General features: G+C 42.6%; 4 protein-coding genes across 8 annotated transcripts in view; 3 read left to right on the forward strand and 1 right to left on the reverse strand.

Moving 5' to 3' along the window:
• The window catches only part of SERPINB2 (serpin family B member 2), a 14,757-nt gene extending 13,375 nt beyond the window's left edge, over positions 1-1,382 (forward strand). For both annotated transcript variants that reach the window (XM_046025514.1, XM_046025515.1), the window contains exons 7-8: positions 1-94; positions 428-1,382. The exon at positions 1-94 is cut by the window's left edge and continues 71 nt beyond it. In XM_046025514.1, coding sequence (XP_045881470.1) covers positions 1-94; positions 428-838 — 505 coding nt within the window. In that variant the 3' untranslated portion in view covers positions 839-1,382. The remainder of the gene's footprint in view (positions 95-427) is intronic.
• Positions 1,383-5,132: 3,750 nt separating this feature from the next.
• On the forward strand, positions 5,133-28,041 carry SERPINB10 (serpin family B member 10). Its single transcript, XM_046025187.1, has 8 exons — positions 5,133-5,189; positions 7,974-8,150; positions 11,401-11,466; positions 11,874-12,011; positions 14,147-14,264; positions 22,246-22,388; positions 25,406-25,561; positions 27,150-28,041. Exons 2-8 carry the CDS (start codon positions 7,983-7,985, stop codon positions 27,552-27,554), a joined length of 1,194 nt encoding a protein of 397 aa, XP_045881143.1. The 5' UTR covers positions 5,133-5,189; positions 7,974-7,982; the 3' UTR covers positions 27,555-28,041.
• LOC123954222 (40S ribosomal protein S24-like) lies at positions 10,048-10,572 on the reverse strand. The gene has a single exon (XM_046025188.1). The coding sequence runs from the start codon at positions 10,553-10,555 to the stop codon at positions 10,163-10,165; it is 393 nt and encodes a 130-aa protein (XP_045881144.1). The 5' UTR covers positions 10,556-10,572; the 3' UTR covers positions 10,048-10,162.
• A 4,931-nt stretch (positions 28,042-32,972) lies between the features above and the next one.
• LOC123953739 (serpin B8-like) lies at positions 32,973-49,209 on the forward strand. Of its 4 annotated transcripts, XM_046024053.1 has the most exons (8): positions 32,973-33,219; positions 35,648-35,780; positions 39,197-39,374; positions 40,438-40,575; positions 42,721-42,838; positions 44,579-44,721; positions 46,020-46,172; positions 47,694-49,209. In XM_046024053.1, the coding sequence occupies exons 3-8, from the start codon at positions 39,207-39,209 to the stop codon at positions 48,096-48,098; spliced, it is 1,125 nt and encodes a 374-aa protein (XP_045880009.1). In that variant the 5' UTR covers positions 32,973-33,219; positions 35,648-35,780; positions 39,197-39,206; the 3' UTR covers positions 48,099-49,209. The 4 variants fall into 4 exon arrangements, with proteins under 4 accessions (XP_045880009.1, XP_045880010.1, XP_045880008.1 ...); XM_046024054.1 differs by lacking the exon at positions 35,648-35,780; XM_046024052.1 differs by lacking the exons at positions 32,973-33,219; positions 35,648-35,780 and adding an exon at positions 36,354-36,471.
• The last annotated feature ends 21,699 nt before the right edge of the window (positions 49,210-70,908 follow it).

The raw sequence follows: 70,908 nt of genomic DNA on the forward strand, positions 1-70,908 counted from the left end.
GACTCAGATTCTAGAACTCCCATATGCTGGAGATGTCAGCATGTTCCTGTTGCTTCCAGACGAAATCAGTGATGTGTCCACTGGCTTGGAGTTGGTAAGCCATTCCAGCTTGTATTGTTTGAAACCTCTGGAGCTAAACTCACCTTTCATGAGAAGCATGTCTATAGGTGTAGAAAATGGTGTGTAGCTCTTCACAGAAACATGTGAATTGGTTGATTATAAATGTTCATGTCTCAAACTTTCATTCGGAGCATGAAAATATGTCATACATGCTACTTTCTTACAAATATTTCACCAGTGTACTACATTTTTCTATCACCCACAATGTGGTAAAGTTAAAGTCATTGATTGTGAACATGAGACTTGTAAGTTATTTGCCTTCTATTCTGAGCACTTAAGGGGTTTTTCTTTACTGTTTGGATTTTAGCTGGAAGATGAAATAACCTATGATAAATTCATCAAGTGGACCAGCAACGACACGCTGGCCGAAGATGATGTGGCGGTGTACCTCCCTCAGTTCAAATTAGAAGAACGCTATGAACTCAGATCCATTCTCCAGAGCATGGGCATGGAGGAAGCCTTCAGCCAGAGCCGGGCCAACTTCTCAGCAATGTCTGACACCAATGACCTGTTTCTGTCCCAAGTGTTCCATCAAGCTACCGTGGACGTGAACGAGGAGGGCACGGAAGCAGCTGCTGGCACCGGGGCCATTGTGTCAGGAAGAACTGGCCACGGAGGCCCACAGTTTGTTGCAGACCACCCTTTCCTTTTCTTTATCATGCACAAAGTCACCAAGAACATCCTCTTTTTTGGCAGGTTTGTTTCACCTGAAAATTGAAAAGTTTTGTTTCTACACAGGATTTCATAGTATGAGCTGTAAGCCTCCGAATTGCATCAAGTGCCAAGAATTTAGAGACTTTTCCTACACATTTCTGCTTTTTTCTGAACAACTCCTATTAGACACTAATGATAAGCACAGCAATAAGTAGACAGCTTTCCACCATAACATTGCAAGCCTATTAATCATTTGGTCTCCCAAGCGGGATGATGCCCCACTTAGGTCTTCCTTACTATTGGTTAATTGTATAACATTAACTTTTACACTATTATTTATTATTTTATATAATGGTTTTAATTACTGTTCACTGTCAGTTTTATGCAGCTGATAGTTGCAGAAGCAGGTGATCAGTAATTTTTCTATCTAAAAAATGCATTTACTTGTTTGTATAATGAGGGATGAGTGGTTGTCCTTTCCATGCCCTCTTATAATAAATAACTAGAAGAAAGCATTGAGCAACAGGAAAATATATGTTACGTACATTTCTAGCATTATGTATCACATAGATGTGTCTATAACTTATATAAAATTGCAAGTATATGAAAAAAATAAACACGTTTCCACACAACCATTTGTTTGTTGTCATTCCATTGTGTCATGATGCAAGGTGGTCCTTGCTTTAGCTCGTTAAGACTTGTCATACCTTGATTCCTAAGGATCAGGCATCGTGCTTCATTTTATGGGGACCAAGAAAAAACAGAATAAAGGAGAAAAAAGGATAACTGCCTCTTCAGGGAGCCCCAGTGTTGGGACTGGAATGGGGTTGTGTAGAAAATGGTTTAGAGCTGTGGTCTCCTAGAAGCAAAGGGCATAGGAATTCAGAAAAGCTTGAGTCAAAGTTCTTTGGGGATCCTCTTGGTTAAACCTCAAGGATATCAGGAATAAACACTATGTGCAGTGGTCCAGACATAGAATCAAGGCCAAGGTCATTGAGCTGAGGGTTCAGAGAGAGGAAGATGGCCTTGGGTGTCAGAGTAAGAGAGGAAACACAAATGCCTTCTTTTAGGGGTGTTTGCTTCAAATAGTGCTGAATGCCTTGAGTGGATCAGAGACAGAGCAGAACATGAATAAGTCCTGAGAACTGAGGCAGGTCTGGTTTGGGGAGTCCGAGCTTGCTGCAGAGTCTGTCTGCAGGAGCATGGCCAGCCTCTGAGAATGTCTCCCAGGCAGGGATGGGTGACCCACTGGAACATGGCAGCTAAATGGGTAACCTCAGGCCCTTGGCTGTCAGCCCCTACATCTCAGTTTTAGCCTTATGAGTCCTCTAACCATGGGCCAGAATGGTGCTTCTTTATGTTTTGGTTTTCAATTTGGTTTTCAACCTAGAAAAAGTAATGTTTTTCTCATAAGGTTGCCATGATGGTTAAATAATTGATACATCACAAGCAAATCAAAGAATGCTGAGCATATACAGAGTTTAATAAGTACTAGCGCTGATGTTGATTATCTTTGTCAGAAATAAAACTGTCTGTCAGCTGGTCAAATGTAGAATCCCAGAAACTTATAAAAAAATAAGTGTGTAAGGCTTGAATTATGGTTTGTTCCCTCGACACCAGACATTTTTGAAAATTAAGAGTTCTTGCTTCTTGCATTCTCTTATGTTTAGATTCATTTTTCTATGAACTTCAGTTATTCAGCAATTCGATAAGTAGCAGCATTCGGAATCATTATGATTTCTCACTCTCACTTTTGAGTTAGAGGATGGGCATGGAATTCAAGGCTCAAAGCACTCTTCGACACTCCAGGGGTAAGATTTTATGGTCTTCCAGCACCAAAATTGCTGATGGGAAAACTGATGTCAAGATAATTCTTTCTCCTTGTAGTTTTCATAATTTTCTTTGTGTTCTTAATGATGTTCTTGATAGTTCCTTGCATTGAGACTATTTTTTTAAATTGTTCTTTTTTTTTAAAGATTTTATTTATTTATTTGATGGACAGAGATCACAAGTAGGCAGAGAGGCAGTCAGAGAGAGAGAGGAAGGGAAGCAGGCTCCCTGCTGAGCAGAGAGCCTGACGAGGGGCTTGATCCCAGGACCCTGAGATTATGACCTGAGCTGAAGGCAGAGGCTTTAACCCACTGAGCCACCCAGGTGCCCCTATTTTTTTTTAATTTTGTCTTGCTCATCAGCAGGTTTTTTTCCATCTGGAAACTTGTATTTTTGTCTCAGTTTTGGGAAACTCTCAGCCATTGCTATGGACTGAATGTTTGTGTCTCCTCTCCCCCATACAAATGTGAAAGCCCTAATTTCTAATAGGATGGTATTTGGAAATGGGGCTTTGGGGAAATGGTTATGGATAGATTAAGTCATGAGGGTGGAGTCTTCATGATATAATTCTTGTCCTTAGGAGGAGATGAAGGGACCAGAGCTTCCTCCCTCTACTATCTGAGGACAAGAGAGTAGGCAGCCTACTGTGAACCAAGAACAGAGGCAGTCCTCATCCCAAACCCAACCAGTCTGGCCCCCTGATCTCAGATTTCTAGCCTCTAGAACTGTGAAAAAAAAAAACAAAACAGTTTGTTGTTTAAATTACCCAGTCTTTGGTATTCTCTTACAGCAACCCAAATAGAATAGGGCGACCATTATCTACTCATTGTCTCTGCCCACTCAATTTACGCTCTTCTTCTGGATTCTTATTAGAATAATACTGATGCACCTAGAGTTCTCTCTGTCTTAAAAATTTTGGAATACCTAATGAATTCATAAAAAGGCCAGAGCAAAATCTATCCCTCCCACCCCTCTTCCCCATTCATATAGTTCCTATCCCTATAGCCCTATTAGTAATTTGTACATATTATACATATACACATACATATACATATGCATATACATAGGGCAGGCCATAAATGATAGCAACAAACAAAACTGTGTTGATAATATTACGTTGTTAATTTAGGATACTACTACCTCTTTTTCTTTCCCTGTCCACCCCCAAACAGGCATCATAATAATGCACAACCTTGATTTCATCAACATGGGTAGTATATCTACAAAAATTTAATCAAGAGATAAGTGGGAAAGGAATCTGGAGAAGGCTCAGAGGAAATCAATGAGTAAAACTTAGTTTGTGACTTTAGAGAAGATGAAACAATTTCTTGGCTGGTTTGGCAGTTTTTGCATTGATGCATTTAATGCGACATAAATAACGAGCGTCTCCATGCTGTGCGTTGATGTTGCCCAAGTCACTCTCTGCTGAACTGCTGTCAGTCAGGATGAACAGTCCCTCTATCTACAGTCTCCATGTGAGACTTTCTGCTCACAACAGTCTGGAGGCACCAGTAGATAGTACTATCTGTTCAGCACACGTCAGGCAGGCGCAATAAACTTCTTACACAAGTCCCATCCCCTAGTGAAGTCCAGAGAAACATTCTGCTCTGGGTTCCCCACTAACCTTCAAATGTTAAACTCTGAGCCGGTTTACCAGGAGACAAGTGTGTCCCATGAAGAGACAAATGCAAAGTGCATGAAGAACATTCCAAATCTGTTATAAGTAGAGAGGATCCTTCTCTCCCTCAATCCCTTTGGAAGTTTCTCAATTCCATCCCTCTCCCCACAGCACCCCTCAGCACCCCACCATGCACAGGTGTTCAGCAGTAGAAAATAAAACAATAACTATGGTTTTTCCTGTAGAAGATATCTGGAAGAGGGAGGGAATATTCATAGGAAGAAATAAAAGAAAACTAAAAAGTGATGAACCAACATCTGACTCAGCAACTATGTCTAAAACATTGGTTCAGACCGCTTGTCCCCAGAGGTGGGAAAATGGACATGGGACTAGATGGAGTTGTTCCTTGGTTTCCACATCAACCCATCAAGGGAATAGAGGACCAACATTTGTTGGATGCCTCTAGTACATGGCACCTTAAAAGCAGCTTTAACAACGTAACAGCAAATATTTCACCCCCAATATTTTCCATTTTACTACCCGTTATTATTATTCTGCTAATAAAGAGTTTTGTTGTTGTTGTTGTTTTTAGAAAGACTGCTGGGGAAAACTACTAGAATTGTTGCCAATTGACAGACTAGAGAAGAGAGTAAGCAAGGAAAGTGTGAGTTACAATTTGTCAGCGCTCAGGTTTCTACCTGCAGACAGACATGGCAAGTGTAGGTAAGTAAGTCATCCAGGCAAAACATTCATTGTGAATCTCCGTCTTTTTATTTGAGCTCTTGGCCAAGATAAACTTGAAAGGAAGAATGTATGGGCTTGTAAAAGTGAATCAGAGGGTGGGGCCAAGGAAAGGGAGGTGCTAGAATTTTTAAAGATGATTTCTACAGTTAAAAGTTACTTAACTCACCACAATCTCTTATTAAAGGAACCAGTTGCCAATTCTGCTCCAGCAGAAGAAAACAAGGTATTGTAAACATTTCTTTGTTTAAAAATGTTTATTTATGTTTTCTTTCTATATTGAAATGTCTAGCTGAGTAACAAATGATCAAGAGCTCTCAAAAACAGAAATAATAGGTAAAGCTTCATCCGCCCCAAGAATTCCGTATAAATCAGACAGATTTAACCCTGAGCTAGCTCAAAGCTTGTGTGGGAAGGAGGGCAAAGAGGGAGAGACAGCATTTATTTAAAAGGAGCCAGAGAAATGGTTTTACGAGAAATTGTGAAACCGTGAATGGAATCTCCTCCATTCACATTTCTATATTGACCACCTCCGTATCCGTCAACATAGGCAAAGAGAAATAGAGCATTCTCGGAATAATTGAGGCCAACCCCTTCTAACCCTTTGGAAGAGTGAGCTTGGTGATATGAATTTGATCCACATCATTAATGCATGGAATTAATGGTTTGGCTCTCTTTCCCTGTCTCTACCTAACATCCTGTCCAGGCCACCACTCCATGGGCTGTTAGCTTTCTTCTCTTCCATGGAGTAGCCTAAGCCCCAGCCTTCTATCTACTACATGCTCATTGTAAAACAATAAAATTATTGTTTTCAGGAATTTGTTACAAGTAGTCAAACTCTGGAATAACCATAAACTTTAGGTAGAAAGATAAAAATCTCAGGCCCTAAGATATTATTTTCTCCTCCCTTTATGGTTAGTATGGTTTTAAGGAGACAAACATTTTCCATATGAATGTATTTCATGAATTCTAAAGAGATAAAGCATTATATATATATATATATATATATATATATATAAAATAAAGCATAATACATCCCACTCTCTCTGCCTGCCTCCCTGCCTGCTTGTGATCTCTGTCAAATAAATAAATAAAATCTTTAAAAAAAAAGGAAAGAAAATTGCTGCTTATAGGTGGTAAACAAAGCATCTTTTGAATGAATACAGCTATAAAGAGATTATTAAGGAGGTTGGTTCCAAGATGGCCCTGGATCTAAGAAAAAATACATACTGATAAGTTTCGAACATTTTGTGAGGTGTAGACTTACTACAAAATTAGAGTTGTTTTTCTTTAGTCAAGTGAGATCAGCCTAGGATTATCATCACCTTCAGCAATAGACTTGGGCTACAACTGAAGCAGGACTTAGAGGGGGAAGTGATTTGACTAAGTGTAAGCCTATGGTTAGGAGGGATTTCAGCAGGATCACTGTTAATCCAGTTTATGATGAAACCCAAACTTGGCCTACCTATCCCTCTCCCTTGATTCAGAGACTCTTGACCCTTCTAAGGTCCTGAGGGCCAGGTGATGCCAGTATAAGTCGAAGTTCTACACAACACTGGCACTAATGGGAAATTCTAGGTCTATGATATTGACTTATTTTTAATCACTTAACCAGTTTGAGAGATTATTTGGTTATAAAATGACATCAGATTGAAGTAGTTGTTTCTTTGATAGAACCCAAGTCTTAAAAGACTGAAAATGTCAGGGAATTAGGGGTGAAATTTAGAGGTTGAATATAATTTTTTTTTAATGAGTAAAACTGAATTCTTTTTGTTGAAGATCATTTTCAGAGGGTCCCAAGTAAGTGAGAATAAGGGCAAAGAGCCTTGACTTCCCTACTTCTCTATGAGCATTTCCCACTAAACTGTGTATGGTTTCAAGTTTAAGTGAATAGACAGTGGTGGCTGGAGTCCAAATAATGAACATTGTAAAGGAGTAATAGATATTTATAAATATCCATTTTGTGTAAAGTCCTGAGGGAGGTATTGTTGGAGATACAGAAAATTTTACTCTTAAGGAACTTGCCCTGGAGTTGGAAAGCTACAAGTGTATGAAGACAGAACTATCAGTGGAATCAATATCAATAAGGGGCAAAAGAGATGCTGTGGGACTTAACTCCTCTGCACACTAGAGATCAGGAAAAGTTTCTTAAGAAAGAAACTGGACAGAACAGGATTTCGATAGAGTAAAAAAGGATCAAAACATTCTAGGAAAAAAAAAATCTAGGAATGAAGAATGTCACAGATAAAGGCAAGAATGAACAGATAAGGGCGCTTCGTGGCTCAGTCATTAAGTGGCTGCCTTGGGCTCAGGTCAAGATCCTGGGGTCCTGGGATCGAGGTCCACATCAGACTCCCTGCTCAGCGGGAAGCCTGCTTCTCCCTCTCCCACTCCCCCTGCTTGTGTACCCTCTCTCTCTCTGTCTCGCTCTCTGTCAAATAAATAAATAAATAAAATCTTAAAAAAGAATGAACAGATAAAGTTAAAAAGTATAAAAATATTAGTGATAAGTGAGAAAAAACATAAAGTTTCTTGAAAAAAATGACTAGCAATTTCTTATTTACTGTGTAAAGTCAGCAGTCAGGTGGTGTGTTGAGAAGCAGCACAGGGCTGATGGCACCATTTTTATTATGGTTTTCTGGACAGGGAGCTGCCAACTTACCAGCACCCAATTGTCCTCTGCTGCACCTTAGCACTATAATTTGAGCAATTCTCTCAAACTCTCTGGACTTCAGTTTTCTAATATGTAAACTACTAATATTGGTAAGGGATTTTCCGTAGTCCTTTTGGCTGTTACGAATAGGTACACATATAAGGATGAATGGAAATAAATGCATATAAAATGGATGGAAATATATACACTATATATATGATATAAATTTGGATTAAATAATATATATTTTTGTCACTTCAAGAAGGGGTGATTAAAGAAGATAGTTGTGTCAGCCAAAAGTGAAATAAGTGGAAAGGATTATTAACAAGTTTTCCATCTCTGCTTTATTTTTCTTAGGTTTTCCCAATGGACTCCCTAGTCAAATCAATCAACCAATTTGCCTTGGACTTCAGCAAAAAGCTGGCTGAATCGGCTGAGGGCAAAAATATTTTCTTTTCTCCCTGGGGCATCTCAACCTCGTTGGCCATGGTGTATTTGGGCACTGGAGGTACCACAGCAGCCCAGATGGCCCAGGTAAGCAGGAGAGGTCAAGCATCCTCTGTGGCCTTTAAACAGAACCTTCTTTTTAACTGTTACCATCATTTGCTTCCTGACGTCCACATAGGTTACATTTTACAGCCGTATCCTACAAGACAAAAGACATACTTCAAAATTGTTTTAGGCCATAAAAACAATTCTGGGGAAGAGAACCAACTAGAAAATTGCTGCTTAAGGGACACCTGGGTAGCTCAGTGCGTTAAGCCTCTGCCTTTGGCTCAGGTCATGATCTCAGTGTCCTGGGATTGAGCCCTGAATTGGGCTTTCTGCTCAGCAGGGAGCCTGCTTCCCCCTTTCTCTCTCTGCCTGCCTCTCTGCCTGCTTGTGATCTCTGTCTGTCAAAATAAATAAATAAAATCTTAAAAAAAAAAGAAAGAAAATTGCTGCTTAAAAAAACCACATAAGAGCCCATGTTCCCTAGCAAGATCAAACGGAGAGATGATAAGGTTATCAAGTTTGGTTCAGCACCAAAACCAATTTTATTGGGGCGCCTGGGTGGCTCAGTGCGTTAAAGCCTCTGCCTTCAGCTCAGGTCATGATTCCAGCATCCTGGGATCTGATCTAGCCCCGCGTAGGGATCTCTGCTCAGCAGGGAACCTGCTTCCCTTCCTCTCTCTCTGCCTGCCTCTCTGCCTACCTGTGATCTGTCTGTCAAATAAATAAATCTTTAAAAAAATTTTTTATATTGATTATTAATATATTTCAAGAAGTAATGGCCCATACTTTATTTTATTTTTAAATTTTAATTTCAGTGAAGTTAACATATGGTGTTATATTAGTTTCAGGTGTACACTATAGTGATTCACCAGTTCTGTACGTTACTCAGTGCTCATCAGGACAAGGGAGCTCTTAATCCCCTTCATTTCCCCCACCCCGCCACCACTTCCCCTCTGGAAACCCTCTCTTTGTTCTCTCTAGTCAAGTCTGGTTTTTCCTTTGTCTCTTTTGTCTTTGTTCACTTGTTTTGCTTCTTAAATTCCACATATGAGTGGTATCATACCATTTTTGAATGGCTCATACTTAAAATAATAGGATTAGTCATCCTCTTTCCAATCTCAGAAAGATTTTCTTGAAGACACAATTAGAAAAATCAAATGAATCTAGTTCTTTGTGCTTTGTGTGGTTGTTTCTGTTCAATCCCTGGTTGTCTGGATGAATGTAAAGAGCCCATTGAGAGCATTAAAATAACAAAATAATAGTATTGTATAAGTAATTATTGATTTGCTGTAAACATCTTCAAAGCATTGTGCCTGCATGTGCAGACACACACATACACACACAAGTAGAGCCATAGATAGCAAAATTATAACTTAAAAAGTCATGTGTATATGTGTGCATGTGTGCAAATGTACAAATATATGTGTGTGTGTTTTAAGATGGAAATAGAAAAGAGGAAATCCAGCCCTAAAGCATGCAATAATCAAAAGGCTAAGTGACAGGATTTCCACTCCAGGTGGTGCCCTTTGAGTCAAATGCAGAAAACAGCACAGCCAGTAATTCTGCATGAAATAGGCAGAATTTATCTCCTGTCAGCTTGGGCCTAGGATATCCCCCTTATTCTTTTAGTTCACAAGATATTGTGTGTTTCAAAATGCAAACAAGGGGCACCTGGGTGGCTCAGTGGGTTAAGCCTCTGCCTTCAGCTCAGGTCATGATCTCAGGGTCCTGGGATCGAGCCCCGCATTGGGCTCTCTGCTCAGCGGGGAGCCTGCTTCCTCCTGTCTCTCTGCCTGTCTCTCTGCATACTTGTGATCTCTCTCTCTGTCAAATAAATAAATAAAATCTTTAAAAAAATGCAAACAAAATCCTGGCTTACCCCTGGTTAATAACTGATTAATTATTAAAAACTTAACAGTTAATGTGATTGACAATCTTTTTTTTTCACATTAACATTCTTAGTTTATTAATCCTCTCATGAAAAATCTGCACAATCACCACAGATAAAGCCACTGCAGCACCTTTACTCCTTCTGTTGTCCAATCTCCAGCTCATTTTTTGCCAGCACCAACATTGGCTTTCGCAGTCCCCCTGACTTTCTTCATTCTGTTCTTGCGTTCTTTTCGCTGTTTTCTTGAGGTCTTTTTCTTCTCATACAGACCATGTCTTGCAAGTTTATGTTTGGGTTCATTTTTCTTTGCATAATCCAATGAATCATAAATCATGCCAAATCCAGTTGTCTTGCCACCACCAAAATGGGTTCTGAATCCAAATACAAATATGACATCTGGTGTGGTCTTGTACATTTTGGCTAGTTTTTCCCGAATTTCTGTCTTAGGTACTGTTGCCTTTCCAGGATGAAGGACATCAATAACCATTTGTTTGCACTGAAGTAGTCGGTTGGTCATGAACTTCCTGGTCCGGATAGTTACTGTGTCGTTCATGATGGCGGCCGAGCTTCAAGCCGTGATCTACAATCTTAAATGGATTCCAACTGGGGTCCATTTCATATGAATATATTTCTGTGTGTTTCTTGTCCTTGCTTTATTTAAATGCTACTGACATATCGACAGAATGCTTTGCGACTGAGACTGAGTTGCTCATGTATCCCTGTTTGTCACTGGGTGTCAGTCAGCACAAGCTTTGGTAAACTAGATTTTATTCCTCATTGTGAGCTGTGTCCAGGCTATGAGAGATGGAATTATCACCTCGTTTTCTACTGCTGCACAGTTCAGGGGAAGCAAGTGTGTCCACTTCCTTTTTGTTAACTTCCAAATGAAATGCTGGGCTGAGCACAAAGACCGTGTCTATAACTGTCAAGTTAGGCAGACAACGAGACCTGAAACACTTAACTAGAATAAGCAACTAAAATCCCTGAATTTTCTAGATAATTGAAGCAATAGTGGCTTATGCTTAAATCGTCTAAATGATGCTTTCAAATGAACACCTAGTTTTCAAAACAACCGTATATAAAAACAAAACAAAACATGGAATACAAGAGATTTTTACCTCTAACGATTTCCCAACAGCATCTCAAATGTCCTATAAATAGTATAAGAAGAAAGAGAGTAGGTACTTAAACAGCACCTTAAAAATTTATTTAGAAGTTGCTGTTGACTTCCCCATCCATCTAGTAACACATTATTTAAGTGAAATCAGAGCCCCCCTGGTAATTAATTATATGTTCTGTGGTGATTGGAATGACTGACTTGTATTTGCCGAGGAGAATTTCAGATGATTACGTGTGAGCAAATTGTGTTCACATATTTCCTTTTCATTGAAATAACAGGTTCTTCAGTTTAGCAGAGATCGGGACATCAAACCTTGTCCTGAAAGTGAGAAGAAAAGGAAAATGGTATGTTTTATTTTTAATATGCATTTGATAATTAAAGGGAGCTTCTCTTAGAAAAATATCATCAAACTATAGAAAAATTTTCAAAATACAGAAACATGTACACTTTTTGGAAGGGTCGTATTCTTTCCCTCTCTCTTTCCATCTTTTCCTTCCACTTCAGAACTGCCCCACCTTCAAACCTGTTCTTGCCTTTACAAACTAAATGTGAAGAAAACCATACCCTAACAACTTGTAAATTCTTGCACTGCTAACATTAAAGAAAACGTTTTTTGTCTACCATGCAACTGATTTCAGTTTTTGTTTACAGGACACCAACTCATTTCATTGAGATAGAGGTTGTTCATATAGACCTAGTTCTTGTTCAGTGTTTTTATTTGACTGTCTGACAAATCCCTTTTCTTTTAAAGGAATTCGGTTTTGGCAAGGTTGAAGATATACCCTCTCACTTCCAGACACTTATCTCAGAAATCAGCAATCCCAGCAAGGCTTACATACTTAAAATAGCCAACAAGATATATGGAGAGAAAACCTACCCATTTCACACTGTAAGTGCAAATGTGTCTTTTAAAGCTGATGGGAAAGAAAGAGGCATGTGAGACCAATCAGGAAACTTTTTGTACATTTCTCTAGAGATCCCAGGGACGATGTTCATGTATGGGGTCAACATTTCTGGGAAACAATCATTTAGAGCACCAATAAGTGTCTAGGTGTAAAGGAAATCAACAGTGGGTCTCAAGCCAGACTTTATGCTCAGAATAAAGGGGTCCACCTCAGCCAGTGAGTGGGTAAGAGATGTGGTTTGTGTCATCTCTGGGTTAGCATTTGTTTCATGGGGAATGGGGCAGGAGATGCAGGGTAACCCAGTAGGGTCAATGTGTGGGAGCAGAGGGCAGAGCTCGTCCTGGGAGCGTGGCTGGACTGGGAGCTTGTAGTTGAGCAAAGCTGACTCAGGGATCAGATGAGTCATTTCACAGCATGACTTTAGAGACTTTAGGAAAGACTCTCGACATGGAATAATATCACCTTCTCCCCATCTCAGGTGGTTGAGCCCCTCACAATGCGGACCATGCTTTCATCCTCAATTCAGATTCAAGGGCTTCCCACAGTGGGCCACCCTGAACCAAGCCAAGCAATGACTTTCCCGTTAGTGCATCACATCTCATCACAGAAGATAGTAGGAGGACCCAGGTGTCCAGTGGGCAAAGGACAAGGAACTTGGGTAGGGTAGAGGGACAGCAATAGAAAAGATAAAGCTATCTTGTGATATCAAGCAGGGCTGTCCCTGCCCACAGCCAGTGAATTTGGGGAGGTCAACACTTGGGCTTGGTTATGACTAAAGGCAGAAAAGCATCCAAATGAGACCTTAGAGACATTTCTGGTACTGGTAGTCCTGTGCATTCCGGTTTGGTCCGGAAGTAGGGGGTATCTGAGTGGGGCGGGCACTTGGAGATGAGAAGGACACAGATATACAAAATGAGACATCTTTTATACTGTCCACAAGCCCTGGATGTGCTCGGAGAGGTTGAGCAGAACCCATGAGTCAACCCAGGGAATGGTGCCTTGTGAAACTTTAAGCCTTCCTTTTTTACTGGATCATAATTTCTACATAGTTTAGACTTCCTAATCTTCAAACCACTGCCCGCAGGCTAATTACCTCAGCACTTTTTGCTGAACACAATTCCTCTACCAAGTCATACACTGAAGGAGTATGACGGGGTCCTGAGGATGGCAGGTGCCCTCATAAGCCCACTTCTGATGACTGCCACCAGGGGGGACATCAAAGGCCCGGAAGACTAGGCCAGCTTTTTCCCCTCAGACAGCCTGCTGAACCTTTGGCCACACTTCGCAATCCATTTTCAGGGCAGCGTATAGCTCTCCTCAGGGGCCCTCCACAGGTTTCTGGTACTTAGTGTTCATAGCAGGGGGCTGCCGGACCCACAGGCACTTTGGTTCTGGCTCTGCTAGAGAAAGCAAAGTGCAACTGCCAATGGGTTTTCATCGCTGGAGACAGTCCTGGGGTTCCTAGTGTTCTCTCCCTTTTCATACCAGCCCCATTTCACAGGCATGGATAAACACAGGAAAGCGTAGAGGTGCTTGGGCCACTCAGTCTATTAAGCATCCGAGTCTTGGTCTGAGGGTTGTGAGTTCAAGTCCCCTGGTGGGCTCCATGCTCGGTGTAGAGCCTACTTTAAAAAAAAAAATAGGGAGGGTGTGGGAGCCCCAGAACTGGGAGGCAGACCTTCCTCCACACCTGGACTTCTTTTTTTTTTTTTTAAGATTTTATTTATACATTTGACAGACAGAGATCACAAGTAGGCAGAGAGGCAGGCAGAGAGAGAGAGAGAGAGAGAGAGAGAGAGAGAGAGAGGAGGAAGCAGGCTCCCTGCCAAGCAGAGAGCCCGATGCGGGGCTCGATCCCAGGACCCTGGGATCATGACCTGAGCGAAAGGCAGAGGCTTTAACCCATTGAGCCACCCAGGCGCCCCCACACCTGGACTTCTGCATGACTAGACTGTGCCCAGCTAACTTTAAAGAAGGAAGTGTTTAGTTTTCGACCAAAATGGAATTATGGAAAGACAGAGGGGGCAATGGGGTGGGGGTTTGCAATGGTCCATTGATAGACTTGATGTCTCGGTTTTGGACAAACTCTGCAAAAGAAGATTTTACCTCTATCTTCCAGAGATATCTAGAAGACATGAAAACATACTTTGGTGCAGAACCACAGTCTGTTAATTTTGTGGGAGCTTCTGGACAAATCCGAAAGGAGATCAACTCTTGGGTTGAAAGTCAGACTGAAGGTAAGTTTTCACCAAGGTGCTCAGCAGAGTATCTTCTCCAAGCATTTTGAATTTTTTAAGTATGTGTATTATTGAACTAGTATAGTGAATACATACTAAATATGCAGAACATTTCTTTCTATCCATGCCCATGATTTTCAGATTCCTAGCTTTCCCAGCAAGTCTTATCTAAAACATCTAAGTCAAGATACCCACTTAATAAGAGGACAAGAAAATTCTTTTATCCCAATAATTCGAAACAGGAACCCAGGGGCAAAAAAGCAGGAAAGTGCAAAGAGGAAAGTCAAAATACTGCAACATTTGTGATTTCTGAGGAAAAATATCTAGCAATTAATAATGAAATTGTGGCATTAAATGTGTTATATAATCTTAAGTAATTTTCAAAATGAGGTCGTGTATTAGGGTAGGGGCTAAGCTGCTGTAGCGGAGAGACCTGGAATACAGTGGCTTAATGATAAGGCAGACATTTATTTTTCTTTTACATAATAGTCAAAAGGCTTGTGGACATTCTCTTTGCTGAGGCAATGCAGACACCCAGACTGGTGGGTTAACCCCACCATCCTCAAAACATGGCTTTCGTATTTAAGTCTAAGATGATTCTTGCATTTTTCATTGTAAAGTCACCAGGAAATGGTGAAAAGAAAGCCTCTTTGCTTTTAAGGAGATATGACCCAAAGGTTTCACACATCAGTTGCACCTGTATCTTTTTTTTTTTAAAATATTTTATTTATCTATTTGACAGAGAGAGATCACAAGTAGGCAGAGAGGTAGGCAGAGTGAGGGGGGAAGCAGGCTCACTGCTGAGCAGAGAGCCCGATGTGGGGCTCAATCCCAGGACCCTGGGATCATGACCTGAGCTGAAGGCAGAGGCTTTAATCCACTGAGCCACCCAGGCACCCCTGCACCCATATCTTAAACTCAGCTACATGGCTGAGTTTTACATGGTCCCCGGTTTAGGCTCTGGGGACCCACCTGTCCTGATTTTCTTGGGACTTTCCTGGATTGAACACTTGAAGACCTCTCAGTCCCAGGCAAACCAGGATAGTTGGTCACCTAGACTTGCTGTAATAACCATCTTTAAGATGTAGTTTGTAGCTGGGTAGCTACACACCCACTTAAAAGTTGAGTGTTCTATTTCTCTTTTAATTTTAATTTTCAAATTTTTAATTTAAATTCCAGGTAACGTATAATGTAATATTAGTTTCCAGTGAAAATTTAGTGATTCAACACTAAAATTTAGTGGTCATCACAAATGCCCTCCTTAATCCCATTCCCCATCCACCTCCCCTCTGGTAACCCCGACTTTATTCTCTGCAGTTAAGAGTCTGTTTCTTGGTTTGCCTCTCTCTTCTCTCTTTTCTCCCTATGATCACTTGTTTTGTTCTTAAATCCCACATGAGTGAAATCACATGGTATTTGTCTTTTTCTGACTGACTTACTTCACTTAGCATTATACTCTCTAGTTCCATCACCTCAATCCAAATGGCAAGATTTCATTCTTTTTTATGACAGAGTAATAGTCCATTGTGTGTGTCTATGTGTGTATCCTTTTTATCCCTTTATCAGTCAATGGACACTTAGGCTGTTTCCATAGCTTGGCTATTGTTGATCGTGCCGCTATAAACATGGGGGTGCATGTCTCCCTTTGAATTAGTATTTTTGTATCGTTGGGTAAATATCTAGCAGCACAAATTGCTGGGTGGTAGGGAGCTCTATTTTTAACTTTTTGAGGAACCTCTATACTAATTTCCAGAGTGGCTGCGCCAGCTTGCATTACCACCAACAATGTAAGAGGATTCCCCTTTCTCCACATCCTCAAGAACACCTGTTGTTTCTTGTGTTGTTGATTTTAGCCATTCTGATAGCTGTGAGGTTATACTTCACTGTAGTTTTGATTTATATTTCCCTGATGATCTGTGATGTTGAGCATCTTCTCATGTGCCTGTTGGCCTTCAGGATGCCTTCTTTGGAAAAATGTCTATTCATGGCTTCTGCCCACTTCTTAAATGGATTATTCCTTTTGGGGGTGTTGAGTTTTATAAGGTTTTATTTATTTTGGATATTGACCCTTTATCAGATATGTCATTTGCAAATATCTTCTCCCATTCCATAGGCTGCCTTTTAGTTGTTGATTGCTTCCTTCGTGGTGCAGAAGCTTCTTATCTTGATGAAGTCCCAATAGTTCGTTTATGTCTCCCTCTTTGCTCACACAGCACTTGGTGTGAAAGCTCACTTTGACAGGTACCACACTGTTATTGAAGTTAACCCCTGAAGCCTCCCCTGCTAGACTCAAGGGCCCAAGTACAATGATGCTGCCTGGATATGAGTTTCAGCTTAGAATCACTAACACACAGCAGGCCTGCTAATTGTCATTGTTCAGAACGTTAACATTTACTGAAATGCCCTGAGGAAGTTGGCAACCTTAATTCTCAGTTCCTTTTTCATTGAATAGTGACTCAAAAGCCATGGTGAGGCAAGAGTGACCACTGTACTTAACTTACACCTGACTTGGGTTCATTCAAAAACAAGCCTGTTTTTAGAATGATAGACCAGCTAGCGTTTACTGAGCCCTTGTATGGATTCAGTCAGCAGGAGTACCAAATGGGATTGCACAGGCAAAAGCCTGCTGTAATATCCAACACAAATTCAACATGGCAGATGTGGCTTAAGAATAATCTGGGGCTGAACTAAGCCTGAGGTGATTCCCAACCCAGTGTCTGTCATGTTTTCTGGAACAGAAGGGGGAGCTCTACAGATAGGAAGGTTAAGAGCAGTTAATCTGCCATCTTTATATAAGAAGCAAAGCTTTTCAGACCCAAGAGGAGAACCATGGTCTCGTGTTGCGGAAGCTGGCTTCTTTCCGTCCTTGCCCTGCTTCCCCAGCACAGACTGCCACCCTTAAGGAACATGACCAGACCCAGTTGTCTAGGTCACACAGCCTCCTGGGACATTGTCCTGTGTTGACAGGAATGTGCCAGAAGTCTGCCCTGCCCAGTGTGCTAGGGTCACATGTTCTATCCACACGTGACTTATAGATGAGTTCAAATGTGGCTAATGTGACTGACGAACTGAATTTTTGACTTCAATTCAGTTTAAATAATTTAAGCAGCCATGGATGTCTATGGCTGCCACATTTGACAGTACAGAAGTTTTGATTTTGAGGAAGAACTGAATAAATCATCTCAAATTATGGAGGAACCAGTAGACTTCAGATTATAGTTATTATAGGTTCGAGATATAGGATAGACCCACTTTGAAAAATCCTCTGTTGTCACACGACTTATAAAATGAGAGACCTCCAAAATAAGCTAACCAAGGGCATGGTCAGAATCTTTTATTAACCCCTGTTTCCTGCATCCTGTGACTTCATTGTTCCAGCTGGCAAAGCTGGCTCTATTTCTTAGAAGTGGTATCTTCCAAAGAGTCAGAAAGCTGTAATCTTTCTGTATTTTCTCTTTATGTACTGAACACAAATATTGGTTATTTGAGGGCTATTCAAAACCAAATAAGGTTAAGGAATTAAACAGCTCTTCAGGAATTTTGACTTCATCAAGGTAGAATTCTGCAAACCCTTAAGAAAAAGTTGCTAGAAACTCTTCAGCATGACTACGTTCCATCTGAAACACCTGAAAGAAACTTCTTTCCTTAAGCTTTCAAATAGAGCTTCTTTCAAGTAGCCATATAGACCACTGGGACATACATCATTCAGAGTCAAAGTCTTGATAGTCTCAGTTATATGTTGCAATTTTTTTTCTTGTTTGTCTTCTTTATAGTCTATAAACTACTTGAAAGTGGGTGTTGAAGAAGTTTATTGTCTACATGCTTGTCATCTCAAACTCTCATGTGCTTGGCACACTGGGCACCCTAGAGTCACATTAATAACTGTGCTCAGCAGGACTTACCCTGAATGTCTTGGAAGATTGTCCTTCCCACTGATTACCTCAAACTACCAGGGTTGTGTGCAATGAACCAGCCAGTAGGTGGCACTTTAGCTCTAAAATCAGCAAAATCATGGTCAAATTCGGCTCTGTTACTTTGAAGTTGTGTTTGACTACACTTTATACATCCTTTATTCAATAATTATATTTTACATACAGCTGCGGGTTCAAGAGGTTGGTTTCTCTGAAAGCATATGAGTCCATAGAGTAATGCGGCACAACTTAAATCATCTGGATCTCAACCAACCTGAGATAAGTCTGTGCAAAACTCAGTCCTTGATATGTTTCCTACTTGCATCTACAACTCTATCAAGTGACAGAATACTTGATTAAAAATGACACAGCTTTTAAAAAATAAAACTTCTGTGCAAAAAATAAAGATTAAAGAAATGATGTACATGGCCTCCCCATGGTGAATCATCAAAGAAATTGTAAATTAAGTTTAATACACTGTCTTTAATAAGCTAGAAAGATGAATACTAAAATGACTTAGAATGTTCTGACATCATTTAATTGTTAAACCAAAATGTCTGTTTCATCGGTGAGGGAGGGCTGTCCTGAATAGACACGTCCAAGTCATACCTCAGTTCAACTGGAATCTCAAGAAGTGTTACTGATCCCAAAACTTTTTTCAAAAGCTGCACAGGGGCTTCTCATGTGTGTCGGGTGAGGACTTCAGCAGGTGGGGTGTGCGCACGCGCAGTCAGGCTCTTGGAGCCCGTTTGTTGCGCGTGCGCATGTCTTCCCAACCCTGCTTTCCGAGACTTCCATGTTGGTAGCTCGAAATCAAAATGGCGAGAATATGTACACCCCAGAAATGGGCTGCAAATCAGGAGTTTCCTTCTCCCCCACCCCTACCTGGAGCCAGTTTACCAGCAAACCACTGGAAATGGAAAGATAAGCTCTGGATTTCATTTGTCATTTTATTATATTTCACTGACCTACTATTGTTTTCCATACCTAATTTTTTATTTTTTTAAGATTTTACTTAATTTTTTGACAAGACAGAGATCACAAGTAGGCAGACAGGCAGGCAGAGAGAGAGGGGGAAGCAGGCTTCATGCTGAGCAGAGAGCCTGATGCGGGGCTCGATTCCAAGACCCTGGGATCATGACCTGAGCCAAAGGCAGAGGCTTTAACCCACTGAGCCACCCAGGCACTCCCTACTTTTTGTTTGTAACAATAAAGGGAAATCGAGAAGTTAAATAGACCTAATTTTAGTTGTTCTTAATTATTTTTGAAAGTTTTAGCACATGTGTTATATATAGTCCTTATTTAAAAAAAAAGGCAAGTCAGGGGCGCCTGGGTGGCTCAGTGAGTTAAAGCCTCTGCCTTAGGCTCAGGTCATGATCCCAGGATCCTGGGATCAAGCCCCGCATTGGGCTCTCTGCTCCGCAGGGAGCCTGCTTCCTCCTCTCTCTCTGCCTGCCTCTCTGCCTAGTTGTGATTTCTCTCTGTCAAATAAATAAAATATTAAAAAACAAAAAAAGGCAAGTCAGCAACCCCACTAGTCCTGACTTCACTGTGGTATGGATGTCCTTGCTCATTGCAATAACCTGCAGGCAGACATATTTCCTACCCATTACAGGCACACAGAGAGGTATTAAAGACCATTAGATCAAATGGCATTAGATCAATGGCATTAGATCAAGTGGCTCTCAGTTCTCACGACACATGAAACTAAGTTTACTAATTCCTGAGTCCAATCCCAGATGAATTAATTGAGATCTCTAGAAGTGAGGCTCAGGTATCAATATTGTCTAAATCCTCAGGTGATTCTAATTGACAATCAAGGCTAAGAATAATTATTGTGAATAGGATAATGCCCTCAATTCTATTAACACTCCCCCTTTCCCATTGAGCTCCATTGCTCATGGCCTTTGAGGTTCCAATTCCGTGGATAACATTTGGCCTTGCTCAGCAGTCCTCTGGTGTGTGTGTGTGTGCGCGCTTGTGCACTCGCTGTGGTTTCACCTAATCCATCTGTATTTTCTCTTCAAGACATCTTTCAATAGCATCTTTTCTTGGTTTGCATTCCTGTTTCAGAATTATTCTTTTCAACAAATATTTGTTCTAGAAAAACATAGTTTGACTGTGTACTCCAAGGCTTTAAAAAGAGAACTGTACACAGATCTTGTACCTTAGTTATCAAATTTGCTTTTCATAGGAGAATGGGTTAGCCATTCTGAAACTATTTTATGTATATTCTAGGACTGAGCAAATGAGTAAATATATTGGAAATAATAAGGTTCAGGTGTTTCAGTAACAGGGAAAGGAATTGTAAATAAGGAAAAGCAAAGATGAGTGTGAACCCCATGGCGCTGGATTGAAATAGGAGATATCAATATGAATTCCTCATCTATAATATATAAGCAGAGAATTAGATAGATATGGAAATATTTACAGATGTGTGTATAATACATGTATTTTCTAGCTTTCTCTGCTGAGCAATGACACCCCAGGAATAATGAACATAGCTAACATTCGCATCTTGATTTCTAAAACCCATCTTTCAAAAAACAAAACAAAACAAAACAAAAAACACATAACCAAGGATCCTAGAAGAAATGCCAATTCTAGGGCTGGGACATGGAAAGCACCAGATAAACTTTAAGACATACTGTGGTACCAGAATATAGGTAAATGCTCAAAATATCTGAAAACGTGTCAAATGGACGTAGGATCCACTTTGAGGAGGTTTCTAATAGCCAAATCTGGGACAATTTGGGCAACAAAACAAAGAATGATAGTAATAAATTATAACCCATAGGGTAAAACAAACATCCATGAGTCTATACTGATATAAATTATTGAATACCTAAATAAAAGGAGGAGATGGGAGAGTTCTTCTTCATAGTAGAATTCCAGTTGATAAATGTAGAAGGAATAGTGGAAATTAAAAATCACCATTTGGCAAAACACCACAATCACATTGTTTCAGGCAAGATCATCAATGAATGCTAAAATTGGTGGGCAAAAGTTTGATGAGAAACAGGAAATTTATGTGGTCACCTAGTAGCTCCCCACATGACACTTATGAATTAGAAAGGGAAAAAGTCATAATTTCACAGTGAGAAACCTGTGGGAATCAAATCATCAAAGTTAACATCACCCATAGTGGGAAATAAGAACATAATCTGTTTCCTGGTATGATTCATTGAGAAGCACATAACATTGTTTCTGTGGTTGTTTTGGTGACCTAGGGCTGCCATGACCAATTACCACAAACTGGATGGTTTCAAACAATAGAAATGTATTCTCCCACAGTTCTGGAGGCTTCAAATCTGAAATCAAGGTGTGAGCAGGGCCACGCTTCCTTTAAATGCTCTAGGGAAGGCACTGTTCCATGCCTCCCCCCAACTTCCGGTGGTTCCTGGCAATCCTTGACATTCCTTGGCTTGGACTCTTCAATCTCTGCCTCTGTTGGCACACAGTCTTCTTCTTTAAGTCTGTCCTATGTCTGTGTTTACACTTCGTCCTGTCCTCTCTTTGTGCCTATGTCCAAATTTTCCTCCTCTTGTGAGGATATCATTATTAGATTAAAGCTACTCTAATCCAGGATGACCTCCTTCTTAACTTGATTAAGTCTGCAGAGACCCTATTTCCATATAAGAGCACATTCACTGGGAGTGGTATTTAGGACCTAACATATCTTTCTGGTGGGATACAATTGAGGAAACATCAGACAAATCTGAACTGAGGATTGAGGGACACACTACCAAAACTTTTCAAAAGTGTCAGATTCATGAAAGACAAAGAAGGAATGAAGAACTATTCCAGATTCAAAGGCACTAAGACAAAATGACACTTAAATACAACTTGAGATCTTGGATTGATTTCTGATCCAAAAGAAGGGTTTTATTGGAACAGCAGATGAAATTTAAATAGAACCTATTAGTAATATTCTATTAATGCTAATTTCCTGGTTTGGATCCTTGGTGGATATATCACTTACTAGTATTTCATAATTATCATTTTTATAAGTGTGGCATATTGCCAGGATGTAACTATACCATTTGTAATCTGTCCTTTTGTTCTTGTAGGAAAAATCCAGAATCTCCTACCTAATGATGTGGTGGATTCTGCAACCAGAATGATTCTGGTGAATGCCCTTTACTTTAAAGGTATCTGGGAACATCAGTTCTTAGTCCAAAACACCACAGAAAAGCCTTTCAGAATAAACAAGGTAGGAAACTTTTAATAATCAACATGGTTTTTACATGACATTGTAAAGGAGATTCTATTTAAAATTCACTCTTCTTTCCGAATATATGTTTCTGGAAAATCTGGCTATTACCAGGGTGGGGATACCTGAGCTAAAAGCCAGGTCCATCCCACCTGGGGATTCCTCTTTCATTGTTTCTACTCTGAAGATAGACAATTCACATATTTTATCACTTAGTTCTTGCTATGACTCTGGTGGAGTAGGTAAGATAGTTATTATATTTATTTCCCAGCTGTCAAAGTGACTGGAGCCATGCCAAGTTAGAAATCTACCAGAACCGTAACCCCCAACTCTTCACTGTTAGTTCTGTTCTTGTTCTATTAGACCAATACTCTCTTCTACCAAACCCTTATCTTTCCATAAGTAAAAGAAAGACACATTTAAAATCTCATGCTTTCCATTGTTTTCTCTTTGTGTTAGGATACAACACACTCGTTTTTGTGATAGATAGGAACTTACTACCTCAAGGAAGGGAGACTAATATAAGGTGACAGATAGATCCCCTAGAATCCAAGGGCTGGAATATGGCTGGGCCTTGGAACTTCAGTGGAAACAAGAATTCAAATGTAGTCAAGATCCAGTCTCTATCTTTGCCACTCTGTTTCTCCCATCATTCTTTCCTCAGGCTGAAGTCTAACTTTCTCTTCTTTCCAGTTATAATGGCAGAACATGGCTACTCACAACATTCCTCCATTTTAGAGACCAGTTTAATAGATTTTAAATTCCTAGGAAAGGAATTGATTTGTTAAAGCTGATTAGTCCTGGGGTGGGTCTTCTCACATAACCAGTGCTCCGGGAGACCTACTACAGTAAGTATGTAGGTATGTGCAGAGGTGGTTTTCGGACAGTCAGTGGTATAAAATGGGGAAGGGACTAAACATATAATTGAATAGGCAAAGCAGAAATGAGCTGGATAGGTACCTGGCTTAGTATATCCACAAGGAATTTTCAGTTGCAAGTGATAAGATAACATTCCAAAATAGCTCCAGTAAAATGGGAATTGTATTAGCATTATTTACATAACTAAAAGGAACTGAGACTTCCAGGGAGTCTCAAGCATAATCTCACTTCTCTGTCCCTCTCTCCCCTGACTCCTATCACTTCCACTCCCTCTGGTTATTGCCTTCATTTTTCTAATATTGAAGATACAATTTCTCTATATGACCAGAGAATATGGTTGCCCCATTGTCAGCCTTTGAGCTTCACAACCCTGGTAGATAGTCTTTCCTGCTATCTCTAACAGAATGCTCCTTCCGTAAGGAGGACTCTGTTTTATGCCATTCATGTGTTCATCCCTGAAAAATCACTGTATCACGAAGTATCCTGAGTGAACAGCCCTAATCATATGACCACTACATTAGCGGACGGGTGGGACTTTGTGATTAACAGCTCCCTATAGAATGGGTAAAGTGTCTACAACATCTGAATTGCAGGGTTTTGTTTTTGTATTACTAATGGCCTTACTTTAAATACACATTTTTAAAGAGCATTTTTAGGTTTGCAGCAAAATTGAGAGGAAAGTAGAATTCCCATATATCACCACACACATAATTTTTCTTATTTAATAATAAGGGAATAATAATAATAATATTTTGCATTAGTGTGGTGCCTTTGTTATAGTTAAGGAGCCAATATTCATACATTTTCATTAATTCAAGTCTGTAGTTTACATTAGGGTTCACTTTTGGTCTTGTATAGTTCTATGGGCTTTGACCAATGCATAATGTCACTTATCTGCCATTCTGTTTTCATATGGAATAGTTTAACTGTCCTAAAAATGCCCTGTACTCCACCCATTCATCCCTCTTCCTAAATACAGGCAACCACTGATCTTTTTACTATCTTTGTAGTTTTTCTTTTTGTGGAGGACCATGTAGTTGGAATTGTATAGTATGTAGACTTTTCAGACTGGCTTCTTCCACTAAACAATAGGCAGTAGATTTAAGTTTTCTTCCTGTCTCTCTCTGGTTTGATCGATCATTTCACTTTACTGTTGAATAATTTTCCATTATCTGGACATATTGCAGTTTGTTTTGCCATTCACCTATTGAAGGACATCTTGGTTATTTCCAATTTTTGGCAATTATGAATAAAGCTGCTATAAATAATCTGCGTGCAAGATTTTGTGTGGACATAGTTTTTAACTCCTTCTGGTAAATACTCAGGAGCACACTTGCTGGGTCATGTGGTAATACCATGTTTAGCTTTGTAAGAACCTGCCAAACTGTCTCCGGAGGTGGCTTCCACTTTGCATTCCCCCTGGCAGGGAATCACAGTTCCTGTTGCTCCACATCCTTGTCAGCAGTTGATATCGTCAGTGTTTTGGATTTTCAGCCATGCTAAAAGGTCTGTAGTGTCATCTCATTGTTCTAATTTGCAATTCCCTAATGACGCATGCTTGAGCATCTTTTCATATGCTGTAAGCCTTCCTTCAGTGAGGTATCTGTTCATATCTTCTGCCTATTTTAAAAATTGGGTTCTTTTATTATCATTGAGTTTTTAAAGGTTCTTTATATATTCTGATACTGATTCTTTATCAGATATGTGTTTTACAAGTATGTCCTCCTAGCCTATTGTCTTTTTATTCTCCCAGTAAATGTCAGTATTTATGATACTGAAATACTTTCTCAAATGTTTGCATGTGAAATCCACCTTGTGCAGTTTCTGAATCATTGACATTGGCATAGTTTGCATGAGATAAGATACTTTTTAAAGTGTTCAGTAGTATCCAGCTTGCTGTGATTTGTAGAGATTGCCACAATAGTGTTATAAAAGGCAACTTCCACATCATGTATCGGTGATGTTATCCAGTAGAACACCTATTTCAGAAAGCAAGGTCTTAATAACTTTATTCAGCATCTTGTAGAGAATCACCAGTTTTGCCAGGGTCCCAGACTACTGGGAACCAATTATGATAAAACAAAATTAAGGATTTGAGGGAACACTTTCTTAGTGACTTTGCTACTTCTTTTTCATAGAGTACAAGCAAACCAGTGCAAATGATGTCCATGAAAGAAAAACTCGAAGTTTTTCACATTGAAAAGCCACAAGCCATGGGCCTACAACTCTACTACAAAAGCCGTGACCTCAGCCTGCTCATACTGCTGCCAGAAGATATCGATGGCCTGGATCAGGTACAGTCCGTCTGCCGTGAAGGTGTTTCTGGCATTTACCCCTCTGGGGAGAAACAAGACATGGTCTCCTTGTTTGTTTCTTTGATTCCTGTAGAGGAAGACAACCAACATACCTTGAGCCTTCAAGACTTTACCTTCACAGTATCGTTTAAATTTTATAAAATTCTATAAGTTAGGTATCACTGTTCCTCAAAAAGTTTAAGTAATCCTTAGGCACTAGCACTGAGTAGCTAAAAGAACAATCACAGGAGCAACAGATACTTATATTCTTTGTCAGTCACAGAGCTGACCACAGTCTAAGTCTTTCTTCTCCCTCTGGTAGGGCCCACTTAATCAAAGGTTAATTTTTTAATCATTTACATTAATCTAGCTTGAGATATACATTTTTCAACAAGACTCTGACTTCCAAAACTTGAAAAAAAAAACCATTTTAATTAAAGTCTTCAGGAGGAAAAGGCTGTGTCTGTACTAAGTATCAGTACTACCTTCAAGCATTATTTCTTTATCAACTAAAGTTCTATGAAGCCTGATATAACTTTGGTCAGACCATGTTTCTGAGCAATTTGTATGTTTAAGTTGAACATTAGTTTCCCATGCAGTGAGTGGCCTGGCTTTCTTCACACTGTGCATAACTTCATGTGTGTTCCAGATTCTTTATACTTGTAAGTTTCCATAGCCCTGCTAGAATGTAGAAGAGATTTCCAAATGGTATCTAGTTGTGAAACTAGAAAGAATGGTAAAAGTAAGACCAAGGGTATACAGTAAACTATTAGCATCGCACCTTTATAAGATAACCCTTCCTAAAAGTGCAGGCTCCTGAGCTGAATATGTTGCCAGATTACTAATGTGCACCATCTACAAGTACGTCACTGACAGCTTGAGTCTAGAAAACTCTCAAAGTAGCAAAAACATGCATCTTGAAACAAACATGTTATCTAAAAAAAAAAATCAAGCATATTTTTTCTCCTATATACATATCAGTATGTACATCCATATATATTTATTATTTTAAAAATTTAAAATATAAAGAGGAGAAAAACACTCCAAAACTATACTTAAAAAACAGGCATTATTTTTAAGATTTGGAGATTTTCCTTTCTTTACTCTTCCTTTCCTTTTTGGGGGCCTAGCTTATTGTTACTAATTTCATATTGTTGTAATTGTATAGACATTTTATTTTATCTCAGATACTGTTTTTGAAGAGCCGCCTCTCATGTTAATATAACAGATACCCTTTTGTACCCTGGCACATAATTTGTTCTAAAGTTTATACTTTTGTGTAGACAGCACATAGGGCATGTTTTTGTTGACCCATTTCCGTGTGTAGTTGATGTCTTGCATGCTGGCATAGAAGTACGCCATTTTGAAATAAGGTCTAATTCTCCTGTATCCCGGCAACTACTCAGTTGCAAAACAAAGATTCTGTAGGTGAATAGGGTGAAGAATCTCATTACATCAAGAATTTCCAGATGTGCGTGCTTTATTACCCTGGTTATTGGGAGGGACGGTAATTCATCTCTGTAGTATCCAGGTCTCAACCACTCTTTATGGAATTATTGACTCTCTCCTCCTCGTTCCACACGTGCAGCTGGAAAAGGCCACCACCTATGAGAAGCTGAGTGAGTGGACCAGCGCAGACATGATGGAGTTGTACGAGGTTCAGCTGCAGCTCCCCAAGTTCAAGCTGGAAGAGACTTACGATCTCAAGTCAACCCTGAGCAGTATGGGGATGAGCGATGCCTTTGACCAGAGCACAGCTGATTTCTCAGGAATGTCTATGGAGGGAAACTTATTTCTGTCCAATGTTTTCCACAAGTCTTTTGTAGAAATAAATGAACAAGGTACAGAGGCCACAGCTGGCACTGGGGGTGTGGTGGGCCTTCGAAGTAAGTTCCCTCCCATTGAATTTAATGCCAACCACCCGTTCCTCTTCTTTATCAGGCACAACAAAACTGGTAACATTCTCTTTTACGGGAGATTCTGCTCCCCCTAGACCATGTATCTCTCTCATTAAATGAGACCATCTTCTGGTGTGAAGAGTGTACCAGAAGACGGAGAAACACAAGTATAATAAAAACCAGTTTGCAGCTTGTATCTTTTTCACATTTGAATGTTAGCAAATAAACCTTGAAATAATGCATTCTAGTGGTTTTATCATACTTATAAATCCAGAACGAATGGCAAATTTTATTTTTACCACTTAACATTTTGTCTCAATGTGACTATTATTTACATTTCAGGAGTACTGTTATTCAGTTGAACGCCTTACAATTTTTGAACTACTTGGTCATTGTATTATCATTGTTACTTATATTTCACATGCCTCACGGAGAGAAGGAAAATCTTTATAAAGGTGATATATGGATTTTTAGTTTGAACAAATGTATAAAGATTATGTTAGATGTTAGCACCAGGGAAAAGGTGTTAGGAGTATACAGAATTCCCTGGCTTATCTTTGCAACTTTTCTGTGAATCTAATATTATCCAAAATAAACATTCTATTAAAACAATTATTGTGTAAAAGTGTAGTCATATTTACATCCCTGCCTTTAAAAATCTTATGAGGTAGGTAGGGGTGCCTTGTTGGCTCAGTGAGTTAAGCCTTTGCCTTTGGCTCAGGCTCAGGTCATGATCTTAGCGTCCTGGGATGGAGCCTGCTTCCAGTTCTCTGTTCAGCAGGGAGCCTGCTTCCCCCTCTCTCTCTGCCTGCCTCTCCGCCTACTTGTGATCTCTGTCAAATAAATAAATAAAAATCTTAAAAAAAAATCTTACGAAGTAGAAGAACAAGTTTCTTCTTTTAAAAAAGATTATTTATTTAAGAGGGTGAGCATGAGTGTGGGAGGGGCAAAGGGAGAAGGAGAAGCAGATTCCCCACCAAGCAGGGAGCTCCAAGACTATGGACACTGGGCTCCATCACAAAACCCTGAGATTATGACCTGAGCCAAAGGTAGATGCTTAATTGCCTGAACCACCCAAGTGCCCCTGTTATTGTGATTTCAGAAACTGATTATATACTCCAGGTTATTTTTTGATATTCATCTAATAAAAGGAAAGACTCGATCTGACATGAACAGTGTATAAATTCTTATCAGAAAATGTGTATTCTGTATTGTAGGATAAAACAATGCCTTAGCTGCGAAGATAGGGAATTGCAATATATATGAAATTTTGTCATAGCTATGTTTTAGCTCCAAAGATAGAATTATCATATATGTAACATTTTATCATATCTCTATGAAACATTTGCCTCCGTCCATAATATCTCACAGTAAGTAGCAGTGAAACAAATCCTTTTGTGTCTGTGTTCTGGTAAATTGTAAGTCCTTAAATATTATAAAAGAAGATCGTTGTAACACTCTCAGAGTCTGACAGCATTAAACACCATATTTTTCAAACAAACAAGAAAGGAAGAAGAATGATACTAGAAATGTCAGATGAGTAGGAATGAGATTAGTAGGGTAAGTCTTGCAATCGTTGTGCTATTTTGTGTATTTTTTTTTTACATGAGTCTTAGGAGATTCTAGTTGACTAGACTTGTAAGTCTTGATTTATTGGATGTATAGAAGTTCAAATGTTTGCAAAAGTGTTTTTATGATCTTTGTAAGTTTGCTTTAAGGTGCTTAAAGCTTTTAAAAATCTGACAGTTTGTGTAATCAATGCCTAAACATTTAAGAAAAAAAATAATTTATTTGCTATTTAAGCAGTGTGTTTTAATGGTCTAGAAAAAATTATTTTCACTCGATTGACAAGCAATGAATTGCCTGCTAACTAAGGTTTAACCGTAGGGGACGTCTTTCCCTACCTGTGAAATTACCCTATGGGAGGGAAAATCCCACAACTTTAAAGAACCTTGCCCTTACCATCAGGGTGGCAGACTAAGAGAAGAAAAATGGGATTGATGAGTTTCTCATATGGAAGAGTGCACGCAGAAGAATATTGACAAGGTTTGCCTGATCTACACAGTATTTGGGGACACATCTGCCATCAGTACACAGCAAACTGAAGTAATGGGGAAGAAGGCAGTAAGAACATAAGGAAAAATGGTATTATCAGAAGAGGCTAAAGCATTTGTAGTATACTCCTTAACTCAGCAATAAATACTATGTAGTTGTAATCAAGTTAACACTTAGGGCAAGTGAGATAGTTTGAGAGGTGTAAGAACCCAATCCTCCGTCCCTAAGTTAGGAAGGCAATAGATAATGTCTCAAATTGTTAGGTCAAAAATGGCAATATAGCCATATTATTTGCAAATCTGGAGGCAGGTATGAGGAGAAAGAGTGACTGCTTCTGGGGAGGTGGGAGGAGTGGATAGGAACCTCTTGTCTTCTCAGATATCTCCTCGAGCATTATTTGGTTTTTCAGCTAAATGTATGCACATTAATTTCATGAAAGGAAAAGTTTTCAAAACCCTCAGAAAAAACATAAATAACATAAAAATTACCTGTCACTCAAAAACTCATCACGTATGGAATTTATTTCCTTCTAATCTGTCCATAGATTATGCTCATATGTAACTTTATTCCTAATTTACACTTAATAACTCGTGCTCCCTGTGACAGTATTGTTTCGTTCTAATATTTACATTAATATCCGATCATGGATGTGATAGAATCCGATCTGTTCTGTTGTTGGGCATTTGCTGATTTTCTCTGTGCACATGAAAAAAAGGATGAAGGCGTCATCATTCTGCATAATATTTTAATCCATGTTTGTGCATCTTCCCTTCAGTGAAATTCCTTGAAATGCAGTTTTTGATTCAGAAAGTATAAATATTTCACAGCAATTTCTTCTTTTTCTTTCGTATTCCACCCATGCTTCTTTTCTTTTTTCTTTTTGTTTCATATCTTTCTTCTTTTTTTTTTTTCTTTAAACACAATTCTGGAAGTAATTGGCACCCAATTTACAGCATTGCTTATGGAGAATAAGAAGTCATGCCAGTCTGACCTTACCAGCATTGGAAACCGATAGCTTTTATACTCGTGAATTTTATGCTTTAAAACGATAACTTTAATGTGCTCTCCACCACTTTTTTCTTTTTGGGAGGTCATGGTATAGCATAGTGATGAACTCCAGAGTCACACAGACAGTTTCCAATCCCCTGTCTGTTGCTCACAGCAGAGCAGCCTCGGGGACTAGGAAGGTACGCAGCTCAGGTTCAATGTTTTGCTCAGAAATTTGCAGCCCCCCCCACCTCACAGAGTTTTCTAGATTAAATGAAGTCTTGCAAGAGAAGCTCTGGTATGGGATCTAAGCACATAGTATATACTCGAAAAATATTCATTATTTTTCTTTGAGGTTAACGCTTCTTTTTATTTCCTTTTTTAATGGTTAATTTTCTTTTTAAAGATTTTATTTATTTGTCAGAGAGATAGAGAGAGCACAGGCAGGCAGAGGCAGAGGGAGAAGCAGGCTCCCTGCAGAGAAAGGAGCCAGAAGTGGGACTTGATCCCAGGATGCTGGGATCATGACCTGAGCTGAAGGCAGCCGCTTAACCCACTGAGCCAACCAGGCACCCCTTTAATGGTTAATTTTTTAATGTGAGCATAGTTGACACACGCTGTTAGGTAGGTTTCAGGTTACCATAGCCATTGCTTTTCTTTCTTGCAAATTTGCTAATGTCCTTTGCACCTGTTTCTACTGGGGGGTCTTTTTTTTTTTTTAAGATTTTATTTATTTATTTGACAGAGATAGAGATTACAAATAGGCAGAGAGAGAGAGGCAGAGAGAGAGAGGCAGAGAAGCCGAGGAGAAAGCCTGATGCGGGGGCTTGATCCCAGAACCCTAGGATCATGACCGGAGCGTTAGGCAGAGGCTTTAACCCACTGAGCCACCCAGGCGCCCCCTGGGGTCTGTTTTTAACTCAACTTTTCTCTTGAGCTATTTAAGTGAGGTTTAAAAATTTCAAATATTTTCCTATTTTGTCATTCATCTTTTAATTTTAGGGCAACTTTTTGACATATAGAAATCAAATATGTTTAGTCAAATGTACTGAACTTTTGTGATTGGTTTCAGATGACTCATTGTAAGTGTGTTAGGATGCTCTGAGTGGTAAAATGTCAATTTTGTAAATATTTAGAAAAGATGTAAGAGCAGAGGAGTGCTGCTCCCCACACAGAGCTCACCTGTTTACTTACTGGGATTTCTCTACTGCATTTACAGACTTTTGGACTAACTGGGCCTTTTAACTCACTTCTTATTCTCATTCAGGTTCTTCCTTACCTACTCTGCTCTTCCTAAAGTAAGGGCTCCTGGGCGGTGATCACAACACAGGGCATTGGTGGGAGGTTAGGTATTAGTTAATTAATATTAGTTAATCAATTAACAGTAGTTAATTAATATTAGTTAATCAATTAACAGTAGTTAATTAATATTAGTTAATTATTATTTTCTTTTTTAAAAGCCTAGTGTTCCAAATGTGCTGACCTTTTCTGTGATGCTAAGTGGTTGTTACCAGTAGAACCCCTAGCAAGTATTTTTAAAAAAATGCTGTTGACTGATTGCCTTCAGGTAAAGGTGCGTTTTATCTATGAACGTAAAATCAACCGCTTTTGAAGGACTGTAAAAGGGATCATTTGAGAACATCCATTGGCATGTTTTTCCGTCGTTGTATGATCTCATTATTAGAAAAAGATGTTAAAACTCTCAAATATAGTCACTTAAAAACTTGCAAATATAATTTTCTAAACTTCACAAAAACCTTCCAAAAAGAAAAGATTTAGTGGGCTTCTAACTGTTCAAATACTGAAGGTACACGCTGAAAAATCTGGGTTTGCAAACGCCAATGATTTTCAAGAGGATAAATAGATTTTTAATATTTAGATCTCAACCAGAAATCTTTGTACAGTTAGTATATGAATGAAAATCAAGCGTCAAGTTTTAGTCAGTAGAACCAATGATGACAACTTTATTCTACTTTAATCCCCCCATTTCCTGGGAAACATTTCCTTGCGACAGCTATCAATCAACATTTAGAAATAAATTGAGCTTAAAAGCGGGTCTTTAAATTATTGTACTTCAAAGCGTTAAATTAAGGTTAAAATAAACACTTATTCAATCACTGTGACCTCATCAAATATTGATATAATTTTTTGAGTGCAAAAAATGTATTTATAATTTTTTTTATTCTTTGAAAGTTTTGTGTTTTTTATAGCGTTTGTCATATATTAGTATTTAGCGTATTAGCCCATCTAAACATGAATATTGAAACCGGAGATCGTGCTCAAAACCTGTCTTGATGGGTGTCCTACCAAAACAGTTTGGAAGCCACTGGCTCTAAGAACCTTTAAACTCTGCTCCTGCTTTTAGTTAATTTCCAAAGCGAAGTCCCAATGTTGAAACTGCTCTTGCGTACACGCACCGAACACGAACACTGCGCGGACTAACCCGGGAAAACAAACCAGTCCCCCTTGGGCAGGCCCTTGGCCGACACCCTCGGAGGTCGCGGCCCAGCCTCCCCCACCAAGCCGCGTGCGCGCGGGCCGGGCGAGAGCACCGCGGGGGAGGCGCGGGCCCCTCCCGCGGACGCGCTGGGTGCCAGGCAATCCGGGTGGCTCTGAGTCACCCGCCGGAAGCCTCGCCCAGGATCAAAGCCGCCGGGAAGCTCGCAGCAAGCTGGAGCCGCTGCCGCCGCCGCCGCCGCCGGAGCCGGAATCTCCCAGGTACCGGGGCTGGGAAGCGCGCGGGTCCCCAGGTTCCCCGGGCGGAGGTCGCCCGCCGGGAGCGCGGCGGGACGCGGGGCGGGAGGGAGGCGGGCAGGAGGCGGATGCAGAGCGCGGAGCAGGAGGAGAGGACGAGGCGCTGTGGGCAGGGTGGTGGTGGGGGGTGGCGATCGGACCGGACAGCGGCGGGGCAGCTGTGCGCGGGGCTCTAAGGTGGCTGAGGGCGCGGCCGGCCGTGGCAGGGAGCGCCGGAGCGCAGACACGGCCTGGGCGCGGGTGGTGGTGGGGGTGTCCCCTGAGGGGGAGTGACATCGCGGCCGGCTAACTACACCGCGCTGCGATCTGCCCGCAGGAGGGAGAGGCGGGAGACTGCTGGGCGGAAGCTCTTGGGAGGGTGCGTGGGAGCAGCCGCAGGGCGCAGCAGGGAGACCGGGGCGCCTGGTGCTGCCTCGCCTGGAATTTCCAGGGCGCCTTGGTCAAGTTCCGGGGCGGCGCTGAGTCAGCGCCACCTCCCGCGAGGGGAGGCTCTAGGCCCCTCCCTCTGCCTCCTCCCTCCCTCCAGGCTTCCCTTTCCTTCCTTTATCCTGTTTTTCTTCCATATTCTTTTCTTTTCTTTTTTCTTTCTTTCTTTCACCTGCTCTGTATTGGCTGCTTTTCCCCAGTTTGAGAAAATGCTCCCTTGCTGTTTCCACCTGGCCTGCAGCCACAGTAATTAACTGAATGGATTCCCCACCTCCCGGATTCTCCCCAGCTCCTGCTCCCGCTGCCTGGAGAGCCTCCTTCTGGCCCCCGCCACCTGTCTGTCCTCCTCCAGCCCTGGGGCTACCCTGGGCTTCAGCCCTTGTCTCTTCCTACCAGCAAATACCGAAAATTCTTAAAAACTAGGCAGTTTCGGGCGCCTGGGTGGCTCAGTGGGTTAAGCCGCTGCCTTCGGCTCAGGTCATGATCTCAGGGTCCTGGGATCCAGTCCCGCATCGGGCTCTCTGCTCAGCAGGGAGCCTGCTTCCCTCCCTCTCTCTCTCTCTCTGCCTGCCTCTCTGTCTACTTGTGATCTCTCTCTGTCAAAAACAAAACAAAACAAAAAAAACCAAAAAAAAACCAAAAACAAACAAAAAAAAACTAGGCAGTTTCTTCTGCCTCTCTGTACGTTGTAATTTCATCCCATTTGCCTAGAATCTCCCGCTATCTGGGTGCTCACGGCCCCCAATCTCTTGCTCTGGGACTTGTGCCTGACTCAGGAACCTGCCTGGATTTACAAACATCCCTAGGCTGTATTTGGTGCAGTACTCCAAAGACTGTACCTAGTCTGCACGTCTCAAATAGAATGTATCACCTTCCTCATTCCATCTGGCTCCTCACACAAATTTCCAGTGGGTCACAGCTGCCCCAAGCATCCATGACCTAGGAGTTTGTTAGAAGATAAACGGAGGCATGTTTAAAAATTCAGTTCATCGGAGCACAGGGGAATTCGAATAGGGCATCACTCAGTCTAGCAGGTGGAAAGGAGCTCTGAGGTGCTCTTCAAAAATCCAAGACCTATAAGCAGAAGGGAGTGCGGACAAGAAGTTATAGCAAAACAGAGGGTTGGGTATTGCAAAGTTATTTTCCGTTAGCGGATGGCAGGGGTCTGGTAGGCAGGTGACCTCACTAGGGCAGGTGAGGCAGTTCCGGACTGGTTTAAGACTCCATTTCCGGGAGAATCCAAAACTAATTCAGTTAGGTCTCTGCATCGGGGGCTGAGTATAAGCACCTCTATCTGGGGTCTGGGGTCTTATTTTTAATCGGCCTCAGTGTACTCCCCGACTCCTCCTGCTCCCTGTCTCTCCTGGGATGGGTCACCTGGCCTGGCAATGCCACCGGGCACGCTGCAGTGCTCATGCTCCCTCCCGCGCTGTGGTGACACCGCGTTTTCTAAAGCCCAGTGCACGCCTCGAAGGCATTGGTCTAAACACCATATCTGGCTTTCCAGACCATAGCTCAAGTTCAGACTTCTTGCCCAGGTGCGCCCCGTTCACATAACCACAGAGACCCAGTCCCTCTGGTCCCTCCGCCATACACAGACCTGCACCATCTCCCCCCTCTCTTGGCCGCCAATCCCACCCCTGCGTCTGCAAAGCTCACCGCCCCTTTCACCACCGCACAGACACTCCTGTCCAATGTGAAAGCCAGCCGCCCCTCGTCTTCTCCTGAGCTTCTCAGGAGAATTAATTCCGCTTCTTTCTCTGGAGACTTCCGTAGCACTTTGTAAATGTACCAGGTGATAAGAGTGCAGGGCTGGCTTGAAACCACACGTTTATGTTTGAGTGTCTCCCTGCGTGGTGGCGGGGGGGCGGGGGGGGGAGCACCCCATAGCAATTACGGTCTTTAGTGTTCGTTTTCTTCTCTAAACCATGTAAGGAAAGTTCTATAATAAATGTTCTTTGTATAGATTCACTTTTGGAGGTGTCCGCAGGAAGGCGGCGTGGAGCAGGGAGACCACCGGCGGGTGGTCGGGGCCCTAGAGGGGCAGCAGTGTCGAAGCAGACGGCTTTGCTTTTGCTGCCGACTCTTCTGCTCTTACAGTGAGAGCCTAGGACAGTCTTTAATGATCTGGACCTCACTCACCAGGAAAAGAAAAGCTAGTTTAATGCCAATTCATTTTATAGGCTGGAAATCAAACCTTTCCACATTGCTGTGTTTTTATGACACAGTGGAATGGTGTACTGGTACCCAGAGGTATTGTTTCATATTACATTGAAATTTGTATTATGTTGAAAGCCCTTTTTATTTTTTTAAAGATTTTATTTATTTGAGATTGAGTGAGCAAGAGAGCACATGAGCAGGGGAGAGGGAGAAGGAGAAGCAGACTCTCTACTAAGCAGAGAGCTCAATGCAGGACTCGATCCCAGGACCTTGGGATCATGACCTGAGCTGAAGGCAGATGCTTAACCAACTGAGCTATCTAGGTGCCACGAAATTCATTTCTTTTTAGATTTATTGGGCAAGTTCCACTTTGTTTCAGGTACAACGCCCCTGAAAGCTTAATGTGCACATGAGACTGGGGGAAAGAGAGTCATTGGGTTATCCTGCTTTCGGGGCCCCTGCCTCTTCATGGGTGTGACTTGGAACACACTCCCAAGGTGCCCGCCTGGTGAGCGTGAGCCAGGGTGTCCTTGCTGTGAGCAGACGCTGATGGGAAACACCGTGCTACTGACCAGCATCTGCCCCTGTGGAAATGAACTGAAGGAAGAAGAACGGTGGAAGAAACCAGAAGTAGGCATTTGACATTAAGAGCATTAAAATGTTAAGTTGGAATTGATGCGATATTCTAGGACCCTCCTTTGCCTGTGCAGGCAGGACAACACACACACACACACACACACACACACACACACACACACACACACCCCACTCACACGGAGCAGCCTAACCTTAGGCTCAGGTAGGATCAGATCCAGATGTGTTTGTGTCTGTCACCTCCTGTTACCCAATCCTCTCTTCCTCTGGGTCTCTTTGGAGCCACCTTGTGGTAGGTCAAATGCCGTGCAGTTTGCGTCCCCCTGGCTCTTAGCTGTTTTCTGAAAAGTCCTCCAGTGTAAGGCAGGGAAACTTGGGGCCGGACGTGGTCTGCAGGCAGGCTGCACGCTGCTCTCTCTCGTGGTACTTGCCCACTGCAGACCCACGGGCTGTCGCAGACCTGCAGCCTGCCGGCTCAGGCCCTGCAGCGGAAAGCTCTGGAGTGAGGACAGTGAGGACAAATGTCTACGGAACCACCTGTCAAGTATAGCATGCTGCTGGGCAAACTTTGTCACTACTGTACTCTCTTGGTTAATGCTTTTTTAGTCTATTATTTATTTATTAAAGATTTACCCACTTATTTGAGAGAGAGAGAGAGCAAGCAGGAGAAGGGGCAGAGGGAGAGAGAATCCAGAAGCAGACTCACTCCAGAACGGAGCCTGGTACGACCCCGGGGGGCTCAATCCCGGGACCCAGAGATGGTGATCTGAGCTGAAACCAAGAGTCCGCTGCTTAACCCCAAGGTGCCCCTTGGTTGATGTTTTAAATCATTTCTTTTAAACCTGAATTTGCCCTGCTTGGAGCTGTTGCAGAGTCTGTATTTAGAGCAGAGCCTTTATACTTGTTTGTTGGATATCACATTTTTTTTTTCTTCCTAAATCAGAGGCATGGTATGTCTTCTCTTGAAAAAAATATTTTAGGAAGAAGCTTTCAAGGAACTAGTCAACCATTGGAGAGGCTCTGGTTGAAACAGTTGTCTCCCTGCCTCTTCCTACCCACTGAGTTCCTCTTTCCTCTCCTGCCCCTGAGAAATCCAGGAGACATGCACCCCCCCATACTCCCCCATACACGCCCCCCCCCACCACCAAGGAAGGCCTAATGAGATACAGATGCAAGAATGCTCTAGGAGACACAGCTAATCTTCTGTGAAACTGAAAGAAATACCACATGACCATGCACTGGTTGATGAAAATGTTACAGATGTGTGATGACTCTTATTGGAGGCAGACATTCTAGTACTTTTGGTATTCCTTATTTGCTGGTTTTCCAAACTGGGATCTATTTTTCTTGTGTAGCTTTAAAACTTTCGAGTTAAAAACATATATGCAGATAGAGGAGGGGAGAAAAGGATAACATCATAGAAAAAAAGTAGCTCGCAGGGTCATGGGATTATGGGTGACGATTTGTATTTTATTTTCTAGAGTGTTTTCACCTGGAACAGCAAAGAGACTCAGGGAAACCAAGATGAGTTGATGAACTTTAAGAATTTACTGAATAGTAGTCCAGGGTTCTAGAAGGCAGAAGAGAAATAAACAATTAAGGCAGGACTTATAACAGCTTGCTGAAATTATAATAATTAAGAAGCTGCAATAATGTCTCACACCTCGGAGCAAGGGAATCGCTGAAGTTCTGCCCTTGCCCTCCCATAGAGACTGGGAGGTAAGGGCGCTGTCTTCCTTGATAATTTCATTTTTATAAGAAAGGGTTCTAGGGATTGAGAAAGACTGTCCTGGGTTGAAAACAGGAGAGGGGCTTTCAAAATATTTCTATCTCAAAAGAGCAGAGAAACAATTAACAGGGACAAGTTGTCTAAAGTAAATGCTCTAAGGAAAGGGAGGTCAGCGAGAGGCAGGAAGGAGTGTGTTTAAAGTCTCTTCAAGTTGGGGGAAGGTCAAGGCTGGATTGATCAGGCTGGCCTTGGAATTGGGGCCTCTGACTCAAAGTGCCTACCCGATGACTTGAGATTTGAACCTCATATTTTATTTCCCTGCATGTGGGCTCCCATGCCCGCTTGCCAGCCTGTTTCAGCCACTCCACGGAAAACAGTGTATCTTTTTGGAGTCCCTCTGAGTCAAAATGAACTTTCTGTTTTCCCAGTAGCCCATATTTTAGGTCAGACCATCCTAAACCCGGCCTTAAAATTTGTTGAAATCCATCCAGTTGATTTCACATGACACGGTGACAGACATGTCATTTTTATTTACGAAGATTTCTTTATAGTAAGACGTTGTTTCTAGATTATGCCAGAGACACCAAACTGAGGGAGAACTTGCAGCCAGAGGGCACTTGTGGAATGAGGAAGAATTCAGGCTCTTGCCTTTTGCAGCTCCCAGAGGCCACCTGCATTCCTTGGTCCTTGGCCTCGCGCCATTTTGACCTTTGCTTCTGTTGTCGCGTCTCCTCCTCTGACTCTGACCCTCCTGCCTTCCTCTTCTAAGGACCCAGTGATTATACTGAGCCTACCTGGGTTCTGCAGACAATCTCCCCATTTCAAGATCCTTAATTCAGTCCTTTATACCTGCAAGGTCCCTGATACCGAGCAAGATAACGGAGTTTTGGGAGGTTCTACATGGGTGTCTGTGGGGGAGCAGTTATTCTTCCGACCACACGCTGTGTCTATTGACGGGTGCTAATGGCCTGATGAGGTAACGGGGGCTTGATTGATGTACTGATGTGCCTCCGTGTTGTGCTTTCCACGCAGACCTTCCCTGATGGACGATCTCTGTGAAGCAAATGGCAGTTTTGCCATCAACTTACTGAAAATGTTGGGTGAAGAGGACAGCTCCCAAAATGTGTTCTTCTCCCCTCTGAGCATCTCCTCAGCCCTGGCCATGGTCTTCATGGGGGCCAAAGGAAACACTGCTACCCAGATGTCCCAGGTAGGCGTGCTAGCATTCTGTCCCACAAAAAAAAAAAAAAAAAAAAAAAAAAAGAAAAAGAAAAAGAAAAAAAGAAAAAAAAAAGTCCCCAAATTTCACCTTTGTTACATTTTAAATTTTGGTTCACGTTTAATATCAAATTGAAATGTAGCTGTTTGAATGAACTTGCTGTTAAATGGGTTCTTTGCAGTGTATGGTTACACTAGAAGAAAGCAACATAAACGTGGACTTGCATCTCTGGAATAATTGAGAGGAACTGTATAATCTGATTGATCTAAAACGGGTTCTGTGGGACTTGAGCTACAAAGGAAGTAGTGGCAAGTACCTTAGAGAAGTAGTCTTTAACCTCTTTGTTATGTTGAGTTTCTCTGACAGTCTTGTGAGTGTCCCAGAACATTGCCAATGCACATGACTTCCCCATTGATAGCAGGGGTGCGAGGGTGCCCTTTGGAAGTGTCTCTGGGGATGGCAGCTGTTGGGGGGGGCAGTGGTTTCCTCCAGGTCTCTGACAGAGGGAAGCTTTGGACTGGAGCCATTGGGAGACAGGGGAACAACCTTAATTTCCACTCTGGCTTGATGTAGAAGTCCCAGTCTGGTCTACAGAACTTCTGTGACATTACTTCAGTATTTGCTGTTGATTTCTGCTCATTCTTGTGTTCCCCGGGTTGTGCTAGATTCATTCCAGCTACCTCTTTGTTCTGTTCTGTTCTGTTCTGTCTTCCTCCTGAGTTTTCACACCTGCCTTTCTCAGTGGGTTTATACCTGGGAGCGACATTTGCCACTGTCGGGAGCAGCTTCATTGTCTGAGAGGTGCTACTGACATCTAGTGGCCAGAGGCCAAAAATGCTGCAAAATGTCTTAGGCACAGCCTAGGCCCTGCCACGGAGTATCTGGCCCCAAATGTCAACAGTGCCAGGTGGAAAGGTGCTGTGGGAGGGTTAAACCCAATGCCATTGCCTTTCAAGATGGGATCACTTGTGATTTTCAGCGCAGGGCTCTTTGGAGATAGTCTCTGTCGGAGCAAGATGGCAAAGTTACAAGTCGTGTCCTTGTCTGTTACCAGGCACTTTGTTTGAACAGAGGTGGAGAAATTCACCAAGGTTTCCAGTCCCTTCTGAAGGAGGTTAACAAGTCTGGCACTCAGTACTTGCTCAGAACTGCCAACAGACTCTTTGGAGAGAAGACGTGTGATTTCCTTCCTGTAAGTTGTCCTCAAGCACTGATGTTAAAAAAATGGCAAATAAAGGGCGCCTGGGTGGCTCAGTGGGTTAAGCCGCTGCCTTCGGCTCAGGTCATGATCTCAGGGTCCTGCGATCGAGTCCCGCGTCGGGCTCTCTGCTCGGCAGGGAGCCTGCTTCCCTCTCTCTCTCTCTGCCTGCTTCTCTGTCTACTTGTGATCTCTATCAAATAAATAAATAAAATCTTTTAAAAAAATGGCAAATAAGGTAGAAACTGCAGAAGAACAGAGACAAAGTATAATTCTGTTGCTTTAAAAATGTGCTTTGAATTGTGCTTTTATAATTCTAATTTTGAATTTTATGACTGCCTCTGAATTCTGTCCTTTTTAAAGTTTTTTTTTTAAATAAGATTTTATTTATTTGAGACAGAGAGAGAGCACACAAGCAGGGAGGAGGGTCAGGGGGAGAGGGAGAAGCAGACTCCTTTCCGAGCAGGGAGCCCAAAGCAGGGCTTGATCCTGGGACCCTGAGATCATGACCTGAACCCAAGACAGACGCTTAACTGATTGAGCCACCCAGTCACCCCTAAGTTGTTTTTGATAGATCCCTTCCAGATATCAATCTCAGTCTGTCTATCTTCCTGCCCGCAGACCTGCTTCTTTGCCTTGATCCCCTATGCCTCAGTGACCACATAGTCCCGTGTGTTTACCTGGTTGTCCCCAAGCTCACCTCTGGTCATTGGGCGGTTCTGGCAGAGCTGGTCTCTCAAGGCCTCCTAAATTTGTCCCCTCTTCTGGATCACCGCCACCACTGCCTGGGTCCAGACTCTCACTGGATCTCCTACATCATTATTTTGATCCTTTCCTGACGGATCTCTCCAAGTCCAGCCAGGTTCTTCCATACTACTGACAGAATAGTCTTTTGAAAATTAAAATTGGGCCTTAAAACTGAGATTTTAAATCTGTGCACTTCCTAAGTACGAAAGCATATAATTCTCAAGTTCCCCGGTCCCGTAAAAGCCTGCCATCATGCAGCGAGTGAGGGCCAAAAAATATGTTGCATCCATGCAGAGTGTTGCTACCTCAGATTAATGAAGAGATCTGGGCAGACCCGGCTATTTTCTGGCTGGCAGTTCCAAGGATTTTTCTGTGAGATTCAGATACATCCCTGTCCTGGCTCCTGTTGGGTGCGACCCCACGGAGGTCACTCGCTCTGGGCTTGAGTATCATTGGAGATAATTCTGGGTCTTCTAGGACAGGCATTCATGATCCCAGGAATCTTGATTAATTGATGTTCATGTTTGAATGTCAGTCTGATCTTTGGGGACTGTCATTGAGGGTACTGGGGACACAAGGAGCCACCTTCCCATTTTCTCAGTTGCTTGGCTCCTCTTTCTCTCTACATTTTCTTTCTTCTGTAGAAGCTAAAATATTTGAGAACAGGAGATGGGCGGAGGATGGGAGCCAATTGCCAGGAACATTATATCTGGCACCAAGTTTTTGTGAGGTGAGTTATCTTTGGGTTTTCATGTATTGGGTACAGGCACTTCCTGACTTAACCCCAAACAACATTCCAAGGCTCACCCCAGGCCACTGTTTTTCCCTACTCCACCCCCCACCCCCCACCCCAACAGCCTCCCATGTGATCCAGGCCTATCACATTCCACTGCTGGAGGGACCTAGAGGATTTCTGGATGATCTGGTTCCACCAGGGAGCCTCTCTCACAAAGCTCAGACATCGTGGCTGGTGTTGGTGATACTAAAACGGGTCAAAGCGAGAGTCCGGGCCAGATGCAGAAAATCAAACAGGAAGTCAGCGTGGAGCGGAAGTGCTGGGCAGGGAGCGAGGGGGCGGTTCTGCGCATGCGCGCTGCTCACACACGTGTCCGCGTTCTCGAAGCCTGTGAGGCACTGCATGTCCCTGTGCTGTTTCTCCCCGCGGACCATGAGCCGCCTCAGGGCCAGCGTCACATCTTCAGTCCCCGGTGTCCGGCCCCTGACACGGGGGTCCGGCCCAGGTGGCGGTGGTCGCCGCATTTTTGTCATTCGCATGAATGAGTCCTCAAGTGCGGGTCGCCCTGCACTTGAACCCCGCACAGGTTCAGAGAGGAAACGTTTTCGCTCCGGTGCGAACTTGGCTGAAGAGGGCGCGCTCCTGTTCCTTCGCAGGCCTTTAAGGAATCCTGTCAGGAGTTCTACCAGGCCGAGCTGGAGGAGCTGTCGTTCGCTGAACACACCGAGGCGAGCAGGAGACACATCAACGACTGGGTGACCGAGAAGACGGAAGGTGAGGCGCGTGCGCTGCGCCGCTTTGGGGTGTTGGCGCCGGGGCGGGGGGGCGCGGGGGGGCAGCCAAGATCCCTGCGGGCGGGCGGGACCTCCGCGGCGGCCTCGGCTGGTGGGTGTTGGCCGGATTTCCAGGCCAGCGGGGCAGTTCGCTTATTTTTCTCGGGTTCGTGACGTCACGGAGTGGTGATTTCTAAAAGCCACGTAAACCGAGAGGAAGGGTCTCAGACCCTCTTCCCTCCGGAATATGCTGGAAAATCCCCCAAAAGTCTTCCTGTCTGGGGCTGGGCAATCTTCTGTCCGGGGGAGGGGATGAGAGCCCTTGTCATGCCCTGAGAGCGGCATGACTTTCAGTTTAGACTGTGGTTGAGATGGGCCGGCCTTGCCGGTTGTCTCCCAGCGGTCAGGGTCAGGAGCACAGCTGGTTTATCTGCGGGGCTCGCCTCCCTCTGTCACGTGGCTGCGGCTGAGGGTGCTTTCAGAGCGTGACCTTCTGCTCCAGATTCGGGAGCTGCAGTTCCTGTGGAGCCTGCAGCCTCCCTGGTCCAGAACGCACTCTGTCTTACCAGGAATGTTTCCGCCAGTGCTTGACTGGGGTACTGAGAAGGGCGTGCTTTTGAGCACTCAAAGTACCTAATACAATCTAGAGACTTCCAGAAATATGTGTGTGGGGGGGAGTTAAATCACTTAATTCTTCCTGTGCTCACCTAGCACGCCTTAGGACAGCCATTCAGGCTTTAGCGTGTACCCACCGTGTGTGTCCGGCTCTGCAGTGCCCACGACTGCACTGAAAGCCAATAAAGTAAAGGCCATCGGAAGGGCAGAGCCTTTCACGTTTTCCTACGTTGTATGTGCAGTCGTCTCTCGCTCTCTAGTCGATCCGGCAGCACTGGGTCCCCCAGGGAAGCCAGAAGCTTCTCCCTACATCACTCGCTTCCTCTTCATCAGTTTGACTGCCAGCATGTTGCCCAAAATATCAGAGCCACAAGGGACATTGAGGATCACCTTGCCCCTGGTCTCAATGGAGAACTCAGTTTGGGCCCCTTTATTGTACCCCTGAATTCCTTCCCGTATTCGCTGCCTTCAGGATGGCTGCTCTTACCCATTTACAGGTCTGTAGTCCTTCATCCTTCGGAAGCTTCTCCTCACCTACATGAGATTTGAAGGTTTGTATGGAGCAATGATTCTCAACCAGAATCAGCCCCTACATAACATTTGCCAATGGTGAAGACATTGTGGTCGTCCCAGTTGGGGAAAGGCTACTGGTGGGACATCCTACAATGCACAGGTCGTCCCCCACAACAAAGGATGATCTGGTTTAAAATGCCAGTAGCCACATGGTTGAAAAATTATGGCACTGAAGTTGGGAAGCTTATAGTTAGAAGAAGTAAGACTCACAGGCCCTTGTCTCAGCTCAGCCACTTGCTGCCTGTGTGACGTTGGCAAAATGTCAGCCAAATGCTCTGACCTGAATTTCTACATCTGTAAATTGAGGGTAAAATGAGAGTTGACCTGCTTGCTTCGGGATTGCTGTTCAGGGACCAGCGGGGGTAATCCACACCACGTGCACGCACAGCATTACAGCCCACAGCCCTGTTCCTCAGGCCTCTGGGGAAACAGGATTCCAGTCTGGCTGGCAACCAAGTCAAGCCTCAGATGTCAGGAGAGTTGTTGGAAAAAGGCATTTGTTCCCTTCCCTTCTCCCCCACATGGCAATAAACCTCTCTCATCTTCTTCGCAGGTAAGATTTCAGAGATCCTGGGTGCTGGGACAGTGGACCCACTGACTAAGCTGGTTCTCGTGAATGCCATCTATTTCAAAGGAAAGTGGAACGAGCAGTTTGACAGAAAGTACACAAGGGGAATGCCCTTTAAAGTCAACCAGGTAGGGACTTATTTTTCGGGAGTACTGCTAACTTCGAGTAATATGCTGGGAAAGATTATGAGTGAATGGAAAAAGTAATTTGTTTTCATACTATATTTATGAGTGAATTTCATGCTACCTATGTATCTTTTATTGGAGAGGGGAAGAGAAAAGACAGTTCTGTGTTTGGGTCCTTGCATCTTCGGCCATATTATTTGGATTGAAAGAAAATTTCTTCCAACCCTTGGAATTATGTTTGTCTTGTACTGTTGCTGTCTGTATTTACACAGACACCTTCTTGCACTGTCAGTGACAACTGTGTGAACATGGCCTGATAACTTAGAGCCATGCAGTTCTGAACACAAGAAAAAAAGGTTAACAGATGTTCAGGCAAACTTTGTCTTCATTTTTGGATCTTTTTTAAAAATAAAAATTGTATATAATGTGCATGAGATGATGATTTGATATAATTCGCATAGAAATAATAGCTTTGGTCCAGCCAGTTAGCACACATTTTCCTCACATGGTTATCATGTTATTTTTGTGATGAGAGCACCTGAAACCTGCTCTCTTAGCAAATTTCCAGTATTCACTACAGTGTTAGTAACTGTAGTCGTCATGCTGGACATCAGATTTCTGGACTTAGAACCTACCTTTAAAAACACTTTTGCCCCTTCACTTTTGGGTATGATGATGGTTGGCATCCAGAGTACTTAGCTTGAAATTTAACTTCCATCAACCTGATGATGGCATGTCGCACAGAGATTTAGAAGTCTACATTTGGCACAAGCTCTAGAATCAGTGGACACTGTGAATCTTGTCAAGGTCTTCTCTCCAAGAAAACCAAAGCCATAAAGCCACTTATATAACTGAGCAACTTTTCACAATAAAAGTATAAGTCTCTGTGGCCTACCCATCTTTTCTTACTACATCCTTCAGCCCCCAAACCTGAATATTAGTTAATTCTCCATTTAACTTAGATAAATAATCTTTAATTATAAGGTCCCTGGGAGTGCTTCCCTACTGTATCTTCTCAGAAGAGAAAACCACAGCTTCTTCCAAAAATAACGTCGGGTTTTATGTCTGTGTCCGTCAGTTTTATTCTCGCTCACCGGGTCATGGTCGATCTGCTGGGACAAGAGCATGTGGGATTCCTTGCTAATATGTCACAGTGAGCATTTCGCCTCTGTCAGCAGAGTGTGCGGAAATAACAGTTCTCTCACATGGACCGAGGGCTTGTGCAGATGAGATTTAGCTCATTTTCCGTGAGCCGTGCTCATTTTTCCGCCAACTGATTTGAATTCCGTATTTTTCATTAGGAGAAAAAGACGGTGCAGATGATGTTCAAGCAAGCTAAATTTAGAACGGGGTACGTGGCTGAGGCGCACACGCAGGTGCTGGAGCTGCCCTACGCGGGGCAGGAGCTCAGCTTGGTGGTTCTTCTGCCGGATGACGACACCGAGCTCGCCGTGGTAAGCCCTGGCCGGCCGTCTGAGCGTGCGTGGACATGGGCTCAGCTCATGTCTTCCTGTCCGATTGTCCGCTAGTGTGTGAGGAATGTCCCCTTGAGGGTTATTAGGAGTCCTGGGTGAGCAGCATGTCATGTCTGGGGTGACCGTGGGTTTGCGTTTCCGGTGAGTGGGCATTGAGAGTGGAACTGGTGGCGAGCACCCGTCCCGATGACGCTAGGACAGACTTCCGAAATCGTAAGAACACTGTGCCTTATTCTGACGGGAGGGGTGGTCGAGTCCCAGTAACTGTGGAACAGAAGTGCTAGACAAGGAGAGGGATTGATCTGGGCAGTGCTTCTCAAACAGTAATGTGTGTAGGACTCCGCCGGGTGGCTCGTTAAAAGGCAGTTTCTGATTGAGGCCGCGAGGGCCTGGCATTTTGCATTTCTGCCCACATTCCAGGTGGTGCAGATGCTGTTGGTCAGGGACACACTTTGGGTGGCAAGAGGTCAAGGACAGGTGAGGAATATTCCTTAGACAGGAGGAGAGCCATCTCTTCCCACGACAAAAAAGCCCCAAAGTTCAGGGTGCGAGAAAGTCAGTTTGTAAGGAGGTCAGTGCCAGTAGCAAGCTTGTTGGCGGGCTCTCTGGGGCTGGAGAGCGGCCTCAGTCACTCAGTGTCTGGCTGAGTGACGCCACTGGTGGTGTTTAATAATCGGCTCTTGCCGGAGGCACAGCCAGCTCCAGCACACCGATGCACGGGATGTTGAGGGCAGGACCTGGCCAGTTTCCCTGGTTTTCTATGGAATCAGAAAGCTGCTGGCGTAAGTCAAGGGTGAGATCTGTCATGGCCACTCGAAATTAGAAGAGCCTGGGAATTCGAGCTAATGTCCAAACAGCCATCCCCGGAGAAGAGCTTTCACCCAGGCTGCCGGTGGTGAAGGGAAAAGGGAGAGGCGGTGGAAGTTCCTTCTTCCTTTCTTTCTTCACTGTGACAGAGTGATGGGTCTTGGAGGTTTTGAAGTGAACGCCAGGGAAGGCAGAAGATGAACAAGAAATGCCAGGAGCCGAAGTGTTGTGGAATTCTCCATCTCCGCTCTCCCCTCCCCAGAAGCCACATCTTCCCTCCTGTTTGGATAATCCCTGATTTTCCCGCTCTCGCCTGTCAGAGTTCTGAGCCATGCTCTCCTTTTTGTCAAACAATCTCTAATTCACACTAATGTGCATCACCAATCGCTTGGTTATGAGAACTTTCCAAACTATAAACATTTGAAGTGAGTTTGGTACAGGTAGTTAAAAAATCTCCTCTCTCTCTCCGTGTTTTTTTTTTTTTTAAGCAATTTTCCTTTTATATCCATAAAACAGGGGAAAAGATGAGAATTTGAGGGAAAATTTTTGGTGTGTGTATAAAGGGAAAATCTGTAGATTGTTGTGGACCAGAACTCCTCTCATTGTATTTCATGGAGGGGTGGGGAGCTGAGTGAGGAGAAGGGCACTGGGTTTGTTGTTTATATTTTAAGATTCAATGACTCCTTTTTTCAGGTGGAAAAAGCACTTACGTATGAGAAGTTCAGAGACTGGACAAATCCAGAGAAGATGACTAAGGATAAAATTCAAGTTTTCCTTCCCCGATTGAAGCTGGAGGAGAGTTATGACTTGGAATCTTTTCTTCGAAGTTTAGGTATGACTGATGCATTTGAGGAAGCCAAGGCAGACTTTTCTGGAATGTCAGCTAAGAAGAATGTGCCCGTGTCCAAGGTGGCGCACAAGTGCTTCGTAGAGGTGAACGAGGAGGGCACGGAGGCGGCAGGGGCCACAGCTGTGGTCAGGAACGCTCGGTGCATCAGACCCGAACCACGATTTTGTGCAGACCACCCATTCCTTTTCTTCATCACACACCGCAGCAGCAGCAGCATTTTGTTTTGTGGCAGGTTCTGCTCTCCATAGGGACGTGCAGTCACTGTAAACCCCCTCCTTTCGCTTCTGCCAACCTTGTCTTAATACAGATTCCTGGGACCAACTGGTGTGGTGGCTTGGATGCCCAAACGAAGAGCGTGCATCTGGCAAGTCTGTGTGAATGTCCTCACCGAGGATTCCATGGCCGCTGAGAAAACTTGAGACATCACCTGTGTGCAGTTTGGGGTGGAGAAGGCTGTGTGTGTTCCGGAGGGTTCGGGCAGCCCCTCCTCCTCATTGCCTCTGCCCTCACCTGCCCGTGAGAGGACGGCCTGCTCCTCTCAGTCTGTTCTTGTCGTTTGTGGGCATCTTGAGGAGCACGTCGAGGCTCCACATCCCCGCCCTCTCTACGCACTCCCATGCTGCAGTGACCTCAGAGCTCTGTCCCCCTCTGCTGCCAGGCTCCCGTGGAGATGCCAGAGCCCAGCCCCACTGCTCACACGGGCAGAGGTGAACGCCCTGATGGAAAGCCTGCAGCCACCCTGTCTCTGCCCTGTCAGGACCCCACAGCCCGTCCCACATGTCCCGCATCTCACACAGTCCCTCATGGAGACGACAACTTCCGATCTTCTTGCCATAACCCTTCAGGCCTGCGCTAGGAGGCAGAGCTCCGAACAAGCCATGCCCTGTAGTCTCCTCCGTGCCCTTTCGTCTGGGGCACCGCCCCCTCCCTGCCCCACGGCCTTCATGTGAAGCACCTGTCAGGACAGCTGACCCTCTAGGTAAGCCACATGCAGTCACGTGTGGCTCCAGCACGGCCCTCCCTACAGTATTTTTTTTTCCCCACAGTATTTTTTTTGGCTTAAAAAAGGATTTGTATTGTGGTAGCAGTTTGGACACTATTGAAAAGTACCAGAGAACACTGAAGTCACCCACAATTCTGTCACTGTGAAATCAGTATTAATTATAGTTAATCCTATTCTGTGTATGCACATACAAACATTATAAACATTTTAGCATGTTAATCATAGACTTCTGTAGCAATTTCTACCCTTACTTGACATAAACTCTCCTCAAGATAATTATCTATGTCATAATTTGATATGTCAAATTGTATCTGTATATTTTCTATTATTAGATCTACTTTTAGATAATTTAGGTAATTAAAATTATATACTCATGAATATATTAAATATTTGCTTACATTTTTAAAATTTAAAAGAAATATTTCTAATGGTACTGTCAAGATAAAAGTTGGGGACATTTTGAGACTGCTTCCAAATTGGTCTCCAGAAAGTTGTCCTGGTTTACAACCTCCCCACCCCTCTCCCCCTGCCCAAACTTCACCATTTACACTACTGCTAACTGCTGCTGGCTATTTTTTTTTTTAAATGAGTGGTTATTCCTGACTTTGTTTTGGATTTATAGTTCACAGTTACATGAACCATTCATATTATATTTTTTATAATTTTGTTATTTTTTTAAAGATTTTATTTATTAGAGACAGCGAGAGAGGGAACACAAGTTGGGGGGCGGGGGTGGGAGAAGGAGAAGCAGGATTCCTGCCGAGCAGGGAGCCCTATATGGGGCTCAATCCCAGGACTGGGATCATGACCTGAGCCAAAAGGCAGATGCTTAACAACTGAGCCACCCGGATACCCCTATATTAGAGTTCTTACTTTTACTTTTAATCTCATATCCACCTCATACTTTAAAAAAAAAATACACCTTTGTTGAGATATAATTCATACAGAATAAACTACATAGTTAACATGTTCAGTTTGACAAGTTTTGACACACATAGCACCCACAAAACCAAGGAACCAGTGAGCAGGTACCAGGCCATGGGAGGCCCATCAGAATCAGACAGCCCTCTGAAGTCTGAAAAATGACCACGAGCTAAGAAGACTTGTCAACCTTTACTCAGACCTCTTGGCTTTCCAAGTAAAGGAGACTAGGGGTGAGGGGGAGATCCCTCTGTGTCAAGGTCAGAGTTCAGTGGTCTCAAAATCTCTGGGCTGGCGGTAGATCAGGAGTTCTCTAGTGAAATAGAAATGTTCTGTACAGCTGAAACCTGGCCCAGATGGGGGTCAAAACTGCAAAAGTCCTAGGAGGGACTCTGCATCCCAGGCATAACACCAAAGGAACTAATATGGAAAGTGATTATGATAACAGGACCTATTTCCTAGAGTTGTGGAGAGGACTTAATGGGTACGTAAAGAGGCTGGAACAATGCCTAGTGCAGCAGTACCCAGCATGTAATTGGTAACTATAATGATTAGACAAGACTCAATTGCATTTTCCTGCATTTAAAAAGCAATAGTTAGAAAGTATAGTTAATTTTACATTAAAAAATATAATGTGCTCAGTAATGATAACTTGAGATGAGCAAAACTATTGTGCTGAAAATTAAGAAATGTTATTGAAAGTCATTAAAGATGGCTAAAGGAAAGTGAGATATTTCATAACATGAATAGAGACCTTGAGTTGAAAAGTCAGTTTTCCCTCAACTGTCCTAGAGATGTAATTTTAATCCAAATTCCAGTACTGTTTTCTCTGGAATTTAACAATTATATACATTTAAAATTTTTTATGAGTAAGCAAAAGGCCAGAAATACCTAGCATACTTCTAAGGAAAAAGATGGAGTTGTGGAATTCTGCTCTACCTGATGTGAAAGCTTATTATTAAGGTTTAATAATATAATGTGGTGTTTACAGAGGGACAGACCAGCAGATTAATAGTACCAAAGAGAGCCCAGAAGCATACTCATTCATATGTGAAAATGGGAAAGGGGACAGAATTGGGCTTGGAGTCATTAGGGAAATGACAACTCCATATAGTATGCTGGGACAACTTCCTTATATAAAAGGAAACAAAGTTAATTATGAAAGGTTAAATACCAAAATATGAAAACCAAATTTTACAAGTTTTACAACAAAATATAGCAGAGTATTTTATGACTTTAGGGAAGGGAAAGATATCTTAAATAATATATAAAAAGCAAAACAAGGCAAACAATTGACAAAATCAACTACACTAAAATACATTTAAAATACCTGATAACAATTATAAAAATAAAGGTTCAAACCAGGAGATGATAGCTTAACATGTTTAGCCATTAAAAGATAAATATCCAAAACATAAAATGTTTTCATGAAAGAATTCAGTAAGAAAATGGCAAGCCAATGGAAAAAAGGGTGAAGGCTTGAGCTACTTCATGAAGAAGAAAATGGAGGAAGGCAAGAAACCTATGCAAAGATGCTCAATATCATTAATGAAAGAAAGCAAATTCAAGTAGACATTAGAGATCACAGAGGGATTGACCCTTTTATCACTTAGTTATCCTAGAATGAACTGACTGACATCCTAGCTCTTTGTGAAACCCTACGGATAAATCAGAGGAAGTGATAATATGAAGCTTAGAAGAGCATCAAGTGTCTGTTTTCTATCAACCTGTTTTGGCATTAATCAAGAGTGATAGGTCTTACTTAATGGCTTCCTTCCATCAGTCAAAGATAAACACAACTAGAAAAAAATCAACTGAAAATAGCATCAATCCAGTTATTTTTTTTTAAGTTTTTAAAAAAAATTTATTTATTTGACAGGCAGAGAGATCACAAGTGGGCAGAGAAGCAGAGAGAGAGGAGGAAGCAGGCTCCCGGCTGAGCAGAAAGCCCGATGTGGGACTCGATCCCAGGACCCCGAGATCATGACCTGAGCCGAAGGCAGAGGCTTTACTGAGCCACCCAGGTGCCCCTCAATCCAGTTATTTAAAAGGATCTGGACCAATAAAATTACCATAAGCAAAACACCTACTCTCTTGGTTTCCTCTTGCTGCCTTGATGGGTTACCAGTGACTCAGAGGCTTAAGCAATGTGGATTTGTTGTCTCGTGGTTCATGGTTCTGTAGGTCAGTAGACTTGGCTCTGACCAGTCTTACAAGGTCAAAGTCAGAGCGCCAGCAGGGCTGCCTGTCTCCTTGGAGGGACTCTGAGGGAGAATACATTTTGGGGACATTCAGGTTACCAGCAGCATTGAGCTCAACGTGGTTGCAAATGCCGAATTCCTATTTCCTTGTTAGCGGTCACTGGGTTCTTTCTCCTTCTTCCATTTTCCAAGCCAGCAATGGAAGTCCAGTCCATTTTATGCTTTTGGAGGGCAAGAAAACTTGACCTCTACCCACCTTAGGTTTTTCACTGAGACTCTTTAACAAAAAGACAGATTAGGAGGAGAAGCACAATTCACTATTGCTATTTATTTATTTATATGCTATGACCAGATACCCCACTCTCAGGTTGCTGCTAGAGAAATGAAATGTTCAAGAGACATATAAAATAATGCTCATAGCAATATTGTAGCTCAGAGCAAGAAAAAAAAAAGTTGAAAAACCCCCTAGGAAAAATGCTGAATTACTTAAATGAATAAGTCATGTTGTATTCATACAGTGGAATCAGGGTCATCACCTTGCTTAACTCTGGGGCACTATTCACATTGTTAGCACCTTTTCTTATAGATCGTAATGTACTGGTGTCTTCTGGAGGTTGTACAAATTTGTATGGAATACCACATATTGGGGAAAATGAGTTAATCACAGCTGTCAGCATAAAACAGAATGCAGAGCAAAAATAACAAGTGTCAATTGCATTTGCACAAAGTTAAACAGTAGGCAAACTGATCATTTTGCTGTTAAGAGATATATACACGTAGTAAAGCTATAAAAATTGAGGAATTTTTAATGCAAAATACAGGATACTATTAAATTCAGGGAGGAATAGAATGTGATCAATTAGGTCAACAGAAAGCTTCAAAGTTTTTCATGATATTCAGTTTCTTAAGCCAGGTGGTGGATATTAGATGTTTATTAAGTTTACTATTAATTGTTAAATATATCCATTGGTATATCCATGGTGTGTATGATATGTTTCACAGTGAAAAGAAATTTAACAAAAGAATAGAGAAATCATGGTATAATATAGTGTGATAACGATGTTGTCAGCTAAGAAAGCAGGTCTGTTAAGTTTAATAATCAAACTTAATGTAACTTCCCTATTAAAAGACAAAAATTTCTCAGATTGAAAATGAAGAGCAGTATTTTGCCAAATGTGGTTTTCAATGATCATATCTCAAATAAAGTGACATAAAGTGAGCAGAAATGTATCAGGCAAATTTAAACAAAAGGACAGTAGAAGTCAAGCTATTAATATCAGAAAAACTAGACTCTAAGGAAATGAAAGGAAGAAATGCTGTCACTTGATACAGAAAAGGGTACAATTCACAGTGAAGATAAATTTAAACTTCAATTTGGCTCTTTCAATACCGGACAAATGGACACAGAAAAAAACAAATAATAAAAACCAGATGAATAAGTTCAATACTATACTGTACTTCACAGGAGGAGCCATTTTTGTACATCTTTACATTTCCGAAAGTAAGATTAAATATTAATTAAAAATTAAATATTTGCAAAACATTGTCATTCTGTTCTCGTGTTCAGTCACAGTTTTTTATTTTTTCATTTCAAGTTATTGGTGTTTATATGTGTTGCGTATAGTTGCCATTAGTTTTTGAAGATTATATTACTACTTGGCATGAAAAAATTACTGTGAATGCCAAAAATTATTATAGTGGAACAGTGATGTGAAATCTGATCTCAGAGAAGCAAACCCTTAATGTTTGGTGGAGTGAGTAAAAACCTCCCATTCTGTTGCAAAGCAGTGACCAGATTTACAGAACTTAAGCAAGGGCAAGTAGAAGAAGGTGTGCTAGGATTACCCATCACATGTCAGCACTGAAGCTTGCAGAAGGGGGGTCAGCAGCCTGGAAGAGAATCCTACAGAGGCTAGCTAATGCTGTCTGCTCACGTTTGGTGGTGTTTGGTAATGGCCACATACCAAAGTTCTTGATGGCCCAATAAACACTGTGACAAAACACCATGAGTATCTATGCTTTTAAGCCTCATAATTATTTAAAGAGACAAATTCTGAACAGGCTTCAAGGTTATTTTGTAATTTATTTTGCAAATATTTAGTTTTACATTCGAACAAGTATAAGATATAATAAAATATACATGGAAATACACCCCAAAGAACTCTTTACATATTTATAAAATAAAAATTCAAGTGAAATAAGGTATTGTATCCTAATGCAACTGGCACAGCCTTTATTTCCTTAGCAATACATGAAATAACAATACATTTTAGAGCTGAGATCATTTTAGAATTGATGGATTGTGGTACAATCGATGTGATTATTTCTTTCTATTCTATCTTCCTGTCTAGAGGGCATCAGCATCTGTTGTTGAACTCTCTGAATTGATCATGGACAGTTCGGCTTTTCTGTTTGTTATTCTTAAGGCCAGAAAGATTTTCTGAATATTTTCTCCTAGTCCCTCTATTGATTTTTTTGGATAATTATGTTTTAAATTTCACAAACATACTTTCTAGCCTTTTTTTATAATTTCTTTTTCATATTAGCCTGTATGTGTGTGCGTATGTGCGCGCACATGCGTACTTGAGTATGTGTGATGAGTTCTGGAATTAGCGAACAATACTGATTGGAATTTTTAATGTTCTTGTCTAAATTGTTTCCTCCAGATCAGGTCTTCTGAGAGTTGGTCAGCACTGTTCTTTATAGTAAACCAATGATATTCTTCAAAGTTCGTTGTAAAATTTGTCCGTTCCTATCAAGTCATGTATAATTTGGGTTATTGGCGTAGGCAACTCGCTTGGTTATCTCTACTGTTACATGTGTCTTCAGTAGGCTTCCCATCAAAAAGTGTGCTTAGTTGAGATGACTCATGTTTGTGGAAAAGTGTGTCAACTTGCATCTGTCCCAGAGGGCACATAGGCAGACAGGTCCGGCCTGGCTGCCCCGTTCCCCACAGACTCCACCCTTCTGCCTCCTACTTAACTCTCAAAGTTCAGAACCAGATGATTTCTCCTCTGGGACTCTAGCATCCACATTAAAATCTCTTCTCTCGGGCCGGATTTTCAACATTTCTTTACAAAGGAGTTCACATTCCCCAGAGAGCAGTTCTAGCTTGCTTATCACTTTGCAGCAGAAAAGTAGGGGACATGGAGCCAGCTGGAACCACTGTCTCCCTGGGCCCTGTTCCTCAGCATTTGCTGACTCCCAATACCGAGCCTGTCTGGGCCAGTCTGTGCGCAGCTCACCAACACAATGCAGAGTGGATCAAAGACAGCGAGGCCCCTTCTAGGTGCCAGTATCCGGGGACCTTGACCTTCAGCCCTGATCAGGGCCACCTCAATAACTGGGCAAAGATGAATTTGCAGAGAGAAGGCTCCAGAGATTGGCTCCATGGATGGAGAGGAAGCAGCTGCCAGCAATCCAGAAGTTACTAACTAGTTATATGACCTTGAGCAAGTTATTTAGAGTCCTTTGGGTTCAGAGTCTCCTCCTTTGTAAGGAGAAAGGGTTTGCCCAGATGATCCCTAAGTACCTTCCAGCTCGAACATTGCCTAATAAACGTGTAGCCCAAGACTAACTCGCGGCCATGCGCTTTACTTTCTTCACTGAGATGTTTCATTACTTTGTAAGCTTTTGTTATTTCAAAGATGACTTTCATTGTTAGAAATCTAAGTTGGCTCTCGTGTGCTCGTTATACCGACACCTTTTCCATTTCAGTTAAAGACTTTGATGACAGTTTTCCAGAGAGAGCATGGCAAAATAAAATCATGTTTTCTGTTCTAACATTTGTTTCATCTTCATCTTTTGTCAGTGGAAATACTGCTATTTGTCATTTCAACATTTCCCAGTGACACTTCTTTCCTCATTTGGGGTCTTTGAAGTTTCTCTCAACAGAATGAAGGCCTTTGCTAACAGTTCTCCCCGGCTGCTGCTCCTGACAGAGAAAAGGGTTTCGGCAAGCCTGCTCCTGTCCTAATCAAGGTCTCTGGGCAGTCTCCCACTCTCCCATAAATAGAGCAGCATTCAATTAGAGGACCAGGGTTTGGAGGAGAAAAACTGCCCTGGGGCTTTGTCTCCTCTTGGTTTAGTGCCTCTGTTTGGAAGTAAACTTATTTATATTCAACACCTTATATGCATCTTCCCCAGGAGTGGCCTGGGGGCCTGGGTCTGGAGGCAGAAGGGACAGCTGACCTGGTCATCTCTTCCTGACAAGCATCGCTGGTGAGTGAAGCAGGCCACAGGGTCCTTCAGCAGGGGGAGGCCTTGCTGATCCTGTGGGTCACAAAGTGTTCCAGAAGGTACAGAAGAAATCTTTCTAGCTGCCTCCACATAGGTCATCTCCCCCCCCAGATGCTGAACCGGGCAAGTGTGTTTTCTGAGAAACAGGTTTGAGATCAGTTCCACCCCCCACTCCGCCCCATTTAAACTCAGGATTGTTCTGGTTGAAATCAGGTTTTTTCTAGAATACCCCGAACCTCTGATACTTCTGCTTTCAGGGGGAGATTGAATAAGGATAATTTTCTTACCTTTATAGGTAGGGAGCAGAGAGAAATATTATGGGTGATGAGCGTGAGAGATAAACAAATTTTGTTACTGGTAAGGGTGCAAGTGATTAAGAAGGGATTTATTAGAAAGTCACAGAGATTCAACATTTGAACAGGGAGGGGTTTTAGGCATATTCTAAATGCTACCTCCATCCTGTGGAATCCAAGACCCAAGAATTTATGACTTGTCCAACACCTAGAGCACTGCCTAACCCATTATAACAGTTTATTGAACAGTTTTGGATTAAGGGTCCGGTAGCACAAATCCAGGTGGTTCTAGTCCTCAGTTAGGGGTGGAGAAAGCCCAGTGAGCATGAGAACCGGGAAGAGTCTCCGACGTTTACCACTCCTCCCTTCCCATGGTCTGTTCTGAGCCTTGCTCTAGGCCGTGAGACTTTCGCCTAACAGAACATCATTGCCAAGAGCCAACAGGAGAAACCTAACCAGCATCCCTGGTGTCCACCTCTCTTCTGCCCCCACATTCAATCAACCCAACACCCCGCAGTGCACCTGCCGTCCACTCAGCCCCTCCTTGTTCCCCCACTCTAGGCTCATCCACTCCCTCCCCAATCCTAAACTGTTTTTAGGGTTATAATGTAAAAAAAAGCAAGCACTTTCATACCATTCTTTGCTCTTCAGGGCCTTCGTGATCAAATCTAGTTCAAGTGATGTGGCCTTTTAGGGTCTCTCCTCTCACGACTTCTTTATTCGCATTGCTTCCCATTCTGTCTCATGTGAACATGAACCCCATCATCTGATTTATATTCTGTGATGCGTCATATCCTCGCACCTGTGGATGCTGGCCAAACAGGGGTTTCCTCTCTGCTTCTTGCCCTCCAATACCCCCTCACTGGAGCGCTTTGCAACCTGGAGAGTCTGAAAGAGCATCCCTGGGGAAAGGTAAGACCAGAAGAGCCCAGCTCTCTGAAACTGGTAACGGATCCTTCTATAACCAGGCTCCCCTAGTACTAATGAGTTTAAGTCTCCCCATTTTAGAGATGGGAAAAAAACTTACTAATGAGAGATTTTACATAACGGGCTACAAATCATATACCTAATAAGCAGCAAAGAAGGATTTGACCTTATTCAATTAACCTTCCCATCATATCACTCATCACGAGGGGCAGCGGCTACCCCTGTGGAAGGAAGTCACAACACCGGCCCTCTCATTTCCAAAAAGACAAGCTACTTTAATGATGCTCATTTCTATATTAATCATGGTGGTCCATATGGAATATTCTTTTTAACTCTGGGTCTGGGCTGGAGACAAGATTTTCAATGCGGAAGCACTGGTGGTAATTATAATTGAAAAATCTCCATCCATTTAGAGCCAGGCTCCAGATTATGCGGGTCACGACAACCATTTTCCCAGGTAATTTCCCGCAGAAGTTTGAGAAAGTCTAAAAACATTTCCAATATGGTACCACTTGGTGTCGCTATGAGCCTGTATGTAGTTGCCCGACTGGCGCTTTCCTTTTCAGGACTCATAGACAAATGAGGGCTTGTTTATTTTAAAGATGATCTTCCGGGCTAAACTGGAATAGACCTATCAGAATTCTACTAAAATTCTGGATTTTCAATTTTATTTTTCAAAACTTAATATTATGCAACTTTGGGCTTATTTCAGTGGACATACTCCAACAAACAAATCTCGTATTAAAAATAAAAAGCCTCATCTTGGTACACGGAACAGAATTAACAGAACCAGAAAGAAACTCTTAGAATACTGTCAAGGGCAAATCAATGCAAAGCGAATGGAATTTTTAGAATTGATTTCTTACAACTAGTAATTTGATTATTAGTGCCACTCTGGTTTTATTGTGCTGGGGCTGCTGGAAGCAGTTGGGTCCATTGAAATGGCTAAGACAAATAATATTGATTGAATATTTGTGGCGCGAAGACATTGTGTTAAATGATTTCTAAAGTCTATAAAGTGTATAAAGTCTAATCACCGTCATTACTACGACCATTTAAATGCTTTACTTTTGTGTAACGCTCTGCAGCCTGTAAGGCACTTTATCTTAACGACCCCCATGAGGCGGAGGGCAAATGTCAAAAATACTCAGGGAAACCATTAGAAATAAAGGAAAGATGGGGAAGCATCTGTGAGTTGCCTATAAAAATATATCAGAGTTTATTAGACACATCTTGATATCGGACTGCATGTTTTTCACAGTACTTGCTAAGATCATTAGATTTCTTCATGGCTTAAAAAAAACATTAAAGACAAATAAAGTGAAAGAACAAATGAATGACTGTAGAATTATAACCGTTACTCAGGGTCATCCCCTGCTGGGTGAAGAATCAAGGTCAGCCAAGGTGCCTGTGTCCACTGCATTAGGATGACCATCTGGTCTTCGCTTTTTTGTTTTTTGTTTTTTGTTTTTTTTTTAAAGATTTATTTATTTGACGCAGAGAGAGAGAGAGAGAGAGAGAGCAAGAGAGGAACACAAGCAGGGGGAGTGGGAGAGGGAGAAGCAGACTTCCCGCTGAACAGGGAGCCTGATGTGGGGCTCCATCCCAGGACCCTGGGATCATTACCTGAGTTGAAGGCAGATGCTTGATGACTGAGCCCCCAAGATGCCCAGACCATCAAATCTTTGTTACACCTCTTGTACCTTGAGGTCTAGACCCGTAGAGTAAGCTGCTTATTGGAAATTATTTCTTAGATGTCTGCAGGAATCCAAACTGCCCAGATTTCAAAGTAAAGACATTTTCCATCCTTGGATCTGCTGCACCCCATGCAGTACCCTCCTGATTTCCCTCGCGTGATTCCAGTCTCACCAGACAGCACTGCCTTCCAACCCCATTCTCCAACCCAGACGTCACCCTACACCCCCTCTTTCTCTTGCCTCCAATGTTCAGTCACTCATGCCTTCTTGTCTGTTTGTCCTGTGAACACTGATGTCTCTTATAATCTTTCTTCAAATCTCCATACCCATGGCCGAGGGTCTATTCAAGTTCTTTTCATCTTTCTCAGAAAAAGGCTACTTCCCCAGCTTCTCTGCTCCCCTCCCCTCCACACTGTTGCCAGAACCAGTCAAGAAAAGTGAATCAAGTCTCACCTTACCCTTAACTACCGGATGAAATCCTCTTTTCCATGCCATGTAAAATCCGCTCCCTCTCTACTGGTACAGCGCCTATTAAGTCTCGTACCACAGCTACCCTGAACTCCGCAGCAAATGTTCCATCAATTTTGGCTGAATTAATTCAGAGATAAGCGACAGCGTGATTGGATGGCTCACGGACTTGCACCTTAACCTGCCGATTGTCACATCATTATTAAAACTTTCTTTTCGGGGTTGTGAAGTTTTTATCGGGTTCAAAAATCCTCCAAAATGAATGATCAAATAAATGTGTGAAAACATGTGAAGAGACTTGGAGCATCAAGATGTGATTTTTTTAGTCTATCTGTGAATTTCTGGTTAGCCAGCTAAGCAGCTTCAGGGCGCAGATGGGTCCCGGGTTTGGAGTCTGGGGTGTGGCCAGAGGCTGCTGCAGGTACCCTTGACTTTCTTCCCAAGGCAGCTTGGGGCCATTGCTGGGAGGAACTCCGCTCCCGTTCTCACTGCCACAGATTGCTGGCTAACCTTGGGTAAGTTATTCTACTTCGGTTTCTCCTAAGCAACGTTGAAATAGCAACATTAACCTACCCCCCACAGGCATGTTAATAAGTACATTTTCCCCCAAAGTGCAATGTACGAATTTTCATTAGTCATAGGGCTACAATAATAGTTAATTGTCCCTAGTTCTCCTTGTTATTTACTGCCCACTCAAGCAAAAGGAGTAACCGAAGGGACTGGGGTGGGGGGAAGTTGCAAAATATGCTGATGTACCAAATGAGTTGCCAAGAGAATAAAAAAAAAAGTGTAATCAAGACTGCCGAAGACCTTCTGATTTCCATCCCAACGAATCATTAGAGATTCTATTGCAAACTCATTTTCTTATCTCTTACCTCTAAGTCAGCTCCTCTGCCAAGGACTTAAGGACTCAATTTATCATCTCCCTTAACAGGTACCTTGGCTGCCAGTGTGCCTTGGCTCTGGATCTACCCAACTGATTTACAGCAAAATTGATCCTGACTCAGAATGTTTGTGCTCTGGGTTTTAAATGCAAATGCGTAAGTGCTGGAGTAATAGACAAGCAAGAGACAACCCTCCTCCTGTGTATATGTAACTTTTTCACTCCCAGCTCCTCTTCTGAAAGCGGAAAATTGCCTTTAGAACCAACCAAGTGTATCATACCACAAAACATCCTTCCCTTCTTTCTTCTTCTATCAGGACATACTAAGAAAAGAATAAGGCAAAGGAAACTTCCAGAAGGAAGAGTCTCCAGAACATCAAAAATCAAAGAAGCTTACCAAGGTTTATATCTCAGTTGACTGACCCAGTCTTTCCAATATACTTATTGGTCAGTTGACACGACAACTACACTGAAACAAATCAGTAATTGTGCTGAACTTCTCAATACAGATGAATGAACATGGCATTAGAAATATTAGAAAGCCCAGAAATAGGCCATGAAAGAGGCTTCCACATTCCTCCTTTTAAAAGCATAAACCGACTAACCATAGTGTGTATCTAGTCTGGTTATAGACTAGCCTGGACACGTGCCTTGCAAGTACCTAGTCTTGGAATTTTCCTTTTCAGCTCACTAATATTTCCCTTCTAATATGGGTCCCCCCTTGATGTTTTATTTCTTAGTCAGATAAACAGCCACCTCAAGCATCTTTTTCCCTCTTTTCCTCTGTTGCAAATTAATTAAAAATCCTCAGGATACAGATAATTAATGTATGAACCTTTAGATGCTGGGATAATACAAGTAGTGATTTTGCAAGTGAGAAAACTGAGACTTGCAAGGGTTTGCCCAGGATGCCTAGGCGGTGCCACAAACAGCTATGAGATCCATTCAAGGAAAATGAAATCAAATTTGAAGGCACGAGTTCAACATTATTTGGAAAATAGTATTCATTCCAACTTCAATTCAACCCCCAATACTGGCTTATTTCATTTAGGTGTTGAACCATATGAATGAGAGTTTTCGTAGGTTGAAGATACTGTAGTGTGGTATGTGTATGCTGTCCTGAGCTGTGATTATCAGAGAGATGAGTCCTTCATAGTAGTTGAACATTCACAAAGATAAGGTCTCAGATAGAGCTCATTTATCACCTGTTCATCCAACCCACATTAGACATCTTTGACTTGTCTTCCTACTCCATGTTTAATCGGTCATAATGTGTCCAATTTCAGCTCCTTGATATTTCTGCAATGCCTTCTTTCCATTCCTACTATTTTTTCCTTGGATCAAGGGTTGGCAAACATTTTTGGTCAGTGACTGATCATATTTTTGGCTTTGGGGGACAGTCTCTGTCTTGACCACTCAGCTCTGTCCCTGTGGCCCTGAAACAGACCTAAACAATATGTAAATGAGTGTGGGTGTGTTGCAGTAAAACCTCAGGAACATTTGGCTACTGTATTTCCTCTGGGTTCCCACAATCTTTCTAATCTAAATCCTTAATCCAGTCCTTAGTAATGCTAATCTGATCATTCAGAGCACTGTGACGGCACTTAAAACCTTTAACAGCGGCCGTCACCCTCTGGGAGAGGTCCAGATTCTGTTGTATGTTGTATATGACCGTTCAAGATTTGGTTTCCATAAGTCTTTCATCCCGCCTTACCTACGGGATATGCTATTCCATTGATCTCAACTGGATGGTGCACAGCTCCAGAAATCTTCTGTGAAGGTCTCCTCTGGCTCTTTGCTGTGTTGTTTATTCTGTCCAGGTTATGCTCCTTCCACAAAACCTTCTCTCAGTTCTCTAAACTTCATATATCCTCTAGTTCTCATCTTGGATGTCACTCCCTTCAGGAAGTCTTCCTTGACCTAAGACTGGAATAAGAGATCTCCCAAGTACACCCACCAAAGAAAAAGATTAGGTCCATTGTCGTAATTGTGCTGTAATATCACCCACTCACTTGGAATATCAGTTCGAGGGCAAAGAACTGTTCTTTACAGGAGCACAGGACTGGGACGCACAATGCTTGTTACACGGGTCCGTGTATATGTTAATACTCTGAGGAGGGGTATAAATATGATCTAGCCAGAATGTGAACATAGAAAATAATGCATATTGCAAGTAAAAATTTATGAATGACTTTACTATGTAAATTACTGATGTAATTAATCTCCTCACTCACCTTGTTAAGAAGGTCTTTCGAAGAATCGTCTCTATTTTACAAATGAAAAACGGGGCTCATTGAAATGAAAAGATCTGTCCAAGATTAGAGGATGAATTAACAACATATTCAGGTTCGTTTTGTTTTGTCTTGATTTTTTTTTTTTTTGTTTTATGTTTTTTGTTTTTTTTTTTGTTTGTTTTTTTTTTTTTTGTAGAGAAAGTCTTCTACTTTTCATGGTTTGGAGGTGGGAAGAAAATTACTATGAGTCTCGAACCTCAATATGATTTAATATGATGCAAGGTGGCACTGTGATATCAGTCCGTGCCATCCGGCTCTAATTTTCCCCTTACATAGGTGGACATATTGTCTATTTCCACAATACGAAGGTAATTCCCCCAAACCTGCCACAGTCTGACTCGCCTGAAGGCTGGGCCCAGGGTGCAGTAAGTTGGGTCTGGGCACAGCCATTGCCTTGCCAGTAACCACAGAGGGAGAAGAGGACAGCTCCCAGCAGCCCCTCGCCTGGATTTAGTGAATAATTCATTAGGTTTGCCACTGGCTGGGGAACATCCTTCTTCCACTGATCACTTGCTTTTATCCACCCATTTATCTTCATTAAAGACTTTGTTTCCTTTCAAATACTGGTCTCCAATTTTCCCATTTAAAGCTCTTTTTTCCCCTGTCTTTGAGGTTTTAAGATTCACTCTCTTTCTACTCATACCAAGGCTAACCACAAATTCCCAATGGTACGAACGTTGAAATCTTAAAATTGCCCTCACTGTTGAGACACAACCAAATTTCACAATGTTTATTCTTGACATCATTAGTATAGGATATAGACTGGTCAACTATTGTGACCTCTCACTAGAGAAGATTAATGATCAATTTCTGTGAAGATTAACGATCAATTTCCCTTGCTGATGACACATCATTTTACATAGCTGAACTTCTGAATGAGTCAGTTAAAAGGAATTTGGCAACGGAATATTTGATTTCTCACATTCCAAAATTATTAACAAAATACTTACTCAATAGTCAATATAAATTTTATTTTTTCCCCTCTGTATTTCAGTGATATTGAGGGAAAAAAGAATAAAATTTGTTTTGTTTTGTGTACTTTTCTATTTTAATATGCTCATGATTATTATGATTCTGATGCCACGATCTTTCTCTCATGCACTGAATTTTAACCTGATGATTTTATTAGTAATTAATATGATTAGTGAAAAAATTACCACCTGTTAATTTCTGAGCTCATTCTTTCTAATCTTTTTCTGAAGATGGGTACCATGTTGCCAGTATCCAATCTATTATAAGAGTTTTAAAAAATCATTGTAAGTTAATTAAGTTTCTTGACTAATTTCCCTAATAGCCTAGGGCATTTGTCATTCAGACCTATTGCTTAATACATGTCCATGTTTTCCAAGCATTTTTTCACTTATTCTTTGAAAATAGCAATTTTTACAAAGTCTTCATTAGTTCCTAATTGTTCGAATTTATCTTCTTCATTACACCTGCTAAAGACCAATTTTAAAATGAGTTCATTTTCCCTGCTATTTTAGAGTTGTTTTTATATCTTATATCCTTTGTTTATTACACGATTTAAATCATTCCAGTATATTTTGCCTTTGGTTGTGGGAACAGCTAAGAAAATCCTTTGTGTGTGTTTAGCGTAATTCGTAATGACTAAAATAAGGCATTTTGAGAATAAAGGTTTTTTCCTTCATTAAAAGAGTTATGCAGGTAACATTTCTTCTACTTCTTGTTAAATAAAGCATTAAACAGGTTTAGCTACTGAAGCTTGTAACTCACCTAGCTTCTCTTTAAACATATCCTCTCACCCATCAAACAGAGACGGTTTACCCTAGCATCCGTGCTGGAGGAGTACCTTACCACCCACCTAAGAAAATATGATCCTAAGTAGTGACAACTTAATTCTTTAAAAGTACTTAGGCAAACAGAAGGAACAACAGCAATGACAAAAGTACGGAGTCAGTTTTCTTTATCTCAATGGAAAGTTTTTAGTCTTTGGTATTTCAAGTTTCTTCATCTGTCACTTTTGTCTCCATTTTAATATTTGTCTCCAAAATGCATTCTAATATGGAAAAATTAAAGATTGACCATTTTGAATGTAATAGATACCTGCAATTTATGTTTACAGATTGAACGTTGCAGGGGACAGGGTCTGAATTCCTGTTGGGAGCCGTGAGGTTGGTCGAGGGCGTTACCCCACTAGGTTAAGGTTTGAACTGATGCAGGCCTAATCCTGCTGAGGGCCGGAGAGCCCCGCAGATAAGTATGGTCTGACAGCCTCTGGCCTTTTTCTCTGATCCCCGTATCTCTCTCAAATTAAGAGCCCCTTGTTAATCTGCCGCAAACATCTCTCAGGCTTGTTGGGGCGGAGCAACTTCAAGGAGGTAAATTATTCTGTACCTAGGACACTGGAGAAGTTTAGATGTACCGCGATAGACGGTTTCCTTCCTAGGCTGATGTCTGTCCAGTGCTTTCACAGCCGAGCCATTGATATACACCCTGCCTCCCGCAAAGGTAACGCTTTCTCGTTCCTACTTCTCTCCTATATACTTTAGTTTCTCCAGATAGCTTCTCATTTTCCATTAACCTATATCCTGTTTCCTGTAGTTCGTTACTGTCTAGTTCATCCCTAAAGTTTCTCGTTTTCCATTAACCTATATCCTGTTTTCCTGCAGACCTGAAGTTCCCAAAAAGCACATATTTGTGCTACCTCCCATGGCTTTCTGAGGGACACGATTACTCAAGAATCAAGACCCTGTCCCCCATCCCCCATGCCGGTCTATACCCATTATAGCTTAACTAGAATAACATGTGCTAAACAGAGAGAAATTTTATGATGAGTGCTGGAGTCCTTTGCACGAATGTAACCCCCTGCCCCAGGTAAACTGTCTGTATAAGAAGCTCTAAAATCAGAATAAAGATAGAGATGCCTGACTACTGACCAGAGCTCGCTGTGTGGTTCTCTCATTCCACTGGCCGACACCGCCCCTCCTTTGGCGATACCTGGACCTGCCGAGGCTGGATCCCGGCAAATCCCAAAGTGCAACTTTCCATGTCAAGTAAGTGTCTCCAGAAAGTTCTGGTATGTGCCATCAATAAGTTTTATGAAAGTGCTAAAAATGACGTGAAACATCAGAAGTTTGAAAACAGAATACAAGCAGATGATGATAAAGCAAAGAGACTTTTTTTTCCTATGTTAATTTTACGTCTCATCAACTATGAATGAGGAGGCTGGGGCCAGGTACCTTATCTGCAATTTCAAGCCTTGGCTGATGGCTCTGCATTCCTATACAAGATTCCTTCCCTCCTGGGGTCCCAGATCCATGCGCCTTTTGGCTACAAGTCAAATGAAGGTCTCACCCCGTGCTTTTGCCAGAACACCCAGGGCCCCAAGATTTCTATTTGAACCGGCAATGGTCAGTGCCTGCCTGTCCTCTTTGCCCATCCCACCGCCCCCCAGCCCCCACTCCCCACTCCCACCTCGTTCTCCTCCTTCTCACGCCCACCGACGTCCTGGTGCCTGGTCCAGCCTTTCCATCTGGAGGAGCAGATTCTGCTTCCCTCACAGCTTCTCTCAGAATTGACACTTTCACCAAAACAAACAAAAAAGCCCCGAACTAAGAACAAAACAAACAAATAAAACACTTAATGGATTTCCTCACAAGGCACCACGTGGGCCACATCCAAGCCCCTGTCCTGCACGTTGGACCCGTTGCGTTTCTGGAAAGCTGCGCGCATCATGTGATCAGTATAGCCTGGGCTGATGGAGCCCTCACTGTCTTCTCAGTTATTCACTCAACAGCTGCTCAAGACTCAACTTGCTGCTGGGTTTAAACACACCCCTGTCCCCTGTCCCCACATTCCCCACTGTCACCTCTGACCCATTGCTCCAAGCCCAGTTCTTTAGGTCGGCACAGTCCCAAGGACACCTTTGGTCCCAGAGTCCCGAGGGCACACGGGGTGTCCAGAGTGAGGACATCTGAATTGAGGGTGTGTTGCAATGCTCCTGGGCACTGAAATCCCAGATTTCACTGGGAGCCCTGCGGTGTTTTCTCTCCTTTCTCCTCATGCTTTTGAGCGCTCTGCCATTCCTCAGGGCCAGCCACTCTGTGATGGCGGGTTGACTGCCGCTGACGGCTGGTTTTTGCCTGGCTCTCAGGCCCCCTTCTGCCCCTGCCTTCTCCCCTGGCTTCCCAAATGTGGAATGAAGAATCCTGGATGAAACTCTACAGTCATTTACATCCTACCCAGAGCATTTCATCTGGAAGCTCAGCGAACCTCGGCGGGGGCGAGGTGACTCCCACTGCCCCCCAGTCTAGGGCACAGAGGTTTGGCTCTTCTGATCCGAGTTGATCGTTGCTGGGGCGTGGCCCTTCGGGTCTCTGTTTCTCATACAGAATTACAGCCATTCATGGTGAGGCCAGTCCTTCCCTGACAGTGGGGAGGGGCCGTGTGGTCTGTGAGAGCTTGAATACCTCTTTGATGGTAAATGGCATGCCTAGGGTGGCAGGCAGGATATCTGTCTGACTGCTAGTAAGATCCAGGAGTGGTGGGCAGATGTGTCATTTCCATAGATACCAGAGGGAGGAAGGTGGGTCAGGTATTTCCTGCACACCCTGGATGTCAATGCTGTTCTAAAATAGGAAACTCTGTCTGTGATGAAGCATAAAGTACTACCAGACGTGGAGGCTAATGTTGGTGGAAACCAGTGTACAGAGCGGTAGAGAGTGGATTCTTCATAGAAAATAATAGCCTGCTCTGGGTCTTTCAAGAAAAACTTGAATTAGCTTTAAGACAGTTGTATTAGAAAAAATATAAATGCCAGGCTGTTATGAGGGCATGTGGTGGTGGTCTCTGGGGGGCTATTGGAAAGGGGGGATGTTTGGACTGCCCAACATCTCTGAGCCTTCCTCCATTCAGGGTGACCCCACCATGTACCTAGAGAACCCCGCCCAGTCTTGTCAGTGATCAGTGAGAGAAACCAGAATGATCCTCTTGAACCCAATAAAGTCCTTTTAATCCCTCTCCCCTCTTAGTGTCTCTGGGGCTTTCTCTGTGGATCTTGGGTGAGGGTTATCTCCGAATACAATATAAGTATCATGGCCAAATTCTATCTGATCCAGTCACCCCTGGCACCTTGGGTGTGCCTCCAGGAATGAATGTGTATGTAAGTCAAGGGGATCAAGATTCTAGAATGTTTTGGCCAGGGAAGCTCATGCCTATGTCAGCATGCAGTGACAAGCTTCGAGTCTCATGAGGAAGAAAGACCATTCTCTCCTTCTGGCATCTAGGGAAACTGTTTCCAGGCCAGAGTTGCAGAGAGTCTTTTAGCCATGCGGGTCAGACAGAGCTGGAAGTGGGGGCTCAGCGTCCTCTGGCACCGGGCATGCTTTTCATTTTCTCTCCTTGGACAGCCATCAGTCAGATTGACTCAGTGGATCTGAGGGAACCCAAGAAAGGTGCTAAATGTCTGGGAAAGACATGGTTACAGAGCGGGAATGGAGTTCAGAAATGTTTAATTCATTAAATAGTGGGGGACAATTCATTGTACTGACCGAGACAGATCAGTGCCTAAATCACTGAAATGATTATTCCCCCCTGCTATTTTCCTTCTCGTGTCGTGCTCGAAACCAGATTATGTTATGAAATAAGCCATAAAGTTTTTATTTCAACATCCGGTGCCGGCAAGTTCACGTATCTTCACACGGGACCTACCTTCTCAAAATCTTTAGGAAGATTTTTGGATTTGATAAAGATTCTGGATTATGGAGATTATTACCAAATGAAGTTGTATCCGTTAGTTGTCTCTTACTCACTAACGATAGAATACGAGAATCTGGCAAGGAGGAAAATCATAGCTTCACTCATTGCTTGATCTAGGCTCTTGATAGACTTTGTTAGAGTTTAGTTTTTTTCTCCATTTCTGGCCTCTGACTCCTCTTGAGTAGACTTCGGTCGAGGGACTGTGGTGGTCCCCAGCGTTGTTTGACCCACACATGTCCAGACTCAAGTCTGTCGATGTGAGAGCAGAAAACTTTTCAGTAGTCTCTGAACAAGCCTTATGTGGCCAAGAGACCGTGCCTGGGTCCCATCGCTGTGCCTACATTGTCTGCTCACTCGGGCCGCAGAGAGTCCCATGCCCATGGTAGCATTAAAGACGGGGTGAAATGGGGGAGATGCCGTTTCCCACAGAAAATTCCGAATCTTCGAGGGATGATTTTCACCCATCACTCTGGTTAGACGGGACAAATTGAACAATGATGTAAAGAGAAGTGGGAGCCATGAAGAAAACAGGATTCAGTCCTTTCCAGCCCTTTCCTGCCCATCTTCTGTGTTCTTCACTGAGGACAAGCAGGAACCTACCTTCCTCATTCTGTGGCACAGCAGCACATAGTCATGATGGGAAAGATCCAAGAAAAAGAATCTTACAAGTGTATTAAAGTGAAAAACAAGAAAACATTAAGCCGAAGTGACAGCAGCAAGGGAAAGTCAGAAGGTGAAGTTAAAATCCTGGAGGCTGGTAAGTCTGGCGGGGTTGGCCCCAGCCCTGCTTGCTCTGCCCCGGGCTGGGAATGAGGAATCCTTTTGCAAAGTTTTCAGACTCAGCACATCTGTCTGCCTGAAGGCCCCATGTCCTGGGCAAGCGGCTTTGACAGGCTCTTTTTATCCTCCTCACTAACAGGAGCAGGGCTGAAACCTGAGGGAGCCAGCAGCCTGTTGCCTCAGGAGGAGCCCTGTCATCTGGGCTCCTATCCCCGCCCCCCCTGCCAGGCAACCTTCACGGCAGGATTTTATTTGAGTCTTCATTTAAAATTGAGATGCATTCATGAGCGGCATCTTTCATGTGCAGGTGAGTGGTGGGAGTAGACGGACCCCATAGAAGTGAGGATTTATTTTTCATGTGACTGCCATTAGTAATTAAATGTGAAGGGAAAACCAGAGAGATAGAGAGAGAGGGTGTGTGAGGAAGGAAGGAGGCCCTGCATTTTCTTTCTCCTGCAGCCCCACAGGGGTGAGAGGACAAGCTGAGGGCCAGCGGTTTTGGGTCCGAGCTTATGTGAGGAGATGGTAAGCTTGGGGGATCCTGTGGACTGCTGGGAGGACAGAGATCTGAGGAACAGACAGCTCGTGCTGACTCGCTTGAGGACTCCATGAAACCAGCATCCCCTCAGAGTTTCAGTGTGTACACACTTTGACTAAGTGATCGCTAAAGTGCTATCTAGCTTTGAAGACTTGAGTTCTTCAGTGGGACCTTGCTGTTTTCTCAACGTTATCGCCATTGTTACGTCCTGGGCATTGTGGTCAACCTTCACATCCGTGATCCCATCGAACCCGCACTTCAGCCTCCCCGGGGGCATATTATCCTCTCACAGAGGAGGCTCCCGGGTCCCAGAGAAGTTACACGACGTGCTCTAGATTACTCATCTGTGAAGAGGCAGAGCCAGGAAAGAGAGCCAAGCTCCCCTCTGCTTCTGAAGTCCGTGGTGCCTACCCAGAAGAAGGCAATTTCTCTGCCAATGATGGATTCATTTTTTGTAAATTCATGCATAAGTTTATAATAACTTTTTAGTCAAGTTTATCTAAAATCAAACACAGATTATTATGGTTTTGAACCTGAGACAATTGGCTCTTGTAACAATACCTATTACTGTATCTGTAAGAGGAGAAGAGTGATTCTATTTGTACCATCATTGATGAGGCAAATGAAAGTAGTTGAAGTAAGAAGTGTGTGGAGACTGGCTGAGCACTGTGGGTAGTAAAAGGCTGAGAGGTTCCTTTCTTCCTTCTTTATTAAGCAAGGGTAAGATCCTGAGAAAGAAGGCATCACTTTGCTATGGTTGCATGGAGCAAATTTCGATTGGGTTTCTAATAATCTTTTGTTGGGGTTTGCGAATGAAAAAGCTTGAGACTAGTAAGTTCAGTCTCAAGTCATGTATGGCCTAGACGTAGCTCTCCCAATCGAAGGCAAAGAATCTTCCAAGAGATTCCATGTACTCCCTGAAAGCCGTGCGGGCTCGACTAGAATGTGTGAGAGGAAGCCAGAGATGTCAGCGCAATAGAAAAAACCACTTGTCCACAATTTAAGCTCTTCAAAGACTGAACAACAGTCTCAGAAGACAGTGCATCTTCGGTCATCCCGGGTCTTCAGGTGTGAGGGGAAGAAGGCGGTCGGTTGT

Source organism: Meles meles, chromosome 12, assembly GCF_922984935.1.
Source record: "Meles meles chromosome 12, mMelMel3.1 paternal haplotype, whole genome shotgun sequence".
Lineage (NCBI taxonomy): Eukaryota > Metazoa > Chordata > Mammalia > Carnivora > Mustelidae > Meles > Meles meles.

Excerpts from the sequence above, each read along its gene's own strand:
- LOC123953739 (XM_046024053.1), top strand. The coding sequence starts at position 39,207 with ATGGACGATCTCTGTGAAGCAAATGGCAGTTTTGCCATCAACTTACTG. Across the intron at positions 40,576-42,720 it reads AGACGTGTGATTTCCTTCCT|GCCTTTAAGGAATCCTGTCA; the intron begins GTAAGTTGTCCT and ends GTTCCTTCGCAG. Across the intron at positions 46,173-47,693 it reads ACGACACCGAGCTCGCCGTG|GTGGAAAAAGCACTTACGTA; the intron begins GTAAGCCCTGGC and ends TCCTTTTTTCAG.
- SERPINB10 (XM_046025187.1), top strand. The coding sequence starts at position 7,983 with ATGGACTCCCTAGTCAAATCAATCAACCAATTTGCCTTGGACTTCAGC. Across the intron at positions 12,012-14,146 it reads AAACCTACCCATTTCACACT|AGATATCTAGAAGACATGAA; the intron begins GTAAGTGCAAAT and ends TCTATCTTCCAG. Across the intron at positions 25,562-27,149 it reads ATATCGATGGCCTGGATCAG|CTGGAAAAGGCCACCACCTA; the intron begins GTACAGTCCGTC and ends CCACACGTGCAG.
- LOC123954222 (XM_046025188.1), bottom strand. The coding sequence starts at position 10,555 with ATGAACGACACAGTAACTATCCGGACCAGGAAGTTCATGACCAACCGA.